Source organism: Oncorhynchus gorbuscha, linkage group LG11 (assembly GCF_021184085.1).
Source record: "Oncorhynchus gorbuscha isolate QuinsamMale2020 ecotype Even-year linkage group LG11, OgorEven_v1.0, whole genome shotgun sequence".
NCBI lineage: Eukaryota > Metazoa > Chordata > Actinopteri > Salmoniformes > Salmonidae > Oncorhynchus > Oncorhynchus gorbuscha.
The window spans coordinates 56405858-56477946 of record NC_060183.1 but is presented as its reverse complement, the minus strand read 5'-3'; the positions used below and the strand labels follow the sequence as shown (position 1 = coordinate 56477946).

The 72089-nt window shown below is 42.8% G+C and overlaps 3 protein-coding genes across 10 annotated transcripts in view; 2 read left to right on the top strand and 1 right to left on the bottom strand.

The window, feature by feature from the left end:
- The first annotated feature begins 18476 nt into the window (after positions 1-18476).
- LOC124048973 (WW domain-binding protein 1-like) lies at positions 18477-26317 on the top strand. Its single transcript, XM_046370210.1, has 4 exons — positions 18477-18738; positions 19661-19763; positions 20013-20180; positions 20448-26317. The coding sequence occupies exons 1-4, from the start codon at positions 18676-18678 to the stop codon at positions 20921-20923; spliced, it is 810 nt and encodes a 269-aa protein (XP_046226166.1). The 5' UTR covers positions 18477-18675; the 3' UTR covers positions 20924-26317.
- Positions 26318-30310: 3993 nt separating this feature from the next.
- Positions 30311-37651, bottom strand: LOC124048971 (VIP36-like protein). Of its 8 annotated transcripts, none has more exons than XR_006841334.1 (8): positions 37319-37651; positions 33527-33629; positions 33281-33398; positions 33112-33174; positions 32670-32706; positions 32284-32388; positions 31938-32039; positions 30311-30522 (listed from the first exon to the last, which is right to left on the bottom strand). XR_006841334.1 is itself a non-coding variant. In XM_046370205.1 (8 exons), the coding sequence occupies exons 3-8, from the start codon at positions 33326-33328 to the stop codon at positions 30340-30342; spliced, it is 534 nt and encodes a 177-aa protein (XP_046226161.1). In that variant the 5' UTR covers positions 33329-33398; positions 33527-33629; positions 37319-37651; the 3' UTR covers positions 30311-30339. The 8 variants fall into 8 exon arrangements, 5 of the variants coding, with proteins under 5 accessions (XP_046226161.1, XP_046226162.1, XP_046226163.1 ...); XM_046370205.1 differs by having other exon boundaries at positions 32670-32702; XM_046370206.1 differs by having other exon boundaries at positions 32670-32702; positions 33527-33616.
- Positions 37652-65554: 27903 nt separating this feature from the next.
- Positions 65555-72089, top strand: part of LOC124048970 (mitochondrial fission process protein 1-like) — an 8453-nt gene continuing 1918 nt past the window's right edge. Inside the window, exons 1-4 of the mRNA XM_046370204.1 lie at positions 65555-65723; positions 68905-69032; positions 69354-69586; positions 70846-72089. The exon at positions 70846-72089 is cut by the window's right edge and continues 1179 nt beyond it. Coding sequence (XP_046226160.1) covers positions 65654-65723; positions 68905-69032; positions 69354-69586; positions 70846-70918 — 504 coding nt within the window. The 5' untranslated portion in view covers positions 65555-65653 and the 3' untranslated portion in view covers positions 70919-72089. The remainder of the gene's footprint in view (positions 65724-68904; positions 69033-69353; positions 69587-70845) is intronic.

The following is a 72089-nucleotide window of genomic DNA, read 5'->3' as shown; positions in this document are numbered from 1 at the left end:
AAATATTTCTCTTCTTAGGTAGAGTAATGACCACTATAGCTTTCAAGCATACCAAAGCAGCAAACCACTGTGAACATGGATGGATCACACTTGTGCATGGTCTACTAAATCCTCCATACCTCCATGTTGAATCACCTTGAGGTCCAGTTGAATACACCTGCTCTCGTTTTGCATCAGATGGAGGATCAACAGACTCTGGGTTATTAAAGTCAGCCAAGCTTACATGGAGAGCAGGGCAAACCGCAGAATATTGTAACTCAAGGCCAGAGGAGGTTTGTTTTTCTCATGGCAAAGCACCCAAATTATGTTGGTATGAAGAGTGCTATATAAATGCAAATTGTATGTGAGATCTACTAGAGTCCTGGAAAAAGGCTGTGTGTTAATGTCCTATAACACCACAGTGGAGCACTCAGCCCAGGCAGATTAGTATGGGCTACGTTTTTAAAAGACAGAATTGAATTTTAAAAAATGCAATTGCCTTGTGGAAAATCATAAACAAGGTGAGAACTTCAGTAATTAAATGGTTGAGGTATTCTATTTGATTTACTGTATATGCAAGAGCGATTGTTGTAAACGCTCCAGTGTCAGAGATTGTTGGTGCAGTTCATGGTATTTGCTTTACTAAGGGAAGAACTCTCATGGATATAATGTTATCTTATTAAAATGATAAGATATGAAATCCAGAAATCATCATAGTTATGTTTCGTAGTCATTTTGGGCTTTTATTGTAGGGGTGCAGATGATCTAGTCTAGACCAGTAGTCCAGACAGATGAGGGTGGGAAAGCAGGGAAAGGTTAACATTTTCAATAAATGATTTCTTGCTTTGCTTGTTTGTGTCCTAAAGGATAATGAATAACGGCTTTTTTTGACCTGTAAAATAAACATATAAGTCCATAACATAAAATCCTCACATAAACATGTTCAAATGTACATTGTTGAAGTACAGTACAATGATTATCCAACGAGTGTGGATCTGTGAGTGCTGTGAGCAAGCATTATGTCAGGGAGATCAATAGTAGAGAAATGGTGCCCTCTAGTTATTTTCTAGGAGAAACACATTCCTTCTGTCTGACATCCTGTACGTGGGAATTACTGATACACAGAGGAATTTCCCTGACCCACTGGTACTAAGGAGATAGTTTCACATACACACAACAAAGTATTCAGCTGTTTATACTTTAAAAAAACTACTTTCAGAATGTAGACATCTTCATAAGAAGCATCACGACTATTACAAAAACCTGGCAACATTAAGTACACAGAAATGACAGTTGAGTAATAATTGAATAATTTCAATTTTTTAGATAATAACATATATACAGTATAAACAACTCAAGAAGCATTAATAAAATGCTGGTTATGTCAACATTATAGAATGCTTCTCTTTAAAATATTTGCTCTTTTGCAACTGACCCATGATCTATTTGGGGTGGCAGGGTAGCCCAGTGGTTAGAGCGTTGGACTAGTAACCGGAAGGTTGAGCTGACAAGGTACAAATCTGTCGTTCTGCTCCTGAACAGGCAGTTAACCCACTGTTCCCAGGCCGTCATTGAAAATAAGAATGTGTTCTTAACTGACTTGCCTGGTTAAATAAAGGTAAAAAAATAAATAATACAATCTATTTAAAGATTACAATACTGTAAAACTATATTATGAGCAAGTCAAAAGCTTTGATTATGAACACCACTCCACGTTTCAACTCCTACCCTTCGTTTGAGTGTTTGGGAATAAGTATGCCCCTGGCGTCACTTCTTACGAACTGCTATGTTCTTGCACACCCATGGCATGCCATCCTATAAAGTGAGGAAGTAAACAGACTCATAGTGTTCAACATTAGAGTGCAATCAGTGTCTGTGATGTCACTGTACTTTTTGAGCCAGTCAACTAAACAGACAGCAGATTATCTAGCCACATCCTTGTGACATAGCTAATGTCAAAATGTCTGTCGCTTAGATACCTGAGCAGGCAACAATAATTAGGACTAGCAAAGTAAATTGAGAGACCACAGGTGACTCTCTGTTGGTTTAGGGTACCTTATTATTGCATGAATCAGATTAAGCAGTACTCATTGGTTTAGATAGCTGATTGTCAATCGCAAGGTAAAAAATTGTGTCAATAACATTTGAAACATTGTTCTTAGCTAGCTAGCTATAGCAAGCCTATGCACCACAGTAGCACGACTGATATGATTTGATCTGACAGTTACAACACAGTAATGAGTGATTTGCTTGAATGGCAACAAACATATCCTGCCAGGTACAAACCTTATTGGCAGGTGCAGTAAGCTGTAGTTGGCTAACTTTACCAGTTAAGTACTGCGCTAGCTAAATAACGTTTTTGTCTGTTTTTTATTGAATCTTTATTTAACGTTAGCTGTGTCACACTTACTTAGGGATAACTGACTGCTTTTCATTTATTTTTTTATTATTATTATGAAAAATAACACAAATACAAAAACAGAAATATACAGACAAATGTAGATACACTTAACCTAGACGGGTATTACATGTCAAAATAAATGTTACATTTCTCAAATTTTTTAATGGTACTTATTGCTTTTTTGTTTTTATATTTACTGATCATTTCAAAATAATGTTTTAGTTCTATCTTAATTAATGGGATAACTGACTACTCTCACACATACAAATACAATATTGTACACTATCTTGTACACTACCTGTGGACACCTGCTCGTCGAACATCTCTTTATAAAATCAATGGCATTAATATGAAGTTGGTCCCCCTTTGCTGCTATAACAGCCTCCACTCTTCTGTGATTGCTTGCAACTAGATGTTGGAACATTGCTGCGGGACTTCTTTGTGGCTAAATGGGGCTTCCATTCAGCCACAAGAGCATCAGTGAGGTCCGATACTGACATTGTGCGATTAGACCTGGCTCACAGTCCGCGTTCCAATTCAATCAAATGTATTTATGAAGACCTTTTTACATCAGCCGATGTCACAAAGTGCTATACAGAAACCCAGCCTAAAACCCCAAACAGCAAGCAATGCAGATGTAGAAGCAGGGTGGCTGGGGAAAACTCCCTAGAAAGGCAGGAACAATAGGAAGAAGCCTAGAGAGGAACCAGGCTCTGAGGGGTGGCCAGTCCTCATCTGGCTGTGCCGGGTGGAGATTATAACAGAACATGGCCAAGATGTTCAAACGTTCATAGATGACCAGCAAGGTCAAATAATAATAATCACAGTGGTTGTCGAGGGTGCGACAGGTCAGCACCTCAGGAGTAAATGTCAGTTGGCTTTTCATAGCCGATCATTCAGAGTTAGAGACAGCAGGTGCGGTAGAGAGAGAGAGAGAATTGAATACAGCAGGTCCGGGACAAGATAGCACATCCAGTGAACAGGTCAGTGTTCCATAGCTGCAGACAGAACAGTTGAAACTGAAGCGGCAGCACGACCAGGTGGATTGGGGACAGCTAGGAGTCATCGGGCCAGGTAGTCCTGAGGCATGGTTCTAGGGTTCAGGTCCTCCGAGAGAAGAGAGAAAAGAGAGAAAGAGAGAGAGAGAATTAGAGAGAGCATACTTAACTTCACACAGGACACCGGATAAGACAGGAGAAATACTCCAGATATAACAGACTGACACTAGCCCCTCAACACAAACTACTGAAGCATAAATACTGGAGGCTGAGACAAGAGGGGTCGGGAGACACTGGCCCCGTCCAACAATACCCCCAGACAAGGCTTACCAGGCAGGATTTAACCTCATCCACTTTGCCAAAGCACAGCCCACACACCACTAGAGGGATATCTTCAACCACCAACTTGAGACAAGGCCGAGTATAGCCCACGAAGATCTCCCCCACGTCACAAAGCCGAGGGGCGCACCAACCCGGACAGGAAGATCACGTCAGTGACTCAACCCACTCAAGTGACGCACCCCCCGCATTGCAGTGAAAGTTAACATTATTTTCCCGAATGACATCACCAAGACGTAACATATATATCGAAAACAATAGTGGTCCTAAAACGGAACCTTGAGGAACACCTACATTTACGGTTTCCAATCTCTCTAAAAGAATGTGGTAATCGATGGTTAAAAAGCAGCACTAAGGTCTAGGACCACGAGGACAGATGCAGAGCCTTGGTCTGATGCCATTAAAAGGTAATTTACCACCTTCATGAATGCAGTCTCTGTACTAGGATGGGGTCTAAAACCAGACTGAAGCCTTTCGTATACATTGTCTGTCTTCAGGAAGGCAGTGAGTTGCTGCTCCACAGCTTTTTCAAAATGTTTTGAGAGGAATGGGATATTCGATATAGGCCGATAGTTTTCTATATTTTCTGGGTCAAGGTTAGGTTTTTTCAAGAGAGGCTTTATTACTGCCACTTTTAGTTAGTTTGGTACACATCTGGTAGATAGGGTGTCACGAATCCCGTTTCCTGAGTCTGTTTTTTGCCTGTGTTCTGTCCTGCAGTTTTTTTCCGGTGTCCTGGAACGCACCCTGTCTGGTTGCCGGGCAATGTAGCCAGTTGGGAGTTCTGATTACCCGCACCTGTATCCCATCAGCTATCTGCACACCTGGTCCTGATCATCATCTCTCCTCTTCATAAGCCCGGACCTGACATCCATTCCCTGCCAGATCGTTAGCCATGAACAGTATGTTGTGCCATAGTATCAGCCTCAAGTTGGATAGAATTGGTTTTTTTACGTATTGCTTGCCTTAAACTTACCTCCGTTTGTTCTGTCTTCAGTTACTCACCCGGATCATTTACCCCATTCCCGCCTGGTCATTGGAGGATTCCGCTACCCCACTGGATCCACCTATTTACTCCCATCAACTCACCACCGCTGCCCGCTACGCCACCTGGATATATCTACACATTCACTTGTAAATAAACTCACCTTCTTCCTACTCTCCTTGTCCTGGTCTGCTTCTGGGTTCGATTTTGAAAGAACGTGACATAGGGAGCCGTTTATTATGTTCAACATAGAAGGGCCTAGCACAGGAAGCAGCTCTTTCAGTTGTTTAGTTGGAATAGGGTCCAGTATGCAGCTATAAATGTTTAATCCCAGCCCATGTCCCCGCAGGAGGCCTTTTGGCTTTTTATAGGCAGTCATTGTAAATAAGAATTTGTTTTTCACTGACTTGCCTAGTTTAAATAAAGGTTAAATAAAAGTTTTAAAAAAACAAATGAAGCCTCTGAGATATCTACTGCCGCCCTCATCCTCCACATACAACACCCGTTCTGCCAGTCCCATTCTGTTAAAGCTCCCCAAAGTACATACATCCCTGGGTCGGTCGTCCAGCTAGCGATTGGAACAAGCTGCAACACGCACTCAAACTGGACAGTTTTATCTCAATTTCTTCATTCAAAGACTCAATCATGGACACTCTTACTGACAGTTGTGGCTGCTTTGCTTGATGTATTGTTGCCCTCTACCTTGCCCTTTATGCTGTTGTCTGTGCCCAATAATGTTGGTACCATGTTTTTGTGCTGCTACCATGTTGTGTTGCTGCCTTGCTATGTTGTCTTAGGTCTCTTTATGTAGTGTTGTGTGTTTTGTCCTATATTTTATAAACATTTAATCCCAGCCCCCGTCCCCACAGGAGGCCTTTTGCCTTTTGGTAGGCCGTCATTGTAAATAAGAATTTGTTCTTCACTGAATTGCCTAGTTAAAGGTTAAATAAAAATAAAATAAAAATGGGGACTAGCCCAAACCATGAAAAACTGCCCCAGAACATTATTCCTCCACCAAACTTTACAGTTAGCACTATGCATTGGGGCATGTAGCTTTCTCCTGGCATGCACCAAAAATAGATCATAAGTCAGACTGCCAGATGGTGAAGCATGATTCATCACTCCAGAGAACGCATTTCCACTAATCCAGAGTCCAATGGCGGCGAGCTTTACAACACTCCAGCTGACTTTGGTATTGTGCATTGTGATCTTAGGCTTGTGACGACCCTCCCACTCTGTCTGCCGTATTCTCTCTTATTTCCTTATTAGGATGCTGGTGGGCGGAGTTGGGAGGGTCGTCAGCTACATGGGAAACACCTGGGCCCGGTGTCTCCCAGGATAAATACACCACTTCCCCATTCATGGAGGAGACTCTCTCCATGCAGACAACTTTATAGATTTGGTTGTTTTTCTTGGTGGTTTTTTGGTTGTTTGCTTTGGAACCTTTCAACACCCTGCATTATCACATTCATGCAAAAAACTCACTACTGACTACTGATTACAGACACCATTGTATATTATACTTAGTTACTTATTTAATAAATATATATTTTATTACTCCTTATCTCCACGTTGTCTCCCTTTTGTTACGGGCTTTGAGCTGGTTCGAGACGGGCTTGTAATGCAGCTGACCGAGTCTCAATGTTAACAGTGAAGAGGTGACTCCGGGATGCTGGCCTTCTAGGCAGAGTTCCTCTGTCCAGTGTCTGTCCTTTTACCCATTATAATCTTTTATTTTTATTGGCCAGTCTGAGATATGGCTTTTTCTTTGCAACCCTGCCTAGAAGGCCAGCATCCCCGGAGTCGCCTCTTCACTGTTGACTTTGAGACTGCTGTTTTGCGGGTACTATTTAATGAAGCTGCCAGTTGAGAACATGTGAGGCGTCTGTTCTCAAACTAAACACTAATGTACTTGTCATGTTGCTCAGTTGTGCACCGGAGCCTCCCACTCCTGTTTATATTCTGGTTAGAGACAGTTTGCGCTGTTCTGTGAAGGGAGTAGTACACAGCGTTGTACGAGATCTTCAGTTTCTTCGCAATTTCTCGCATAGAATAACCTTCATTTCTCAGAACAAGAATAGACTGATAAGTTTCAGAAGAAAGTGCTTTGTTTCTCGCAATTTTGAGCCTGTAATCGAACCCACAAATGCTGATGCTCCAGATACTCAACTAGTCTAAAGAAGGCCAGTTTTCTTTGCTTATTTAATCAGATCAACAGGTTTCAGCTGTGCTAACATAATTGCAAATGGGTTTTCTAATGATCAGTTAGCCTTTTAAAATTATAAACTTGGATTAGCTAAAACAACGTGCCCATTGGAACACAGGAGTGATGGTTGCTGATGGGCCTCTGTATGCCTATGTAGATATTCCATTAAAAATCATCCGTTTCCAGCTACAATAGTGATTTACAACACTAACAATGTCTACACTGTATTTCAGATCAATTTGATGTTATTTTAATGGACAAACATTTTTTGCTTTCCTTTCAAAAACAAGGACATTTCTATGTGACCCCAAACTTTTGGACGGTAGTGGATATATATAAAAAAGTATTTGTATTATCTGTCATTTGCACGGCCTATTTTTAAAATTTATTTTATTATTATTCTTTTTTATACTTTGTTTATTGAATTTTCAATACCAGCATTTAAAAAACAATTGCACTTGTAAGTTATTTGGTAGCAATATAGAACAACACATCAAAGACAACAATATAGCAAAACCTAGAGAGACAGAGATAGAAAATACACTTTTACAAAAAATAAAAAAATAAAAAGGATAAATATATAATTTGATACAGTTATAGGTCAACTACAACAGATAATACCGTCCTTAACATCTGAGATGTCGTGTATGCACATACCAGGCCTCTTACATCACAAATATATAAATATACATCACTCTGGAACTGCAGGGAAATGTAGTCGTTTAACATAAGAAAAGAAGGGAGCCCACATTGCATAGAATTTGTATACAGACCCATTGAGTGTGTTGTATTTTTTCCAACTTTACGCTCCTCAAAACAGATTTAATCCAAAGAGCATGAGAAGTGGCTGCAGAGGATTTCCATCTAAGTACAATTAATCATCTCGCTAACAAAGTGACAAAGGCAATTACATCCTTATTCATTTTGGTCAACTATATTGTGGTTAAGGAATCCCCAAATAGTGCAATAAAAGGGTCTGGCTCGATCTGTGTGCGCTTAATTCTGAGAGTGTGTTAAAGATATCTTTCCAGAAACCAACAAGAGATGGGCAACACCAAAACATGTGTACATGATTAGCAGGAGACTGATTACATCGTAGACAATTATGGTTCACATCCTTGTTAATTTTGGATAATCTTGCTTTGGTCCAGTGGGCCCTATGAATGAGTTTGCATTGAATGAGGCCATGTCGAGCACGGATAGAAGAGCTAGGTACTCCTTTGAGTGCTCCTTCCCATAGTTCATCAGATATTTCCTCACCCAGTTCCTCCTCCCGTGAGGATTTAATATTGTTCAATGAGATGGTTTGTCGTGCGCAAATTTGACTATAGATTATTGACACGGTGCTTTTCAGAGTAGGAAGTGAGATAAGAAATGTGTCGAACTGTGTTTTACCAGGAAGGGTGGGGATTCTTGGATTTATGCTGCAGACCTAACTCTGGACTTGTAAGAACCTAAAAAAATGATGTCTGTTGAGACCAGATTTAGCTGATAATTGTTCAAACGTACTACATGTATTGTTAATATACAGATCTCTGAATCTTTTAATTCCGAGACTAGACCATGTTGAGAAAGCACCATCAACCACAGATGGGGGGAAAGCTAGGTTTGAGGCTACCGGAGCCAAAGAAGAGAATGTTTGAAACCCAAAGTGGCACCTAAATTGATTCCAGATCTTCAATGTTGTTTTGACATATATACTGTATTTTTGGTGAAGGAAGAGTAAGGGCCTGTAATGGAGGAGTGAGCGAGGGAAGACAATGATGCCGGTATAGACGAGGTGGCCTCCATCTCTAGGCAAATTGGGGGTGGGAATATCTCTCTGCTCTGCAACCATTACTGAATGATCCTAAGGCCCAATAATAGAATCTAAAATCCGGTAGAGCTAGACTGCTGTCTGGTTTGGGCCTCTGCAAAAGCTGTTTTCGCATCCTGGGGAGCTTTTTGTCCCATATAAAGTGTAGTATTAGGCCGTCGATCTCTTTGAAAAATGTATTGGAAAGAAAAATCGGAAAGCACTGATAGAGATATAAGATTTTAGGGAGAGTATTCATTTTAATAGAATTAATTATTGCGACTAAGGAGAGGTGTAGCAAAGACCAGCGTTCCAAATTGTCCTTAGTGCGGGTTAAAAGAGGAGCAAAGTTGGCTTGAAAAAGGTTTTCAAATCTTATTGTGACATGTACCCCGAGATAAATAAAACTACTGTGAGCAATTTTAAATGGCAAGTTATGTATAGGGGATTTATTTTGCACCCATATTAAGCGGCATCAATTCGCTTTTACTAAGATTCAGTTTATACCCTGATAAGTGACTGAAGGATGCGAAAGTGGCAAGGGCAGCAGGAACAGAGACAAAAAGGTTGGATGTGCATAATAATAAATCATCTGCATGTAAAGACAGTTTGTGTTCATGTCCGTATCTGACTATACCTTTGATGAGGGGGTTGGAGCGAAGTGCCATTGCAAGTGGTTCTATGGCGAGGGCAAACAGTAAGGGACTGAAAGGGCAACCCTGGCATGTTGATCGTTGCAAAGGGAAGCAATTTGATTGAGTGTTATTAGTCCTGACAGAGGCTGGAGGGGATGAGTACAGAAGTCTTATCCAAGTCATGAATTTGGAGCCAAAAGCAAATTTATTTAGAGTGTAAAAAAGGTATTTCCATTCCACCCAATCAAACCCTTTCTTCGCATCCAGGGATATAATGGCTTCAGAGGTATTAAGGACAGAAGGATTATACAGTGGGGCAAAAAAGTATTTAGTCAGCCACCAATTGTGAGAGAACTTGCACAATTGGTGGCTGACTAAATACTTTTTTGCCCCACTGCATATAATATTAAATAATAATCGAAGATTGAAGAATGAGTGTCTATTTTTAATAAAACCTGTTTGATCCGGAGAGATAATTGATGAGAAGACTGTTTCCAGACGCATTGCCAGAAGTTTGGCTAGAATTTTATAGTCAACATTTAGCAGGCTAATTGGACGGTATGATACACAGTCAAGAGGGTCTTTGTTTTTTTAAAGAATAAGACAAATGGTTGCCTGAGTGAGAGTCTGTGGGAGAACACCATTTACAAATGCTTCATTGTACATTTTAATTAGAATGGGGGATATTTTGGAGATAAACCTTTTATAAAACTCTGCCGAGTAGCCGTCAGGCCCTGAGCTTCTCCCAGATTGATGGGATTTGACAGCATTAGACAATTCTTCAACAGTGATCGGTTGCTCTACTTTTTTTTAACCAAATCCCGGCTGACCGAAGGCCCAGCAAGTAAGTGGAAGAAATCCAATTCCAATGTATCCACTTTACTTTCAGAAGTATATAGAGACTGGTAAAATCTATTGAACTCATCATTGATCCCCCTATGGTCTAATGATATCCCAGATGATGTACGCATTTTAGGAATCTGAAATGATGAGGATAGTTGACGTAACTTGTGAGCTAATAATTTACTGACTTTATCTCCTTGTTCATAGTAAGGGCTCCTAGACTTGACAAGCAGTTCAGTAACTTGGTCTGTTAATAATGTGTCAAATTCTGCTTGCAGAGTTAAAGGTTCCTTATAAGTCTCCGGGGATGGTGAAACGGCCCAGATGTTAACACTCTGGGCAATACAGAGTGTTAACATAGACAGCCTATCCCTTTTCAGTTTGTTCTCATGTGCGGTGTAGGAAATCATTTCCCCTCTGATATAAGCTTTCAAAGTTTCCCAGAGAGTAGATGTAGAGATGTTTGGGGTTCTATTTGTAATCATGAAAAAGTAAATTTGACTCAAAACAAACCTGACAAAGTGTTCATTACTGAGCAGTTGAGTATTTAGCCCCAAGGAGGTCACAGATTGTCAACATTTTGAAGGGCTACTACCATAGCAACAGATACAACAATTGGATTATATGAACCTGACGATATGGAATGGAGGAATGGAGGAATTTGTGTTTCAGTATTATATGTTGGATAAAGGAATAAAGACAGACACCAATGTCAAGTTAAATAGCCTTGTTCATGCACAAACATAACGGCATAACATTAGGTTCTTAACAGTCAAGTCATAACAATTGAAAAAGCATCCTTTTTACTTCAGTTGTCATCTTCCTCTTTTATTATTTTTTATAAACAGAGGACACGTTAATGCAGTCTCTTGCTCCTGTCTGGTGGCTTGCACAGCTGACCCACCCGTGAGTAAGCATTGGCTTTGAAAGGGGTAGGATTAGGGCCACGAGCTGGGGAGCTTTGTGGGGTAAAGCCTCACCTTCAGTTGGCTCGTCTCAATTCTGCGCCCCTTAACCTTAGGCCTGGGCTGTGATCCTGTTCATCTAAGTGAGTGTATGGCGTGTTCAGGTTTGTTGTCTGCTCTGCTACGCGCAGATCCACCCGATTGCTACGATAGAGGGAGCCACCAACATCCACCAGGTAAGAACGTGATGCAACTCTCTGTAGGCACGTGCCCAGGCTACAAAGTCCTGTGTGGTCTCCAGGCAGAGGTTTCATCCTTATAGTTTCACCCACCTCCAGCTCTGGTAGGTCTCGAGCTGTCCGGTCGTAGAAGCACTTAGCGAGATGCTTTCTGTGACCTAGTTTGTCCGTGATGCCAACTATGACGCAGGGCTCAAGTATCTTGTTAGCTACGAGGATGGTATGGTAGTCTTCAGACGCCTGGACAGAAGGTGTTGTGCTGGGCTGCTGTCCATGTTTTCGGTGGGTGTGCTCCTCCACTGTAAGATCGCTTTCCATGGGTCCTTGCTGTCGTGCAAGGCCCTGCTTAACAGGTTTTTTGCAATCTTGACAGCTGACTCTGCTTTGCCATTTGCTTTTGGGTGTCTTGGAGAGGAGGTCACGTGGTCAAACTCCCATTCTGAGGCGAAATGCTTGAACTGTGCAGTGAATTGTGGGCCATTGTCCGTGATTACCTTGTCAGGCTGACCTTGCAAAACTGCACCTTGCAGCGCTTTATGACCGTCTCTGCAGACAAGTCAGGGAGCAGTTCTTCTATCCCAACCTGCGAGAGCCATGGACTTCAGTGATTGTAGGTGTTCGTCCTTGTCAGTGTGTTGCCTGATCTGGGCTAGGCGGTGATCTGTGACGTTTAAGTAGTCTGCCTGATTGATCTTGTTGTTCCTGCTGTTGCGAACAGCTGTTGCCCTGCTCAGTGTGTCGCTGATGTGCATCTCTGGTCCTGGCTTGTAAATTACCTTCACACTGTAGTTTTGCAGTCAGGAGCATGCTTTGAAGCCATTTGGGCGCGTTAAGGAGAGGTTTACTGAATATGGCAATGAGTAGTTTGTGGTCAGTTTCAGCGGTGACCAGCTCTCGACCATATAAGTAGTGATGGAAGCGCTGGCAGGAGAAGACGATGCTGAGGAACTATTTCTCAATTTGTGCATAGTTTTGTTCGGTGGGGGTGAGCGCTCTCGAGGCAAACGCAATGGGCTGGCCTTCCTGCATAAGGCAGCATCCAAGTCCCCTTTGGCTGGAGTTGCTCTGGATTGTGACAGGCTTCGTGACGTCATAGTAGTGCAACACTGGCATGGATGAAGCCAGAGATTTCAACTCCTGCACTGCGGCCTCGTGCTTGGGTAGCCAGTGCCATGGTGTGTCTTTGTCCAGCAACCGGTGCAGAGGCTCACAGACTGCTGATAGGTGTGGCATGAACTTTGCAAGATAGTTTGCAAAGCCGATGAGACGCTGTACTCCTTTTGCATCAGGCGGGTTTGGCATGTCGAGGATCGCTCTGACCTTGTCTGGGTCCGGCTCCAGACCTTTTGCCGAGAGAATGTGGCCATGGAAGTGGACGTCATCATGCCGAGTTTCTTGGAGAAAGATGATGTGAGCTTTAAATTGATGAAGGTGGTGTAGCACCTTACTACGTTTAACTGGGTTATTTACGCCCCTGCAGTTCCAAGTAAGAAAATGTGTCATTCCCTCCAGAAGGATGGGCTACACTAGGCTGAGTCATGTCTTAAGAGAGAGAGAGAGGACGTGTAAAGGACAAGGTACAATGTAAACTGAAGATCTTAGTTGAACCTAAAAGCTCAAATTTAAAAAACAAAGACAAGCGACGAGGCACAAAAAACATAATAAAACGATATACAAATAAAGAGGGAAAAACCCCTTCCCTCACAACCTCCCTTGCCGAAGCATCTCCCCAACTGAGATGCAAGCAAAACCCTGAATACAAAAAAACGTTTAGAGCACAGCATGATAACTCTTACTCTGTGCTACCTGAGATGTGTGACCATTTAACTACAGTAAGCCAAACATGCATAGATTGGTCCCCAGCAGAGTCTAAGGAAAACTAACCTCGGTTAAGAGAGGTTTAACAGCAATACAGATGGTAAAACTACGACTGAACTATGAAAACAGACGGATATTGGCATTAGAGGCGGCAACCTGGGTTGGAAATGAAAAAATAAAAAAAGAGAATGACATTCAAATGTCTATGAACCCAGCAGAGTTGGCTTCGCTAGCCAACCATTCGGCCTGCTAACTAGCCTGCTAAAAAGACCAGCTAACCAACCATTTGTTCCACACCATGCAGTACAACAGCTGCTTTCACTTTCTTGCTGATGAAATCTGCCGCTAAAGCCGGGTCCTCGAATTTGTGCGTGGAGCAGTCCGGTAAAGTCAGTCTCAGAACCGCAGGGTAGATGAGGCTGAACTTCACGCCCGGGCAGGCGTGTAGCTGGCGCTTCACAGCTCCAAAGCTAGCCCGCTTCTTAGCCACAGCTGTGGTGTAGTCCATAAATATTGAGACTCTTTTACCCTTATAGAGGGGGGGGGGGGTGATTCTCCTGATCTTCTCAGTATGTCATTGTGGACGTGAAAGAAATGCACCCTGATGACAAATGGTCGCGGGGGTCCTCCATCCCAGGGTCGGCTACGCAGAGTGCGGTGGGCCCGGTCTAGCTGTGGCTTCTCCTCCAGACCAAGCAGCTCCAGAAGCAGCTGGGCCATGAACTCTGTGGGTCTTGGGCCCTCCACTCCCTCCGGTATTCCCAGTAAATGAATGTTGTTCCTCCGCATTCTACTTTCCATATCTTCGCATCTATTGTCGAGGTATGCCACCTTAGTTGTTAATGAGCTAATGCGAGTGCTGTGGTCTTTAGCACCTCGCTCCATCTCCGATAAGGTCACTCCGTGTGCGTCGAGCTTATTCTGTATACTCTCAATCGATTTTTTAAGCTCGACTTTGACCATTGATATCTCTGACCTGAGAATGGTAGAGAGAGTCAAATTTGGCGAAAATATCGGTTTTTAGGGTGCCTCTAACGGATTGTAGCATCTTCACAGTCAGTGTTTCTGTGGGGCCGGCATTAGCAGCATCTGGTGGCGGGGGTGAATCAGGAGAGGGCGGGGGCTTGCTGTGGCCTGCTCTTGCAGCCTCCGCTTTTGGCCGGATAGACGACATTACAAACGTTAATTTCTCAAACTTGATCTGAATTGTTTAGCTGTCTCTCCAGATACCTGGCCAAACAGAAATATACAAATTTCGCAAGGTTAAATATATACATTTGGTAACTCAGGAGTGATAGGGAAATACGTTCTACATCCTTGGCTTCCAACAGCGCCCCCCCCAATTTATTTTTTATCTATTTAACCTTTATTTACAATTTTTCTCAGTCGCTTTGGTGCATTTTTCACATCATTCCTAACATGTGCAAAATAATAAGTGCATTTCTCAGAACAAGTTGTACAAACTGCAATATACAATAGATATGTTTCTAAAGCTAGTCAGTCACTAAAAATCCTTAGTACATCTTTCAAAAGTAAATATTAATGCCAATGATCATGTCAGTGTCATCAGAATGATAAGTCATTGAGTCATTGTTCACGAACAAGGTCGTCAAAATGTTTAGGCATGTTGTCAATGTAACTGTGTACTTTGACAGTATTACCTGATGTAAACTTAGGCTACAGTTTGGATGACAGTTACTGTATTGAAAATGTACAAGGCTGCACTTCTATGGCATATATCAATTTCAACAGTACTATTTACATATTACTGTATGTGGGTTATTGATTGAAAGAGACTGGACAACCCAAGGGGCACAAAGGATTTTTTTTTTAGAAAGAAACACAGGAAACCACCCCTAAGGCACAACTTTGCCCGCAGCACTGTTGTGCTGTCTCTACACATCCAGACGTTCTTGTCTGTCGGCCCACATATTCTCATCCACATCACACCGGATATTTTCCCTTCCAATGCAACGTGGAAAGAATCTTTTGGAATGCCTTATCCATCCTCTACAGGCGTCTACAATGATGTCCTCACATGCTGCATCCATTGCAGCCAGCAGGGTCATCTGTGTGTGTGGCTGACTATCGTACACCTTCCACCTCCATGCTGAAAATAACTCCTCAATTGGGTTAAGGAATGGTGAATAAGGTGGGAGGAATTCTATGAGCATCCATCAGGTGGGTCACAAACCATTGCCTTATGATTTTTGATCGATGGAAACTCACATTATCACAAATGACCACATACTTTGGCAAATCCTCTCTAAACAAACCCCTCTCATCATCAGGGATGAGAGCCATTTAGAGAGTCTCTAAAAAGTTGAGTAGATGCTGGGTGTTGTATGGCCCTATAAGGGGGATATGGGTTAGGACACCATGCTCCAAAATAGCAGCACACATGGTGATATTTCCTCCCTGTTGGCCTGGCAAATCCACAGTAGCTCTGTGACCGATGATATTCCGACCCCACCTTCTGCATTTGGTCAGGTTGAAGCCAGCCTCATCCACGTATACAAAGTTGTGAGAGGGTTCACTTGATTCCAACTCCATTATACGCTATATCCCAGAACACACAGTTCAATTTGTTTTGGTAAGGAAGAGTGACATAAAATGTACATATATTGCATGTTCCTACCACAGCAATGGAAATGTGTGCAGTTTATGCTTACTGTACTTTGTATCACTATAAAATGTTGCTGTAAAGTAGTTACATAGATATATGTTTTACCTGTACATACTGGTACCGTAGCTCCTTAACTCTGTCCTCATTCCTTTGGAATGGTACACGGTACAGCTGTTTCATACTCATCTGGTTTCTATGCAGCAAACTGTCGATGGTTGAGATGCTAACCGTATGGATGTTTTCAAAGACATCGTTGTCTTCTATAATGGTCCTTTGTATTTCCCTGAGTCTCATGGCATTGTTTGCTAGGACCATGGTGCAAATAGCCTCCTCCTGTTGAGGTGTGAAAAGGCATCCTCTGCCACCAGTTTGAGGTAATCTTGCAATCCTTTGTGGGGAAAAATGCAGTGATGCATGGCACACTTTCACATAGACAAAAACTATGCGAACACACATTTTACTGTAAAACATACAGGTGGGTGCATGCAAGGTGCAATATGTATCTGTATAGAGTATATTTCTGTATGCTGTGAAATACAAGTGGACTACTCTAATATGAAGCATTGTAGGAAGTATACAGTATACTGCTTATATACAGTAACAGTGCACTGTACATTGGTGGACATACCTGTTCTCTCTTCGAAACGTTTGAACTATTGAGGACACGGTTGATCTCCCAATATTCGGCTGCACCCTTCGACCCGCCTCAGCCATTGTAAGACCATGATTGACAACACGGTCTACAATGGTGGCCCTTATGTCATCAGATATGCGCCTATGTCCTCTTCTGCCTCTTCCTCTGTTTTGCCTTCCACCACGCATCCTTGCTCCTCTTCTTCCTCCTCCTCCTCTTGGCTGTTGACCCTGTTCGTTTCCTGGTCCATCCATTATTGGAAAATTGCAACTCTGTGTTGTGGTCTGTCTATATATGCTTGCCAATTGATTCTTCATGAGATGCACATTTGAGCAATTTAGGCATCTGGTTGATTGTTGGTTGAACTAACACTTTATATTCCTTCATGAGTGAGGGTCAATTTCACCTGCACGATTCATCAATTCATGTTGTTGTACAAAGGGTCTAATAGAAATGTGTAAAACTATGCTTGACAGTCTATGACAAATAGTTCAACAATTTTGCATGTAATGGCTTATGCAAGGAACTAATGCCTAGATGTTTTGAGGGGTAAGACTATTCAACAGAGAACCATCTACTATATTTTGATCAACATGACATGAGCAATTGATAATGTGGAAAAAAGCTGACACTTGTACATTATCAATTGCAATTTGTTCAAAGGAATAAGAAATTACTTTAATGATGTGCACAAGTGACTAGATGATTTGGAATTTGTACAAGTAGTATCAAGAATTGCACTTTTGATCTAAGAAATGCACCAAAGCGACTGAGAAAAACTGTAACTAGGCAAGTCATTTAAGAACAAATTCCTATTTACAATGATGGCCTACCAAAAGGCAAAAGGCCTCCTGCGGGGACAGGGGCTGGGATTAAAACTTTAAAATAAAATATAAATATAGGACAAAACACATATCACGACAAGAGAGACAACACTACATAAAGAGAGACCTAAGACAACAACATAGCAAGGCAGCAACACATGACAACACAGCATGGTAGCAACACAACATGATAGCAACACATCATGGTAGCAGCACAAAACAGTACAAACATTACTGGGCACAGACAACAGCACAAAAGGAAAGAAGCACACAAGCAGCCACAACTGTCAGTAAGAGTGTGCATGCTTGAATCTTTGAATGAAGAGATTGAGACAAAACGATCCAGTGTTTTTTGCGACTCGTTCCAGTCACGAGCTGCAGCGAACTGAAAAGAGGAGCGACCCAGGGATGTGTGTGCTTTGGGGACCTTTAACAAAATGTGACTGGCAGAACAGGTGTTGTATTTGGAGGATGAGGGCTGCAGTAGATATCTCAGATAGGGGGAGTGAGGCCTAAGAGGGTTTTATAAATAAGCAGCGACCAGTGGATCTTGCGACGGGTATACAGAGATGACAAGTTTACAGAGGAGTATAGAGTGCAGTGATGTGTCCTATAAGGAGCATTGGTGGCAAATCTGATGGCCGAATGGTAAAGACCATTTAGCTGCTCAGAGAGCACCCTTACCTGTCAACCTATAAATTATGTCTCCGTAATCTTACCCATTATTTTGCTACTATATATATAAAGAACCAAAGATAGACCATAGCCTATCGTTTTCAATAGGCGCAAATGAATCATAGTGGGCAGAACAAGCAAAGAGGTGGCAGAGCCAAGCAAGAGCTAGCGAGATCCTATTGGCGCGTTATAGCATTATTTGCATATTTCCGTTAGGGAACGTCTACTCTGTGAAGTGCGCGTGGTCAATAACTACGTTCTTAAATACTTTGGCAAATGGTAATGTCTACAAAACTTAGTCCCCTGTGTTAGTAACATATTTTAGTTCTTGGTAGCAGAAAACTGTATTGAGATTATATATTTTAATCGATGAGAAAATTAGCAGAATTTCGGCCAAAATCCATATCGCTCAATCTTCTCCCACTGCCCGCCACTGGACTTCCTTTCATGACCATATTTGGTGGTGAGTGGAAACGCCAACCGGATGCTTCAGATTGAAACATCTGGCTCATTGTTCTGTCTCTGGTACTCGTTTAAATCGCACCAGTTGCACAAAAGTAATGCTTCTCCAGTTGGTGTTGTATAGACACAACACCGCCCTCAAGTGGCTGGTGCAAAATATAACTCTTATTTTCTGGTTGAGAATTCAAACGCCTTTCGACAGGGACAAATTATGTCGCGTACGTAACGGTTTGAATTAGCTGTTCATTTCACAAGTTCTGGATCAACTGCTATATGATTCCCGTCGTGTTCTCGGCCAACAACGGGGAAAGATGCCACAGAAAACACTGGGATCCATTGTTGGTCTGCTTTGCACCGGGACCTGGTTGGTACAGGTAAGCGGCAGTTTGCTTTCATAGCGCTGTAGGCGCTTTCGACCAAGCCCGTGGATCGCAGCTGGAAGTAGGCCTTCTATTGTGCCTTTTTTCCCCACAAAAGAACTTGGGCTCGCTAGCAACTCCAACTTTGCGTGACGTCAGTTTGACCAAATCGTTTGTTTCTTGATATATTTACACAATGTTTATAGCTTGAAATACTTATCGATATTATCCGAAATCTTACCATATACCAATTTAGCTGCAGCGCAACATCTTTCAAGACTAGCTGATAAACTAGCCACAGCTAAATATCTCGTTAGCCAGTGTTAACGCTTTCAAACATTTGTGGACAATACGGCGACATATTTTGTTATACAGTAAGTGGCCACAATTTGAAGTATATAAAACAAATAAATAACATCAATAGCTGGCTGTTAGCTAAAACCCGTAAACAAACATAGCTAGCTAACATGCTAAATGACCAGTTAACGTTAGCTGGCTAACTGCGTTTTTCCCGTTGTTTATTTGTTGGCAGTGATGCATAGCTTGCTGTTACCGTCGTTAACTACTGGCCAAACATGTTTAGCTAGCTTACCTCTAACGTTAGTACCTAGTTAAAAAGGTAGTTAGCTAACCTTTTAAAACTAATTTGTGAGGTCATTTGGCAGCTACTACTATGACATTGTTGTATCATCCTGAAATGTCACTTAGCTAGCTATCACTGCAACACCTGTTTTGATTTTCCGAACATTGAATGCGCCTACAATTTTCATCCCCAGTGAGAGTAGGTCTGTGCCTTTTGCAGGCATGCTTTCTACAGTGCTTTGTGCAGTAAATGCCAATGTGAAGTTATGTCAAACAGTTGTGTATGCATAATACATAGCTTTCCTCGTTTGTGTTTTGTAGGATGTCACTGAATAACATGCCTGTGTTTGTTTAGGGAAAGGAATTCTGTTTTGGAGTGAACAATGAGCAATACCGGTGTGAGATGGGCTACTGCTGCGGGGAGACAGAGTGCTGCACTTACTACTATGAGCTGTGGTGTATGTTCAGTGCCCTTTATTCTCTCCTTTTCTGGCACCACTCAGTCCCTCTTCCCCCGTTCCCATATTTATTTTCTGACGATATTTCCATGACTTATTCTTCATGATAGTAATCTCTGAATGTGTCACTTTGTTTTTTCGAGTCACTAATTTTACATGTTTTGGTGCCGAAATCAATAACGTTAAACCTAATTAACATAAGCTGAAATTATTTGATGGAGAATGTAACTATGTGATTGTTTTGTGTAGGGTTCTGGCTGGTGTGGACCCTCATCATAATGCTGAGTTGCTGCTGTGCCTACCGTCACCGTCGGGTCAAGATGCGGCTGCAGCAGGAACAGCGCCAGCGCGAAATCAGCCTTATGGCCTATCAGGGAGCTTCTAGTTCTTTCATCTCCCCTCCACCCCTCAACTTGAGTGAGTCTTTTAAACCCCGCGGGACACTTATTACCCCCATCTGCACTGGGCTTGGATGCCTCCAGACCTTACAGCCCTGAAATTACTTCACCTCTCCCTCTGAGTTAACTGTTTACAGTAACTAGGCCTGGTAGTTGGAGATGGTTCTTAGCAGATTCAGAACCATATCTGACAATTAGTGAATTAGTTCAACACCAGCTAACCCTATCTAGACTGGTAAGATGGTTGACTCCTGTGGTTTTTTTTTGTGTGTGTATTTACTCCCAGGGTTCTGGACAGACTGCAAGCTTCCTGACTATGAAGAGGTGGTGGGTCATCCCCCGACTCCACCTCCGCCTTACTCCGAGATCCCCCCCAGAGACCACCCCTCCTATCCTACTGCCCCCCATCCAATCAGAAGCTGCTGTGGTGCTGGAGCCCCCAACAGAGGACATTCCAAGAGAAGAGCAGGCCGCTACTTCCTCTGCAGACCAGGAATCCACATCTGCTCCCAGCAAATCAGAACGACTGGTGGAAGAGGAGCTGGTGACCCGGCGCAGGCATGTGACTGGCGACTCAGGGATCGAGGTGTGTGTGTGCCAACTGGACGAGAGCTCTGGGCCGGAAGAGGACGAGGAGCAGGTGTGTCAGGGGGCCAGGGGGGGACTGCTGCTCTGCCTCCGAGCACCACCACATCAGACACAAAGAGAGAACCCCAGGGCCTCAGCCCAAAGGCCAGACCGCCAGCACCGGAGACCGCCTGATCTGAGCGCCACCACCAACCACCCAGAGGCTGCTGCTGCTGCCGGATCTGCGCTTTAGGGAGGGAGTGCCCTTGTCATAATAACAATAACCCAGACACCACCAGCAAATGAAATGTCCCACAACGACTCACCAAATGAACCAGGTTGTCCTGCTCTTTGACATGCTTGTCAGTTATGATCCATAAAATGACGCCAATGATGACAAAGTTTATTTAAAAGATGCTTAGTTTGGCTAACGGTTTAATTTTTTAATACCCATGGATGGTCCCTCATCTGCTTTGTTTAGTTCTTGCAATGGTGATGATGAAAATGCCAACTTCTAGAGATCTACCAAGTGGCAAGAAGAGGTGCTGATGCTGGTACAGAATTGACTACATCTACCCACCCACTTGTCCCTCACTCTCCCACCCAACTGTTTAGCCTGGACATTTTTCCTTTGGTCCTTCTAACATTTCACCTCTGTGGGGACAGGGCAGGATGGTGTACCACCATGTTCACCAATCCCTAGGCCCCAGCACATAGGGGCCAAAACATAAGATCATGCTACCCGACACAGTCCTGACCAGGGGATACAAACTGTTAGGGATAGAACTTGTTTTTGCAGCGGTTTGTGTGCGTGTACTGTGTAATCTAGGACACAGCTGCAAAGTGATGTCACCCCTGAGGTAATCTTGGCCTGCATCTGGTTTCCTTGTGGAGTGACAGCAGGGCTATTTGCATCCAGAGAGAAGGCTGGGAAGTGAATATGTGCCTGTCTCTTATAGCGTCTTTCTGAACTGTGTCCCAGTAACATTAGACTCCACCCCTCCTACACCCATCCCTCATGTCTCCACCAGTACTCCGGTCAACACTTGGCCGGACTGAAAGGTATTGAATGGACTGGAACGGATGTGATTATCTGGTCTGACTGGCCAAGTGAACTGAAGACGTGACAATATCCCATTGCTGTGCCTGCAACTTGGTATCTATAAAAAGCATTGTGGTGGTCGACCGTGTATGTGTTTTCACAGACCGGCGGTGAAATAACGTGGCGTGTGTGTGGTGGGGTCAGCAGCATTTTGAAGGACTGACAGTCTCACCGAGTGGTAAGGGGTATGTTGTTGGGAAGACTGAAGTTTCAGCAGTGTAGTACTTTGTCCTGTATCATTTTCTTATCTTTTTATTACTTCTCTAAAAACCTGCTTCAGCTGAGGCCACTATAACCCACATCAATGGCAAAGAATCTCTTATCCAAGGGATGCTGTGAGTGTGGAGTAGTGTAGTCTTATTTAGTGTATCCTCAGTGTCCTGGCCCCTGGTGTAAGTTAGTGCACTCAACTCACCAGGCTTTAGACCACTTTTCTTTTAAAAAATGCACTGGGTTCTTGTTTAGAGGGCATGAGTAATTAATTTGTATGTCTGTGTAGGTAGATCTGTGTTCTGATTTGTCCTGTCAGCAACCGTGTGTTTTCGGGCCAGTGTTTCATATAGTCTACTACTCCCAGGCCATTGGCCCCGAGCTGACAATGATGAATCGCTGCTGTTTTTACCCAGCAGCAGCCGGAGTCTGATAGTGTCACTCCCTTTCCGCCACGAGTCCCCTGGCCATGTGGGACTCTGACGGAGTGAACCAAGGTTTAAGTATAGACACCATGTATCTAGTTTCATCATGTTATGACTTTGCACCGGGCCTGCAATGTGCTGTTGCATACGCCCTTGGCTTGCAGTGGTGTGAACATTGTAGAAGCAATGTGACAGATTTGTGTTGGTATTTTCCATTCAGTGGGATGGGGTTGGCTTTGCTGTTAGTGCAGCTGCACACTGTTATGATAAACCAGTGAAGTGCGTTGCTTGCCCAGCATGTGTCGAAGCACAGCCGTAGAATCGGGAGTGTGTTTTATTCTGCCGTTCCACCTAAAAGAATAAGCACAAAAGTCCAGCTGTCTTGGGTGTCTTTTAAATGGCAGTGAAGATATGAAAGTTTTATTATTTAGGGTATTGATTTGCTTTCATGCAGCACTTATTGATCAAGTAGGTTATGGACTGATGCACTGTTTATTATTTCACTGCTAATGAAAAAGGACAGATAAAGACATCAATTTCAACTATCAATCAATAAGTTGTCTGTCTTCAAGTGTTAAGTCTTGACACTATAAAAGTAATGCTGGAAAGTCAGAGGATAGTCATGCACTCACAAAGACTCACCCGCTCACATTAGGACACTAACATGTTTTTGATAAGACACCATAAGTTGCCTTGGTAGGTTGCTAGGGAACAGACATGAGGCTCAAGGTGCACCACAACAGAGGGGTATCCTACGAAGCAGGTTTGATGAGTTGGCGAGATACCTTTGGTGAACCCTGAGTTCAACTCGGGATAACCAGTCATACGAAAGTGGCTCACATAGTATTCTAATTCCTGATTCTATGGTGGCTCAACTTTGAGCCAGGTACATTTCTATGGCAACGAATCCTTCAGCACTTACCTGCTCTGGGGTCGGCTAACTCCACTTATCATGAATGAAATGACTGGGCTGTGAGTTGAGGACTATGAAATCAGATTCCCTCCCACTTGCAAAGATTATGTCATCACCCCCTTTATTTGAGGGATATGACTGATTTTAAATATTATCCATGGTTGTAGTACAGAGAAAGCCTGTGCTGTAATGTGAAGCTGGTTAGCTTTAGAAAACCCTGAGTAGATCCAGCTTGCTTTGTAGGATACCCCTCAGAAGGCACATGAACACTCATTTTAAGTGCTCCTTCTGAGGCATAAGAAAATATATGCCTTACTGTGGCACGGTCGTAAAATGTAGTTGGGGACAGGTAGACGACAACACATTTAGTCTGTGTTTGAAGAGTAGGCGATTATATTCCAGACTTGTGCTTTGAAAGAAACCTAAAATGTTTTAGCCCCCCTCCCCCATGTTTGAAGCATGGTGTGCATAGTTTCTAGTAGTCCAGAGGAGTCCTTTTTATACAGATGGAGTCCGAAGTGTAAAATTATCTCAGTCTGATGTATCGATTGGCTCAACGTATTCTAGACTGTGGTTATGAGTTGCAGGAAATGTATCCGAGTCAAACCACAAGACGAGATCATATGTTGTAAAAGCTGGCATGTAGAATAGGTAACATTTGTTTAGTCAGAACGCTTGTGTATCTGTGGTTATTTGATCTCTTTTTTTTCCTCCCCCAAACCCCATTTTCTTTAGTTATTATTGTATTTTTATTTCAAGGATATGATCTAGATAAGTTTGATATTTGAACTGACCTGAAAGGATGTTGAATTAGTACCAAACAAAATCATGTTAAGAAATCCTTTGTTTTAGTTTTTCTTGTGCTCATATGAGATGTTTGTTTTTTGAATGGTTGGGGGGGGACTGACAAATGTAGATGCTAAAGTGCATTTATTTTTATGCAATATAGATAAATTAAGATTATGATGAGGGTGTTTCATGTTTCTGAAAAAGAAAATGGGGACCCATAGTTTTTCAGTCCCATTGCTCACTACTTACTGGGCAAACTCTTGTTTGGCTTTCACATGTTTACCTAGATAAAGGGCTATCAGTCAGTCATGGACAAACGCCCATCAATTTCATTCATCTGCTCTGTAATTTTCCTCTTACCTACAGTTGCAGACACCGGCGATATGTGAACATAATTCTTTGGACTTTTGTAGTACTCGTGTGAATAATGGGCGATTTGTATATTTTCAAGCATCTTTGGCCTTTTTGTTCCCTGTTTGCTTTTGTTTCAATGTTCACAGAGGCGCGTGAAGCTCTTATCCCTCGCTCGGTCTCTTTCTCTCAAACCCCACCCAGTCCCCTATGGCCTCTCACCATATACCAGCACAGAGGGCACAAGCTAGGATCAGTGTCAGGTTGGGTATGTGGCCCCTGATGAGGTAACTAGCCCCAGGTGTGATAGTGATGGGGGCTTTAGCCATGGCTCATTGCATCCCTCTAGACCATGAGACACACCCCCCCCCCCCTCCTCCTCCGGGGGCCCGACCATACCGAGCATGGTAACAGAAACTGTGGCAACCCACACCAATGTTTGTCTTTGTGAGATGGGGTTTGCCTCTGCATATATCATCCTTAAGATCATGCAGACACAATTATCTTTTGAGATTGTTTGCCTGTATCTAAATTATCACTGTACTCAACCCACACGTTGTCTCATACACATGATCCTATTGTCATGAATAGAAAACATTTTTTTTAATGGGCATCAGTATTTGGCATCTTTCAGAATCTACCATTAGCACAGTTGTCTGTTTCATTTACCTTACACACTACACCAAAGGCCTCCTTTCACCCTAAATTGTTCCTCTTTTCTGCTCCACGCGCCTCTAATGTACTGTAACTGACTAGCCTATGCAAAAAATAACAAACCCATTGATGTGCTGCAATAACTCTTCTGTGTGGTTGCCAGTACAAGCAATATTACTCTCAGTACATGTCGCAAGTGTACCTCTGTTTATTTTTTGTTTTTATTGCTACTATGGTGTGTTTCGTGTGTATGCTTTGAAAGTAAATGTGTATATCTACATGTTACCTCTTGGTGGGTTGGGAGTAAAGATAAAAAGCCATTCTAGTTAATTTAGTCTTTTGTTTCTGTTAGTCTTTAGTGACATGGATAGAAGTACAGTCTGTCATTCTGATCTGCTAAGAACATTACTCCTGCTTATTATGAAGAAAAACTACATCTGTTTAACTGGTGTCAACTAAAGGAGTGTTTTGAATTATATTTTGTTGTATTAATACTATTTAATCTCTCCTCAGAATAATATTATTCTGTTGGTCCTGTGGGTACCTTTGCCACTGTTCCACCCCTTGTGTGTTGCGCTGTCATGGTGTATTTGTAAACCGTGAGATGGCTTGTTTTTATTGCATTTGAGACATTTTCAGTGACTACTTAATGGTTGCCTTCTCTTCTTGATTGCCCAACATTTTCATATAGAAGATGGTGAATGTGACCTTTTATCAAGTATGGAAGCAAATCTAATCCCAGTGCTAGATAACCGAGTGGAGAAAATGATCAGGTCTCTTAAATGGGTTGTTTAGTGTACACCTCCGCTAGCCCAGGAGTTTGTTTGACCAACATGAAACCCAGATGTTTGTTTCATTTCTCCCTCAACCATAGATAATGTCAGGCGGATGTCGATGTTGTGGCTGATGCGTATGTAGAAAGACTTTGCAAAACAAACACCCAGTTAGAGAAGGAACCGGTCGACCACAATCAGACCCTTTCGTGTTCTTTTTCCTGTCTAGATCAAGTCCCCAAAAAAGTGTAGGAAAAAAAAAGCACTCATTTGTGGTACATTTGAATGCTTTGGTTTAGTTGGGGGTCTGCTGTGTACTGTTGGGTAATTAGGATTTTATTTTTGTATAATAAAACAAACATTGGCACTGTTGTTTGGCTCTGACTAACCTTTGAATGCTGTACTGTTTCTCAAGCCTATAGTGTTGACATTGATGGACTAGCTGAGGGCATAACCTACTCCACTCAGCCAGAGTGGCCCCACCCAGGCATCTGAAGCAGTTGAGATATTGATCTGGAGGAGGAGCACAGAAGGGCAGTGTGAGATGGTGCCTGAAGCATGCGGCTGTCATTATTGATGAGTACCCCAAGGCATGGCCTCTTAACCTGCCCTTCTTTAAGGACAAAGACAGTCACAAATATAATAGTCCCACTTTGCCTGACATGCCTGGGGTAAAGCTTCAAGTTAAAAATGAGTGCAGAACCAGCAGACCTTGTGATAAGTAAACTAACCATGTGTTTTATCATGATATACAATCACATGACTTGTGAAGAGTATAATACTGGTATTTCCACTGCAGCATTACGAGACTAGGGATAAACATGACCTACCATTTGGTTAAAATTAGAACAATCTATCCACACAGTACATCTCTGGTCACTTCCATGTAAATAACCTACAGTACCATCTCCAGAGCAGAAGTCCAACAAGTAAGGAAACTGATGTCACTAAAGGTCGTTCTTTAATGGCAACAAAAACAAGTGTACCATCAGTATAGTAAAGAATCTCCCCTATTTTATGTTCCTCAGTGGAAAGATGTCAAATAGGGGGCGCTTATGTTTTACATGTGGAACAGGACAAATGTGTTTGTTTTGCACAGCCCACTCCTGAGACACCCGTTGACAGTAACCCAGGAGCAATTAAGTTTAAGTGCCTTGCTCAAGGACATTTTGTTTTACCTAGTCGGCTCAAGGATTCTAACTAACAAACTTTCAGTTATTGGCCCAATGCTCTAACTGCTAGGCTACCTGCCGCCCCACACTGAGATAAGGTGGTTTAACAAGAGGGACAAAAGGCTGCATTGGTAATTGATAGCAGTGCACCAAGGTCTTCAAACATTGTTCATTAGGAGACAAAACACAGGGTTCAGTGTGAGGCTCAGTGAGTCTATATTGCAGAACATGTGGAATTATAATGGATTCATCTACAGTGTCCCATTTCCCAACTTTCCCTTTCAGAGCAGGGATTATATAAATCCTTTAAATGACTGAAATGTTATTGGTTGCATTATGAGGTCGATTCTGGGAGAAACTGCAATGTACACATTGTTCTGGAATCCATACTACTGGCGAGGGCTATTTGGTAATATGACACAAAACGGTACAGACAAGCAAAGGGAGCACAGCCTAACACTTACAGTGAAACAAAGTGTCTGACTTGAATGTAATGTTTTTTCCACCACACGAAGACATGAGATGCAGAAAAACCTCACTTGTGCTCTCTTCCGCAGTATCAACCAACCCAATACTTTCTGTGGAAAGTCCCAAACTCAGACTCGCCCTGTAATATAACTATGGCATATATATATATATATATATATAAACTATAGATGGCATGTGCAAGAACGTGAGGCATGTCATAAGTTACAAATTTGAGTATACCGCACACAAAAATGAGAAGACAGACAATGTAGACTAAGTTAAAACGGTAGTAGGAACAATAAAAAGAACAGGCAACTAATTGAAATAAATTCCCTTAAGAACATGCAACCTGAAGGGAGAGGGATCGTTCACCTTTCCATTTCATACAGTCATATACACAATAAAATCAACAAACTACCTAATTGTGACAATCATGACAGAGTTAAAATGACCTCAATTACCTTCAGTAACTAAGACATGATAAAAACCATTTGCAACCATACATCTTTCAAGCTAACAAAATAAGGGAAAGCCAACAATGCCTTCAGCATTTAACACAACTCCTCCGAATCAGAGAGGTGCGGGGGTCTGCCTTAATCAACATCCACGGCGCCCGGGGAACAGTGGGTTAACTGGGGCAGAACAACAGAATTTTACCTCGTCAGCTTGGGGACTTGATCCAGCAACCTTTTGGTTACTGGCCCAACGCTCTAACCACTGGGCTACCTGCAGCCCCCAATAGAGTATGAGCCTGTCTGAACCAATTGAAATGCACAAAGACTTACATCGATTACAAGCGCCATAGAGTCAAATATGACATACATGTAACTATCCTAATGCCGTTTCTAGAGCGAAGCTGAAAAGTGACGCATCAATTGCCAGTGTTCTGCTAATGGGAGCTGGTCATGTGGGCTGTTCGAGTAAGAACACATCGGCTACTTTGTCCCTTTGACATTCTCATCTGTCAGTATAAATCAATCTCTCCAGACCCTCAAAAAGACAAAAACAAAACCAGCAATGGCAGAGTCCAGTGTAGCCAGCAGGGGGGAAATGGTGTATTTTGTGATAAAAGACACCAAATTTCACATGCAGCTAGGGCATGTCTAAAGTATTTTTGGCTATAGTGTCATCTCAGATTTTGTCCATGACAACAGGTCATTTTCACGTTGTCAGTACATTTGTGTGTAGAGTAAGGCCTGGTTGGTGAGGGTGGGGGTAGGGACAGGGAGTAAAAAGGTATCAGTCTATCTCTACTTATGGCAGGGGTCAGTGTGGTTTGTTGCTGTAGTGTTTAAATGCATCCATCTACTGCTCAGTCTTTTCCAGGATTCACTAGTGTTGTCCCAGGGGTACCGCTGTCTGTCAGCATATTGGTTTACATTGAGAGGTCAGTGTCTCTGTCTTGTTCTCATTTCAGTCTTGTCAGTCTTGTCAGTGGTTTGTGCAGTTTTGTCCTTCGTCTGCAGTAATAGAGGTTATGATGACAGGCCTCCCTCCCGCTCAGTAGAAGCGTTTGTCTGTTCTCGTTCTAGTGGCTGTTCTTGTTCCGGAGGCGCTCCGCACCGCTAAAGCTAACTCTCTCTCCTCTGCTCTCATCCTTCTAGACCTATCGGCTGCCTTCGATACTGTGAACTATCAGATCCTCCTCTCCACCCTCTCCGAGTTGGGCATCTCCGGCGCGGCCCACGCTTGGATTGCGTCCTACCTGACAGGTCGCTCCTACCAGGTGGCGTGGCGAGAATCTGTCTCCTCACCACGCGCTCTCACCACTGGTGTCCCCCAGGGTTCTGTTCTAGGCCCTCTCCTATTCTCGCTATACACCAAGTCACTTGGCTCTGTCATAACCTTACATGGTCTCTCCTATCATTGCTATGCAGACAACACACAATTAATCTTCTCCATTCCCCCTTCTGATGACCAGGTGGCGAATCGCATCTCTGCATGTCTGGCAGACATATCAGTGTGGATGACGGATCACCACCTCAAGCTGAACCTCGGCTCCTCCATGATCTCGCCATCACGGTTGACAACTCCATTGTGTCCTCCTCCCAGAGCGCTAAGAACCTTGGCGTGATCCTGGACAACACCCTGTCGTTCTCAACTAACATCAAGGCGGTGGCCCGTTCCTGTAGGTTCATGCTCTACAACATCCGCAGAGTACGACCCTGCCTCACACAGGAAGCGGCGCAGGTCCTAATCCAGGCACTTGTCATCTCCCGTCTGGATTACTGCAACTCGCTGTTGGCTGGGCTCCCTGCCTGTGCCATTAAACCCCTAAAACTCATCCAGAACGCCGCAGCCCGTCTGGTGTTCAACCTTCCCAAGTTCTCTCACGTCACCCCGCTCCTCCGCTCTCTCCACTGGCTTCCAGTTGAAGCTCGCATCCGCTACAAGACCATGGTGCTTGCCTACGGAGCTGTGAGGGGAATGGCACCTCAGTACCTCCAGGCTCTGATCAGGCCCTACACCCAAACAAGGGCACTGCGTTCATCCACCTCTGGCCTGCTCGCCTCCCTACCACTGAGGAAGTACAGTTCCCGTTCAGCCCAGTCAAAACTGTTCGCTGCTCTGGCCCCCCCAATGGTGGAACAAACTCCCTCACGACGCCAGGACAGCGGAGTCAATCACCACCTTCCGGAGACACCTGAAACCCCACCTCTTTAAGGAATACCTAGGATAGGATAAGTAATCCTTCTCACCCCCCCCCCTTTAAGATTTAGATGCACTATTGTAAAGTGACTGTTCCACTGGATGTCATAAGGTGAATGCACCAATTTGTAAGTCGCTCTGGATAAGAGCGTCTGCTAAATGACTTAAATGTAATGTAAATGCTGTAGACGATGAGGCCGACCACGATGAGCAGGAAACAGCCCAGCATGGAGAAGAGGATGGTGAAGAACATGGCAATATTACTCCACCCCTCTTCATTCTCACCCACTGACAGAGCGAAAGAGAGAAAAAATATGTTAGGATGGATAGAAAAGGTAAACAATTGGAGGTGACAAGAGTGACAAGGAGCCCTAAGCCTTGGAAACAGAGCGGCACATAGGTGGCCGTTCTGGTTTGATGTACAATTATACCCCCCTGGACAGCTTGACGTACAATTACACCCCCTGGACAGGACGCTAGTCTAACGCAGGCCAGGGCATCTCCAATCCATCTCCTTATTGCTGAGTGACAAGCAGAAAGGCTTTTTTTGGTATGATCGGAGATCGAACCCCCAACCTTCCAATCTCAGGGCAGACACTAACCATAAGGCCACTGAGTTGGTTAAGGAGCTCTAATAGTTTAACCTAATAATTTGATAGTATGCATTTGTAGTTTAGCTTTTCATCAAGAATAACTGTTACACATTCATTTGCGTTACCCTATTTGGGTATGCTCTTCTGTTTGTGTGAGAGGGGTAGCGATCCTTACGCCTTAGTAGGTCTATGTTATCTACACTGGGTAGAGGGATCTCATCTGACGGTGTTATGTCTCACTACGTAACACCGTCAGCTTGTACAGTCTCAGGGAGATCACATCGTGATTGTCTGTGAGGAACATAATGTTTCTATCATTCAAGGCAAACTGCAGCAAAAACACCAACTAAAAAAAAATACAATAAAATATCCACAGAAATTACTATATTATAGTTCTATATGTAATTCTATGCCAATATCTTCGTTTCCTATCAGACTACATGCCCTCTGAATTTCACTTATGCATCACATTGTCACGCCCTGGCCTTAGTTATCTTTGTTTTCTTTATTATTTTGGTTAGGTCAGGGTGTGAAATGGGGGATTTATGTGTTTTCCTGGTCTAGGGGTTTTGCATGTTTATGGGGCTGTTTCCTTTCTAGGTAGTTTTGTATGTCTATGGTTGCCTAGATTGGTTCTCAATTAGAGGCAGCTGTCTGTCGTTGTCTCTAATTGGCAACCATATTTAGGTGGCCATGTTCTTTGGGTATTTTGTGGGTGATTGTCTTCTGTCTTTGTGTCATTGCACCAGATAGGACTGTTTTGGTTTTCACTTTTGTTGTTTTGTATTTTGTAGTGTTCTCGTTTATCGTCGATATTAAAGATGTTGAACACTAACCACACTGCATTTTGGTCCTCCTTTCCTTCCCAGGAAGAAAACCGTTACACACATGAATTTAATTCTGGGCAGTGTGGTCATAATGAGTTAATACAATTTATCATGATAATAATCTGGGATGGCCACATCTAACTGGAAATTAGACACCTCAATGAAACACCATCAAGTAGGCAATAAATTAAAACTAGGTGATAATTCATAGGCAATAAAACAGTTAATGTAAATGCCATTTTATTAACACTACTATGTCAATCACAGTAGAGGAGAGTACTACCAGAGAGATCTCCTGTGATGGCAGAGGATCCAAAGTAGTAGCCCTGAGGCAACCGCACCCCCGGTATGTCCAGGCAGTCTCTCCATCCATGTCAATCATTATCTAGTAGAGACAGAAATTGGGAGTATGCTCCACAGGGTATGCCAAGGCACTACCTAGTACAGTCAAGGCATAATATACTTGACATGTGTTTTGAAACAATTCACTTCAACATAACTGTTTTCTCAGACTCCAGAGTGACTCAATATGCATCTCAGATTACATCATTATTTACATAGTTATAACACAATAACTTGGATAGTGATATTTCGTTGAGCCTTTAAAATGAGTGTGTGTGTATTCTCACCGTGGGCCTGCAGAGGACGTATCTTGATGAAGATGGAAGTGTTGTGATTGTGGTTGCGCAGCATGGCGGTGCAGACACCATCGCCAACACAAAGGGGTAGATCCTCTGTTGGAAGGTGTGAAAAAATTAAGGAGTGAGACACAGAACAGTGAGAGAGAAGGAGAATAGGTAAAAGAAACAGCAGTCACAACAATACAATACTGCTGGTACAATGTACCTTTTCCTTTGCCTGATCCCCTAGTCATTCAAGGTGCAAAGAATTGTTACTGGGTAATAAACAACAACAACATGGGGCAGCAAGCTCATTAGGGGTTGATGGGAGTGGCTAAGGAGAGGGGTATGGGGGGCTTTTGGTATGAGAGGTGGGTGGTCCAAACATTGGGTACCTGTGTGCGTGTGGTGTACCTCATCTTCTGCGCCTGTCTCCATAGGGATGCACAAAACAGAGGAGCACAACACAAGACAAGGCCCTTTACACAAGGTCTGTGAGCCCTGCCCAAGCAAGCGTTCCAACAAAACCTCATAAATATTCCACTGTATTGGCTTGCTTGTATGACGCAAGTTTGTATTGAGGTGGGAGGTTTTGGGTGTCAGTTGTCTAAAGCCCCTCTCGGAGCACAGGAAGATCAGGACATGTTAATCCAGATTTGACAGGATATGACACATAAATAAACACCCCTAACAGACGGTACAATGAGTGTGAAAAAAACAGGAAGTAGTTGAGATAAAAATCCTATTATATAATGTGACATAACATGGAACAGTACTGTAGCTACTCCTACCCTCCACAGAAACACATAGAAGAGGCTAGCAGATATATGCACATACCTCTAGGTGTTTTTCCTCATTGGGGTACGTGTCCACCAACACACCCAGCCCTGTGAAGAGGTCCTGGTTTCCAAACACAGGACCGACATAACAACATAAATGCATTTATACAGTTGTATTGCACCAACACTATGATATTTCTGTTGGAACTACATTGTTGGGACAGTACCTTCCTGCATGCGCTCCTTGGTGTACCAAATTGCCAGTACATCCCCATTAAGATTCTCCATTCCTTGGCTATGAATCTTAAAGTGCATTTGTAACTCCAAGGCCCTTAAGTGACAGGGCTGGACACACAAACACACATAGATATGACAATTTAGACAAAGCCATGCAAAATGTGATATGCATAGAGAGAATAAGTATCATTTATGTAGACATAATAACAGTGTGCAGTGTTCTAAAGGCTACTCACAATGCGGCTCCACACTGCCCTCTGCTTGCTCTGCATGTCAGATGTGAGGTGCACCTGCTCTGTGGTTACCATGTCGTCGCCCATCAATTCCTAATGGGAGGAGCTGGAGGAACCCACACATGAACACACAAACTAGAGGTCGACTGATTAATCGGAATGGCCAATTAATTAGGGCCAATTTCAAGTTTTCATAACAATCGGAAATCTGTATTTTTGGGCGCAGATTTTGCCAATTTAAAAAATATATATATTTTTTTATACCTTTATTTAACTAGGCAAGTCAGTTAAGGACACATTCTTATTTTCAATGATGACCTAGGAACAGTGGGTTAACTGCCTTGTTCAGGGGCAGAACGACAGATTTTCAGCTTCTCAGCTCGGGGGATCCAATCTTGCAACCTTAACAGTTAACTAGTCCAATGATCTAACCACCTGCCTCTCATTGCACTCCACGAGGAGCCTGCCTGTTACACGAATGCAGTAGAAGCCAAGGTAAGTTGCTAGCTAGCATTAAACTTATCTTATAAAAAACAATCAATCAATCATAATCACTAGTTATAACTACACATGGTTGATGATATTACTAGTTTATCTAGCGTGTCCTGCGTTGCATATAATCGATGCAATGCTGGGGGATGATTTAACAAGAGAGCGTTTGCGAAAAAAGCACAATCGTTGGACCACTGTACCTAACTATAAACATCAATGCCTTTTTTAAAATCAATACACAGAAGTATATATTTTTAAACCTATTTAGCTAAAAGAAATCCAGGTTAGCAGGCAAATTTAACCAGGTGAAATTGTGTCACTTCTCTTGCGTTCATTGCACGCAGAGTCAGGGTATATGCAACAGTTTGGGCAGCCTGGCTCATTGCGAACTAATTTGCCAGAATTTTACGTAATTATGACATAACATTGAAGGTTGTGCAATGTAACAAGAATATTTAGACTTAGGGATGCCACTCGTTAGATAAAATATCGAACGATTCCGTATTTCACTGAAATAAACGTTTTGCTTTCGAAATGATAGTTTCCGGATTCGACCATATTAATGACCAAAGGCTTGTATTTTGGTGTGTTATGTTATAATTAAGTCTATGATTTGATAGAGCAGTCTGAGCGATGATAGGCAGCAGCAGGCTCATTCAAACAACACTTTCGTGCGTTTTGCCTGCAGCTCTTCACAAGCATAGCACTGTTTATGACTTCAAGCCTATCAGCCTAATGGCTGGTGTAACCGATGTGAAATGGCTAGCTAGTTAGCGGGGTGCGCATTAATAGTGTTTCAAACGTCACTCGCTCTGAGACTTGGAGTAGTTATTCCCCTTGGCTTTGTGGAGCGATGGGTAATGCTGCTTCGAGTGTGGCTGTTGTCGATGTATTCCTGGTTCGAGCCCAGGTAGGTGCGAGGAGAGGGACGGAAGCTATACTGTTACACTGGCAATACTATAGTGCCTATAAGAACATCCAATAGTCAAAGGTATATAAAATACAAATGGTATAGAGAGAAATAGTCCTAAAAATACTATATTAACTACAACCTAAAACCTCTTACCTTTGAATATTGAAGTCTCATGTTAAAAGGAACCACCAACTTTCATATGATCTCATGTTCTGAGCAAGGAACTCAAACGTTAGCTTTTTCACATGGCACATATTGCACTTTTACTTCTCCAACACTTTGTTTTTGCATTATTGAAACCAAATTGAACATGTTTCATTATTTATTTGAGGCGAAATGGATTTTTATTGATGTATTAAGTTAAAATAAGTGTTCATTCAGTATTGTTGTAATTGTCATTATTTAAAAATCTTTTTCTATTAAACAATCGGCCGATTTAATTGGCATCAGCTTTTTTTTGGTCCTCCAGTAATCGGTATCGGCGTTGAAAAATCATAATCGATCGACCTCTGACATAAACTCAGCAAAAATAGAAACATCCCTTTTTCAGGACCCTGTCTTTCAAAGATAATTCGTAAAAATCTTCATTGTGAAGGATTTAAACATTGCTTCCCATACTTGTTCAATGACCCATAAACAATTAATGAACACGCACCCGTGGAACGGTCATTAAGACACTAACAGCTTACAGACGGTAGTCGATTAAGGTCACAGTTATGAAAACTTAGGACACTAAAGAGGCCTTTCTACTGACTCTGAAAAACACCAAAAGAAAGATGCCCAGGGTCTCTGCTCATTTGCGAGAACGTGCCTTAAGCATGCTGCAAGGAGGCATGAGGACTGCAGATGTGGCCAGGGCAATAGATTGCAATGTCCATACTGTTAGACGCCTAAGACAGCGCTACAGAGACAGGACGGACAGCTGATCATCCTCGCAGTGGCAGACCACGTGTAACAACACCTGCCCAGCATCGGTACATCCGAACATCACACCTACGGGACAGGTATAGGATGGCAACAACAACTGCCCGAGTTACACCAGAAACGCACAATCCCTCCATCAGTGCTCAAACTGTCCACAATAGGCTGAGAGAGGCTGGGCTGAGGGCTTGTAGGCCTGTTGTAAGGCAGGTCCTCACCAGACAACACCGGCAACAACATCACCTATGGGCACATGGACCAGACAGGACTGGCAAAAAGTGCTCTTCACTGACAAGTCGGGGTTTTGTCTCACCAGGGGTGATGGTCGGATTCACGTTTCTCATCGAAGGAATGAATGTTACACCGAGGCCTGTGCTCTGGAGCGGGATTGATTTGGAGGTGGAGGGTTCATCATGGTCTGGGGCAGTGTGTCACAGCATCATTGGACTGAACTTGTTGTCAATGCAGGCAATCTCAACGCTGTGCGTTACAGCGAAGACATCCTCCTTCCTCATGTGGTACCCTTCCTGCAAGCTCATCCTGACATGACAATGCCACCAGCCATACTTCTCGTTCTGTGCGTGATTTCCTGCAAGACAGGAATGTCAGTGTTCTGCCATGGCCAGCGAAGAGCCTGGATCTCAATCTCATTGAGCACGTCTGGGACCTGTTGGATAGGAGGGTGAGGGCTAGGGCCATTCCCCACAGAAATGTCCGGGAACTTGCAGGTGCCTTGGTGGAAGATTGGGGTAATATCTCACAGAATGAACAGTCCATGAGGAGGAGATGCACTACAGTAATTAATGCAGCTGGTGGCCACACCAGATACTGACTGTTACTTTTGATTTTGACCCCCCCTTTGTTCAGGGAGACCTTATTCCATTTCTGTTAGTCACCTGTCTGTGGAACTTGTTCAGTTTATCTCTCAGTTGTTGAATCTGGTTATATTCATACAAATATTTAAATATGTTAAGTTATCTGAAAATAAAACAGTTGACATTGAGAGGACGTTTCTTTTTTTGCTGAGTTTATATAAAACCAGCCTATTCACTATAGATAGAAATATACTTTTGATGGAGTGGGAGGAAAGTATTCATCTTATGACCAGCATTTAACAGTCAGTACAACATTGTTGTAATGTCACACAATTATATTGTGATTATTGCTTGCATATTTGGTTGTGACCTTTGCAAATTCACTATTTTGGAAACAGCAGGTGTTTACTACAATGCTAACGCTCATTGTGATATAAGCTGTAGCAAAAGCTTGTCAAATAGCAATTTTACTGGTTGAAGTGTTTAAGTATAACGTTAATTCGGTTGATTTGCGAAGATGACATGAACATTATATTTAGCAGGAAATTCATACAAGGTTTACCAACCAACTATAATCCCAAAGTAGTGTGAAATTCACGTATAATCAATATGTAAATAGAGGCGTTTTTTTGCTGGCGCGCAATAAGAACTCACCCTTGGTCTGCCACCAACTTGCCCACGTCGCCCTCGAGTCGTGTGGCAATTTTTGCAAACACAGAAAGGGGTCTATAATAACCGGTGATCCTGCACAATTTAGCTACCTTGATAGAGCTTTGACAATGAATGCTCCCTTTTCAGAAACTCATCCATTTCACAATGCCCATCTTCTGCAAACGATCGACCTGCTAAAATAAGAAGAAACACAAAAGTCCAATATAATTTTAGAGCCATAGTCTGACGAATCAAAGTATCTGGCAGTTCTTGTTTATCATGGCGGCCATCATCGTTTGCGACTCCACTCATTCAACCAAAGATGTTCTACTTCAACCACGTTATTCTTCTTCTTTGATGAGGTTTAATGGCAGTTGGCATCCAATAAATGTTTCATTACTGCCACCTACTAGACTGGAGTACAACTCCCTCATACTTTTATTTAAAAAATGTATAAATAAACAAATACTCTACCATCTAACACTACAATCACACAAAGAAAATAGCACCACTTTAAACCACTATTTAAATCTATTTAGTCCTACCTCAAGTCAACAACCTGAAAGGATGTGACACCACCACTTAACACACCCTGTACCTCTTCTGATGTCAAATCTCGCACACCCAAATACCTCTCGGCAGCTGCCACCACAACCTCAATTTTCTGCGACTTACATTCCATCCCAGCAGTACAGTTGATAACCATTGCTATAAATGCAATAAATCCAATCTTACTGAAACATATATCACTTCTTGGCCTATCCCTCTATACTGTACAAATCTACTACTGACACCACTCTTATCAGGATCCCCCTTGACCCATCTTCCTCTACTTTCTTCACTGCCTCAGCATATGACTACTTCTGCACAACTCTAACCCTGGAAACCTCAACCTGCCTCTCTCCCACAGAACATTTCTGATTCCCAGCTCCATGGGCACCCCTACAATTAACACATACCACAACTTTCCTTAATGCTACACAGTCTTTTGTCTCATGCCCTTCTACACACTTCTCCCACCTAGGAACGTCCCTCCTAAACACTGCTGCCACCTAGGAACGTCCCTCCTACACACTGCTGCCACCTAGGAACGTCCCTCCTACACTCTGCTGCCAGATGCCCATAAGCTTGACACCTGTAATAACGTAACATATTCGGTACAAAAGCTCGTACAGGATAACTTATACATCCTAACATTTTTGCATTTGTATTTATTATAGATCCCCAGCGAAATTAAGGCACTTTATGCAATTTAAAAAACATCACAATACATTCACAGACTGTGTGCCCTCAGGTCCTGACTCCACCACTACCACATACAGTTGAAGTCGGAAGTTTACATACACCTTAGTCAAATACATTTAAACACAGTTTTTCATAATTCCTGTCTTAGGTCAGTTAGGATCACCACTTTATTTTAAGAATGTGAAATGTCAGAATAATAGTAGAGAAAATGATTTATTACAGCTTTTACTTCTTTCATCAAATTCCCAGTGGGTTGGAAGTTTACATACACTCAATCAATTAATCACTCAATTAGTTTATGGTAGCATTGACTTTAAATGGTTTAACTTGTGTCAAATGTTTCGGGTAGCCTTCCACAAGTTTCCAACAATAGGTTTGGTGAATTTTGGCCCATTCCTCCTGACAGAGTTGGTGTAACTGAATCAGGTTTATATAATCCTCCTTGCTCGCACAGGCTTTTTCAGTTCTGCCCACACATTTTCTATGGGATTGAGGTCAGGGCTTTGTGATGGCCACTCCAATACCTTGACTTTGTTGTCCTTAAGCCATTTTGCAAGTATGCTTGGGGTTATTGTCTATTTGGAAGACCAATTTGAGACCAAGCTTTAACTTCCTGACTGATGTCTTGAGATGTTGCTTCAATATATTCACAATTTTCCACCCTCATGATGCCATCTATTTTGTGAAGTGCACCAGTCCCTCCTGTAGCAAAGCACCCCCACAACATGATGCTGCCATCCCCGTGCTTCATGGTTGGGATGGTGTTTTTCGGCTTGCAAGCCTCCCCCTTTTTCCTCCAAACACAACGATGGACATTATGGCCAAACAGTTCTATTTTTGTTTCATCAGACCAGAGGACATTTCTCCAAATAGTATGATCTTTGTCCCCATGTGCAGTTGCAAACCGTAGTCTGGCTTTTTTATGGCGGTTTTGGAGCCGTGGCTTCCTCCTTGCTTAGCGGACTTTCAGGTTATGTCGATATAGGACTCGTTTTTACTGTGGATATAGATACTTTTGTACCTGTTTCCTCCAGCATCTTCACAAGGTCCTTTGCTGTTGTTCTGGGATTGATTTGCACTTTTCACACCAAAGTACGTTCATCTCTAGGAGACAGAACACGTCACCTTCCTGAGTGGTATGACGGCTGCGTGGTCCCATGGTGTTTATACTTGCGTACTATTGTTTGTACAGATGAACGTGGTACCTTCAGGCATTTGGAAATTGCTCTCAAGAATGAACCAGACCTCAGATTTTTCTGAGATCTTGGCTGATTTTCCCATGATGTCAAGCAAAGAGGCACTGAGTTTGAAGGTGGGCCTTGAAATATATCCACAGGTACATCTCCAATTGACTCAAATTATGTCAATTAGCCTATCAGAAGCTTCTAAAGCCATGACATAATTTCCTGGAATTTTCCAAGCTGTTTGAGGGCACAGTCAACTTAGTGTACGTAAACTTCTGACCCACTGGAATTATGATACAGTGAATTATAAGTGTGAATTATAAGTGTCTGTGAAGAAGGTAGAACAGCGCTTTAGCGTGGACAGACCTCTCCCCATTTTAGCTACTGTTGTATCAATATGTTTTGACCATGAACATTTACAATCCAGGGTAACTCCAAGCAGTTTAGTCACCTCAATTTGCTCAATTTTCACATGATTTATCACAAGATTTAGTTGAGGTTTAGGGTTTAGTGAATGGTTTATCCAAAATACAATGCTTTTAGTTTTATAAATATTTAGGACTAACTTATTCCTTGCCACCCACTCTGAAACTAAATGCAACTCTTTGTTAAGTGTTGCAGTCATTTCAGTCGCTGTAATAGCTAATATATATAGTGTTAAGTCATTCACATACTTAGACACTGGCTTTCCTCAAAGCAAGTGGCAATTCATTAGTAAAGATTGAAAAAAGTAATGGGCCTCAACAGATGCCAAAGGGATTTCCTGATTCTACCTGGATTATGTTGGAGAGGCTTCCATTAAATAACAACCTCTGTGTTCTGTTAGAAAGATAACTCATTATCCAATATAGCAGGGGGTGTAAAGCCATAACACATACGTTTTGCCAGCAGCAGACTATGATCGATAATGTCAAAATCCACACTGGAGTCTAGCAAAACAGCCCCCACAATCTTTTTATCTTCAATTTCTCTCAGCCAATCATCAGTCATTTGTGTAAGTGCTGTGCTTGTTGAAAGTACTTCTCTATAAGCATGCTGAATGTTTGTTGTTAGTTGGTTTACTGTAAAATAACATTGTATTTGGTCAAACATAATTTTTTACAAAAGTTTACTCAGGGTTGGTAACAGGCCGATTGGTCAGCTATTTGAGCCAGTAAAGAGGGCTTTACTATATTTAGGTAGCGGAATGACTTTTGCTTCCCTCCAAGCCTGAGGGCACACACTTTCTAGTAGGCTTAAATTGAAGATGTGGCAAATGGGAGTGGTAACATCGTCCGCTATTATCATCAGTAATTTTCCATCCAAGTTGTCATGGATAGACAACAATCATTTGTTCACCACATCCATACTACATTTAAGGAATTTAAAATTACAATGCTTGTCTTTCATAATTTGGTCAGATATACTTTGATGTGTAGTGTCAGCATTTGTTGCGGTGTTCAGTTAATTAAAAATCATGAACGGCTACCACGCGGCACCTTGTTCTCCTTCTTCAACCCACGAGAGCTGTAACAATCTGCAAGAACCCTCAGGATGTAGCGCACAACAGTGCATCCCACTTATAAAGCAACTGCTTTGTCTTGATGTTCTTCTTTATCAAAAGCTACCGCAATGGTTTTCCATTTCAAACAAGCATGCTCTTCCATCCACCATCCTCCGTCTCGCTTCATGCGCTTCCCCACTACCAGACCCATCTACGAGGAGACTGATGGCAACCATATTATTCTTCTACTTTGGCATTATGGCGGACCCCAAACAAATATTATAGGTGCAAGCCGCCAACTACTGTATGGCTGTGTATCAGCCTACTGTTCTGTAGTATGAATTCATTACACTGTGAAACACATTGCCCTACCATCTAACCTTGCACCCATTGAAACCTCACAACGATTCCACTACTTTGACCCTATCTGATCCTACTCCAAGCCAGCAGCCTGGGAGGACGGGTCACTATCGTTCAAAACACCTTGTAACTATTCTGCAATAAAATCTCGTACACCCAAGTACTTTTCTGCAGCTGTCAACACAACATCTATCCTCTGTCATTTACATTCCATTCCTACAGTACAATTGACAATCATTGACAATCAATTTTTTTTTACTGAAGCACATGCCATTCCCATCACTCTTTATTGGCCTCAGCCTACTCACAGGGATCCTTTTAGGATCCCTCACCCGTTCCATAAGAACTCCCCCTTGTTCTGCCACCAACGTGCGCACATTGCCCTCGTGCGGCAATGTTGGCAAACACAGAAAGGGGTCTATAGGGGGTCATCTTCGTCTACTACTCTCTTCACTGCCTCATTATACAACACCTTCTGCACTACTCTGATCCAGACAATCTCAACCTGCCTTTCTCTCACCGGACACCTCTGAACTCCAGCACCATGGGTGAAAAACTATTTCCACCGATACTCCATATTCCTTCGTCTCATGTCCTCCTGCACACTTCTCACATCTAGTAATTTCCCACTTACACACTGCTGCCATATTACAATAAGCTTGACACCTAAATCACTGCAATGGATTCGGGACAAAAGCTCTCACAGGATAACTGACATCCTAACGTGACTTCCTCTGGCATCAAAACTCAGTAGTACAGACAGTGTCTTCTCTTTATCACCACACGTTTCATCAGGTCTGTGTCGCACCAAACGGTGGGCGTCACATTCACAGGGAATCTTCACAACTTCAGTTGATCCTCAACACTTATCAACGCTGTCACGACTCCTACCGAAGGTGGCTCCCCTTCCTGTTCGGGTGGCGCTCGGCGGTCGTCGTCACCCGGCCTACTAGCTGCCACCGATCCCTTTTTTCCCCTTTTCTGTTTATTGGTTTCACCTGTGTTTAGTTTAGGCTGATTGGTTGGGCTTTATTTACCAGCCGGCCCGCCTGCTGGTTGTGCGGGATTATGTCGATGTACATGTTGTACACGGCTGTATGTCACAGTTGTCCGTGTGTTTGGGTTTTTGCTGGACTGTTTAAGTCTCCCGTGTTTGGGGCATTTGTTTTGGTTGGCGTCTGTTCACCGTTGTGGTGCATGAAAAGTTAGCGCTACCCTGAACTCTCTGCTTCCTGCGCCTAACCTCTTCCCCACTACACCCCGGGTGTTACAAACGCCACCCCAGTTATCACTCCTTTCAACAACAGAAAGGAAAGCTAGTCACAGTTCTTGTCTGCAGTTGCGTGAGGAGGAGCACACTCTCCCTCTGGATGGCAGAAACACAAAACATCTACACAATTCCACTTTCGAGTCACTTTCTCCAACCAACCTGACACAAAAATCTCACTCCCACTTGGCCACAATAATCTTTGTCAACATCAGGATGAGGCTCAAACCCGACTGTCTTCACAGCACCTGCCACCGCAGTTAATTCATCGTCAAGTTAAATTTCCTTCTGGAGCTCTTCCAAAAGTTCTGTGTGATCCACCACTCCATATTCACTCAAAACATGTTCAATTTTTCTCAATTTGTTTCCTGTTCACCATCTTCTCCTTTGTCAGATATTTCAAAAGGATTGTGCAATCCCCAATTCCACATTTACTTATGTTCCACTTTTCCACTCTTAATCCTACCTTATGGCCAAACTGGCTGCCAATCTCCCATTCAATCATACAACATCCTGTGGATTGTGATTTGTTTGTAGGGTTGCATGGCATCTGGTTATTTGTTCACAAGTCTAATTAGTCAAATTATAGACTTTACATTTCATATGATCTGACATTTGAGAAGTGGATTTCCCTCATGCATGAGAAAAAGTATGTAATCTGTGTATTTCTTCCCATAAATAACAATGTAACAGACAGAAGGACTGACTAGCCATGATATCAAAATGATAGTTTTAACCACGTTGAGGCTATAGTGTTTATTTCCCTTTACTTTGTTTAAAAACATTGAAGTAAAATAAGCTTATATTTTGGGTTCTGATGTGGTACGACAGTTTAACTAAGCTCCCGAGGCATTTATACATTATATTCATCAAGAATCAATGGGTACATATTATTCATTTATAAGTAAAAAAATTAACCAAAATAAGATTATCAGAATTCATCTTCATTTATGGTCAGTGATCTATTATAATTCTGTCTTTGAAGAGTTGACATTGTGATGTTGATCATAATCAGTAGAAACATGCAGAGGTTGTTAAATCAGGTCAATATCTAGGCCTATGTATGATGCTACAGTCAGAGAAGAAGAGGTGATCCATTATCTCTGCCAGAGACGTAAGAGGAAGCGAGACATCCCACTCCCTCATTTTTTATGGTGTATATACAGTCAGTGAATTAAGCAGACTGTCACGACTTCCGCCAAGTTGGTCCCTCTCCTTGTTCGGGTGGTGTTCGGCGGTTGACGTCACCAACCTTCTAGCCATCACTGATCGATTTTTCATTTTCCATTGGTTTAGTCTTGTCTTCCTTCACACCTGTTTCCTATCCCATCAATTACATGTTGTGTATTTAACCCCCTGTTTCCCCTCATGTCCTTGTCGGAGATTGTTTGATTGTATGTTTTGTGCAAGGCATGTGTCGGTGTGCGACGGGTTTTGTACCCACTTTTATTATCTTTTGTATATTTTGTTTTTGGGAGTTTTATGAGCACTTATTAAGTGCTTTATACCAATTTCGTTCTCCTTCGCCTAATTTCCCTGCCGCCAACACGCACTTTATTACACAGACAAGAACTAGCTGCTATGGCATTGGTGTTTTTTTGGAGAGACACTCTTTAATGTGGCACTCCAGTCTCCTTTTCACCGTACCTATTTACTCAATAAATGGCACATCTCAATAGGTTCAGGTATGTAATGATATCTGTTCTCTATTGCTCCTCTATTGTTCCTCATGCAAGGGGGAGGCAGATGACATCATGGATTCCCATCAGACCAATTCCTTGAATGACCTACTTCTTGAAGTTTGCAGTTGTTTCTAAAAAAACACTATTTTGCTTAAAACATATATTTTTCAGTCTGTGTTACTTTACTGTATTTATAATTGGGATATCACTTTTCAACAGTAAAAGTTCAAATATTGCTGTTGGATGTCTAAGTAGTATTGAAACTGTTTGAGCAGATCACTTTTGTTAAGTCGATGGTCACAAATGTTTTAACTTAAGTTCCCCCTGCGTGACGGTTGAGCTAATGTGACTGGCATGAGGTTGTAAGTAACAAGAACCTTTCCCAGGACATAGACATGTCTGATTTGGGCAGAAAGCTTTTATTTTTGTTAATCTAATGGCACTGTCCAATTTACAGTAGAAATTAGTGACAAAATACCATGCCATTGTTTGAGAGTGCACAGTTATGAACTTGAACATTTATTAATAAACCAATTAGGCACATTTGGGCAGTCTTGATACAACATTTTGAACAGAAATGCAATGGTTCGTTGAATCAGTCTACAACTTTGCACATACACTGCTGCCATCTAATGGCCAAAATCTGAATTGAACCTAATCTGTGATATTACATTTAGGCCTTTCTCTTGCATTTCAAAGATGTTGGGGGAAAAAACAGGGGAAAAACGCATGTATTATCTTTTACCAGATCTAATGTGTTATATTATCCTACATTAATTTCACATTTCCACAAATGTCAAAGTGTTTCCTTTCAAATGGTATCAAGAATATCCATATCCTTGCTTCAGGTCCTGAGCTAAAGGTAGTTAGATTTGGGTATGTCATTTTAGGTGACAATTTTAAAAAAGGGTCCGATCCTTAAAAGGTTTGACCTTCGCTTCATACAGTTCCACATATGCTTCATTACACAATTTAATTTATGGATTCTGTCAATTACATTTCAGCTGGAACTTTTGTCACGAATGGCATGTTAATGGCAGATCGGTATCTCAATGCATTTCTAGTCTAAATCACTATAACCTTTGCAGTGTGCAGACCTCCACAATCAATCTGATCCCCAAATAAACACTTTTGGACAAGCCTAAATCAATTACGGGCACGGTTGACCCCCTCCTTCATGGCACTCATTCTTCTGGTGTTTCTTCATCAGATGTTTTTCAGTTCATCCTCCCAATGGCACACATGTTCAAAGTGGATGGCCCTTAATAATGTCCCGCTTATAATATCTAGGGAATAATCAGATTTTCCCAAGCAGACAAATCTCTCATCTGAGCCACCACTGTCCTTTACGGTCCATTATGTCTTGTCCATTTTACTACTAGTCCACCAGCAGTATGTAAGAAGTTTGGATGGGATCTCTCTCCGTGCTCACTCCACGTGGACTCATGTCGCACTCCTGAGAGAAATGGCAGTTGATACCTTCGGCTGGATGCAGTGTACACGTTTCTGGCTCGAACACAGGTCTCACGGTAGAAGTGTTGAAGGACCATAGTGAACGCAATTGTCGCCATTACTTCAGCCAGTTAGAGGGGGTGGGGGCTCACGCTGTTCTTGGATGAATTATCCCTTCCATGCATCTAGATACCATCTGTGGTCACTGTGGTGGTTCATTTATTTACTATCAAATGAGGAAAGACAAACTTATCACACATGTCAGAGTTATATTTAAACTAAATCTTTATTCGCTAAGTTAATAAGGGAGCAGGTCAATACAACACACACTTATAAAGTGAATCGATTGAGTGCTCTACGTTAATGATGGGTGGTTGATGAATCACCCTCAGATGATTCGTTGAGTACCCCGAGACAAAGGTACAAAGGTATTTTATAGCCAAGATACACCCCCTTCAGTCTAGATGACGAACAACAGATATATGGAATTGGTCACAATAACTTAGTTTGCACATCAAAATCAGTCCTAAAAATTCTTAATCTTAATCGAGTTTACTGCATCTGGGCAGGAAGTCTTGATAAAACCATGCGTATCCAGAATTATACTTCAGACACATCAGATGATGCAGTGTCCCGTTGGGCGGCAGGGTAGCCTAGTGGTTAGAGTGTTGGACTAGTAACCGAAAGGTTGCAAGTTCAAACCCCTGAGCTGACAAGCAAAATCTGTCGTTCTGCCCCTGAACAGGCAGTTAACCCACTGTTCCTAGGCCGTCATTGAAAATAAGAATTTGTTCTTAACTGGCTTGCCTGGTTAAATAAAGGTAAAATAAAAAAAGAAGCGGAATAGGCACCTTCTAATGTAAACAATCTCAGAGCCCATGTTTTGTAACCTTATAATTTTGACCTGTTTAATTGACATATGTCCGTGTGACATCAACTAGTCAAAATATGAAACCTGTTGTTTCACAAATCTGCTAGAACCTTCAAAAATGTTGGTGCTGGCTTATCAGCTCAATATTCAGTACTAAAAACATTTACTTTGATCTACTTCAATTCTGGACACAGTTCCACGTAATGGAAACAGATGATTGTTTTAGGTGACATTACCTTCTTACTTAAATCACTGGTATTATCCAAACTATAGAATTGAGCAATAATAATTGGAAATGGTCATAAATGTCTCTTATTCAATTATTCTTACATCTGTCCCAAATATTCCCACTGTGTCCCTTACAGACTGTTTGAGTTCAGTGTGTACTGGCAGCTATCTATTTATCCACAGGAAGCTTATTTCTAACCCAAATCACAGATGGCGGCCTCTAATTTAATATCAGTCCCAATGCTCTATCACTCTGTTCATCGTGTGATCTTGTATTGAAACATTTACTTCTTCAAAATGCTAAAGCATTGCAGTATTAGAGTGCTATCTGAAAGCCACTAATATTACCATTCACTTTGTTACGTTCAATAGTCTCCATATGTTTCCTTCAACATGGACTCCCTTCTTTCCCAATATGAAGACCATGGACAGGGTAGCCTAGTGATTAGAGCGTTGGACTAGTAACCGGAAGGTTGCAAGTTCAAACCCCCGAGCTGACAAGGTACAAATCTGCTGCTCTGCCCCTGAACAGGCAGTTAACCCACTGTTCCTAGGCCGTCATTGAAAATAAGAATTTGTTCTTGCCTAGTTAAATAAAGGTTTAAAAAAATCTCAATCACTACTGCTAATACACACGTCTCAAGCAATGTTCTGCCTTCACACCTATTTAAAACATAACAAATACAAAACAAATATGACAACTTTCTCTGTATTGGAAGGTGTTATTTTCATTTTAGTCTATCCTAACAATGTTACTCTATATATTTATTACCCATTTCTGTTGGATATTCACTCTATGCTTTAGACTTATTACATGTCTATTATTTTGAGATTCATATGTAATGTGCCAAAATTATAAAATACATTGGCCAATTCAGAAGGGAAGAGATAAACATTCTGCGATCAACATGTTTTAAAACTGGGCTGGCAATGTCTATCAGTCCCCTGTAGATGGCATGCTCTATCAATAATAAGCCTCTACCTGGCAAGTCAAACTCTGGTAACCCATTATACATTCATACATTGTTCATACAGTCTGGTATGGTAATCTGAGTGTGAGGAGCAAAAGTAAACTGACCAGAATAGTAAACACAGCCAGCAAAGTAATTGGTTGACCACAGGCACATATGAGCATTCTGTTCCATAAGGCAACCAAAAAGAAGGACCTGGCTGGTGTTGGTGACCCCTCCCACCCTCTACACCCTCAGTTGGAGAGTCTTCCCTCTGGCTGGCACTTCAGAATGCCTATGGCCAAGAAGAACTTGTTCAAACATTCATTCATTCCCTGTGCTGTTGGAATACTGAACGCAAGGTAAATTGTATCGGTATATGTACTTATCTATCTAGTGCAGTTGGGACAGTGGTCATTGTATTCATGTCCTCTTTGTTGTTAGAGTATACACTATACATTAGTGTATACAATATGATGGACTGACTGGTTTAAATGTGTATGATGTGAGAATGTATGTGCATGTGATTATTTTAATGGAAGGTGAATCCAAAGAAAAATGTCCATCCTGGATGGACAAGAAAGTTTTATTCTATTCTATAACTTTATCAAATCTAGTGTCATGACTGTCCTGATCAGGTCAGGTTACAGGAGACCACAACCCTACAGATTATCTCTCAACCCCAACAGAGGAGAGATCTAGGGGTCTGAAGATGTGGGGGTTTTATGACCCCTCACGCCCCTGGTAAATCTCAGGCCACAGACAAATTTCTTTGTCCTGTTACTATGGAGAACCAGCCTCAGAATATTAAACATGAAATAAAGGAACTTTGGAACAATGGTTTCCGTGGTCATGATGATAGATGGAATATGAAAATGTATGTCATTTTTGTTTTGTTATTAAATGTTAATAGATGGCGTTATTACGAAAACATTGTAACGTGAAGAGTTTTCCTAGTATACGTTGGATGTTTATACATTGTACGTTGTATGGAAAATATCCAAATCAAAGAGAATGTTTTGGGGAAGATGAAATGTGAAGTTAGTTGTCTAAAATTGGATTTGAGTAAAATCTAGACCTTGCCCTCTTAACTTGGTACGCCCAGAGAATTGCCCTAAAGGCGGTTACGCCCACTTCTGACCCAAGGGTATAAAACCTGTGAGTAAAGGGAAGACTCCGTGACCCAAGCTGCAGCCAAGGTCTAAAAAGTCAACGAACCCAGAACCCAGAAGTTTCAAGACAAATAAATATTTTTCTACCCAAGCTACGGATGAGTAGCTGTGTCTAAGTGGGTGAATTCAAGCTGGACCCCCTTAGCATCCAATCCCAGCGAATCGTGGTATCTAAAAGGTTTAATTCCTATGCTGTGAGCTCTGAGCTACAGAGCTGTCTGTCCTCAGAAGACCCCTTCCATAGCATGTGTGAGGGAACAGACTCCTAAGCCAAAAGGACATTGACATCTTGAGGATGACCAGAAAGGCGCGCCGGAGAATTGCATCATCGAGCAGCCTGAACGGTCCACGCGGAGGATCCACAGATAACTTATTCACCCAAATGTATATTTCTCTCGTGTTCTTTCTTTTTTTCTCTCTCTCTTTGAAACCCCCATTTTGGGTAACACGCGCCATAGTGTGTTAGCCCGTTATACTAAGTTCTAATCAATAGCCTATAATGTGTTTTGTCTATCTTTTATCATCATTTTAGCTTTCTCGTAAATAAATATTAAACTAAGATTGGTGTGGTACGAACTCATTGGTGAGACCCGGGTCCGAACTCATTGGTGAGACTTCACGGACTATACGACGTTCAGAACGAGATTGTAGAGGTAACTGGTTAATTAACGGTTGTTGTAAAATCGATATTCTGATATTCTTTGAGTTAATTTGGGAAATAGAAACTTAATAAAACTAGTTTTCCCATGGTGCCCCAGGTTAATGAGTTAATAATTGCTTGATTCAGTTAATCACGCAATTAGAAACTTTAATCATTCGATGACACGACACTAGTAACCCATTATACTATTAATTTCTCTTAATACGTTTTACACCACTTATGTCTACGTGTGGTTGTGCAAGTTGTATATTATTATGATTTTCCATTGTGACTTCATCAAATCTCTAGTAACTGATTATATACACATACAATTTAATCTCTCTTTTCATATCTTCCCACACACACACTAGGGTTAATTTACACAAACAATTTGCCTACCTCTAAATATGGTTATAAATTAACTTCCACACCACCAGCAACGATCACAGCACAGCCAGCCCGAGAGGTAGTGTCCGGGGGCATCAATGAACAGCCCTTACCCATATAAACTGTTACCCTCTCCAACTCTTATTATCCAAATTTCAGCTTAACACGTCTTTTCCACACTCACACAACTCTCACATCAACATGAATTTAGTTCTATTCCCAAACACACTCAGTAATCTCTCTTACTACTCCTTATGCATCTTCAACGATTCTCTTGTCGTTACCTCCTATGCATACATATGTATCTTCTGCGGTTCCTCTATAGTCTCTTCAGTCGCCATAGACTCTACAGTATCTATAGTCCCTGAGTATCATTAGTCCCTATAGCATCACAGTCCCTATAGCATCCATAGTATCTATGGTCCCTATAGCATCATAGTCCCTACAGCATCCATAGTCTCAACCAGCCTGGGGTTCTTTCTGTTGGACAATAGCGGCTCAACAATCCTGCACATCGCCTCCCCATGACAAAAGCGATGGCTTACTGTATTCACCGACATAGGTGCCCTGACCACTTTCACACCTAAGCCCCTCCTTGACCTTTCGGTGACTCAAATCATTCGACCTCTACGTCGTATTCCACTGACTTTACGTGAGGAGGTCACTAAGGATCTACACAAGCAGCTGGAGGATGTATTCATGGAGCCGGTGGATGCCTCCCATAGGTGTCCAACTTGGTCATCACTAAAAAGAAGTCTGGAGAGCTGCGGGTCTGCTTGGATCTGAGAGCTGCCAATGAGTTATGTTGACCCAGAGTAGGAACCTGACAGCCTTCGTCACTCATATTGGGGTAAAAAAAAAGTTTGGCCCCCAGCTGTTTCCAGAAAATAATGACCGGAATCCTTGCCAGGGTCTCTGGAGTGCCTGTCTACTTGGACGACATCGTCCATGACCAACGTCTGCAAGCAGCATCCGCAGTTCTCAGTCAACACATCCTCACACTCAACACTGAGAAGTGCTTGTTAGTGCCAGAGATCGGCTTTGTCAGGTACCGCGTATCAGCCCGAGGGCTCTCGCCGCTGCAGTCAAACATGGAAGCCATACATTGTGTCCCAGAACCGACATCTGCTACACAACTTGCCTAATTTCTGGGAATGACCAGTTACTACATGTGCTTCCTGCCCCAGTACTCCGCCATTCCACTCTGTGTCAGCTGTTGAAGAAGGAGGTGTACTAGGCCTGGACACCTGACTGTGCACAGGCTGTCCACTCTCTCAGAGAACTGCTGACCACTTCACCTGTCCTGGCCCACATTAACCTCACCAGCCTAACTCTGATTACCTGTGACACGTCAGCCACTGCAGTGGGAGTGGTCCTCTCCCAGCTTCAGGACGGTGTTGAGAACCCGGTGGCTTTCATGCCTCGCACATCGTAGCCGCCCGAACCAAACAGTGGAGGCTGCTGAGGGGAGAACGGCTCATAATAATGGCTGGAACTGAGCAAATGGAATGAAACACATGGAAACCAAGTGTTTGATGTGTTTAATACCATTCCACAAATGCAGCTCCAGCGAGCCCATCCTCCCCAATTAAGGTGCCACCAACATCATGTGGAAACAGAAGTACCCCGTTTGAGAGAGGGAGGAACTAGCATGTGTCTGGTCCTTCGAGTGGTGGCACATTTACCTCCAGACATTCTTTCATCCTGGTCAGACCGCTTCCAGCAGTATAACTTTAAGCTGCAGTTTACGACGGGCAGGGACAATGTGGTGGCCGACCTCCTTTCGCTCTGTTCTCCCAGACTCCACCTGTGCCCAGGTGGACTCAGAGGAGGACCTCATCCAGCTCCTACACTCACCTCTCCAAGACACAGTGTCGCTCAAGGAGACGACCCAAGAATCAGCCAATGTCCTCATCTTCATGACAGTGTTTTTTTTAACCTTTATTTAACTAGGCAAGTCAGTTAAGAACAAAATCGTATTTTCAATGACAGCCTAGGAACAGTGGGATAACTGCCTGTTCACCCCCAAGCTGACAGATCTGTACCTTGTCAGTTTGAGGGTTTGAAATGGCAACCTTCCGGTTACTAGTCCAATGCTCTAACCACTAGGCTACTAGGCTCCTAACTCATAGGAATCCCCACCCAGTTGACGACTTTAAAATGGTGGAAACCCTCAATGGCAATGTTCATGCTAAACCGGGTAATATCCATGATGAGTCTTCTATCACTACATCAACAGACACAAGGCTGAAATAAAGTTGTTTTTTCCCCAAAGTTGCCGAAATGCCACGGGCTTCCACTTATATCAGTGCATTTATAACATCCTAACTATTACGAAATGTCTATTCAATCAAATAAGGCTCACATAGCACATTAGAAATGGAATGTTTTGTTGACCAAATTCGACACTTTCTCATTGACCTTACTTTGTTGTCTTTGTTTTGTGGACAGATTTTGGGCGGATTAAATCTCTCGCTTCACCTCTTTTTCACTGGTTGAGCCCAACCTGTGCACATGCCTGCTGCCTACTTTATCTGCTTTAATAAAAAAATAGGTAATAGTAGCTAGCAATATGGAGATCACTGTGTGAGTGCATTTGCGAAGTGGCTAGTTTGCATCAACTAACTACATTAACTAAAACCACTGGAAAGGTTTTGCATCGCAATGTAATGTCATGTCTATAGAGCGATTTCAGTGCCAACAGAATTGTATTTGAATTCCATAATTTAGAATTTGTATTTTGAATTTGAATGTCATATTATTTTTATGCACAAATTGAATCATTGAATTAATAAATTGAACTGGTATTTCATGATTTCAAATTGAATTGAGAGAATATTGCATTCTGTTTTAAAATTATATTTCAATTTAGTTTAATATTAAAATTTTATTATATATTCCACCCCTTTCCTAATTGGAGAAATATATTTTCCATTTTATTATTTTACCCTAACCCTACTACCCCTCCCCTAAGTGAAGTAAACTTATGGACATCAATTCTTAGGCTTGCACTTACAGTTTATACATACAAAATACATTTCACAGACAGTATATTTTACAAATGGTTCTTCCAAATGGACAATGACCCCAAGCATACTTCCAAAGTTGCGGCAAAATGGATTAACGACAACAAAGTCGAGGTACTGGAGTGGCCATCACATGGCCATGACCTCAATCCCATAGGAAATTTGTGGGTAGAACTGAAATGCGTGTGCGAGCAAGGAGGCCTACAAACCTGACTCAGTTACACCAGCTCTGTCAGGAAGAATTGGCCAAAATTCACCCAACTTATTGTGGTGTCATGACGATGGCCTGGGGGTAGGTTTATGACAGTCATAAAGTCAAAATACCTCTTCACCCCCTTTTTTCCTCTATCTACCCTACTGATGTGACTATTGAAAATCCCTTGGTTAACATAGAGATTCTAGGAACATCAGAAGGTGAGGGGAAATTAACCATATTTTGGTAATCCAACCAGTTGAACATATGCGTTGGTACTTAATTAATGAATATGATGTCAGTTCGGTTGTCATCTGAGACATTCTTATCAATGATAGGATGACATAAACGGTACAGTGGAAAGTCTACACATTAGTTACCAGATGCACATGGAATTGTTGTGCAATTTAAATGTTTGAATATGAAATTATTTGTGAGGGTATGAAATGTGATTTTAGCTTCTAAAATGTGAGAATTGGGTTTTCATGAGTGAATTAGGCCCGACTCAGAGGCCCGCCCACGTGAAGAGACATTGGTTATAAACTATGAAACACTCCCTCCTCTCCCTTCCTATATAAAGCCTTGATGACAATATAACTTCCTGTTCTGGGTACATTAGGATGATGATCCGATGTCAGAAGGGTTCAGATAATAGCTACAGAACGAAGCCAACCTCAGCGTGAGCTTTGGTTGCGAATGGTATAAACTTTGAACTCTTATTCACTACAGAAGTGATACCTCCTAGCCGTTGAGTTATCAACAGCAGCTGCAAACGTGGGCTAGGAAAGAACAGACAGAGAATCCCGTCTACCACACAACGACGTTACTACAACGTATCCAATTCACCACCAGAGACATTCTTCAGAGGACAGGAAGATCTGTTGGCCAACACGACCCGAATCTACAACCAACCTACCGAAGTGCAGCTCAGAGTAAATATTTATTGCATTTTCCTTTTCTAAATGGGCGGTAATTTAGAATGCATAAAATTCTGTATTACGATAGAGTAGCTGCCTACGGCCCGATAGAGACATCGCTTCTCCCTTTGTTCTTCAGTCTTCCTGCTCTTTCACTCAAACACAGTCCCCTTTTCTTTGTGTAACCAGCTGTCATATCTGTTTTGTCCGCTAGGGACGTTTTCCTTTATGACATAATTTGTAATAAATGTATGGTTCATTCTGTGTATATGTAATTCTGTGTGATTAGTTTGGTATTTAGTAAATCAATTAAACCCAATTTTGTATTGCTGATTCAACTTGTTAGCCAGGGTTCGTGAAGATAACCAAGAATTTACAACTTTCAGATGAGACTGAAATAATATGAGAATATATACAGTGGGGCAAAAAAGTATTTAGTCAGCCACCAATTGTGCACGTTCTCCCACTTAAAAATATGAGAGAGGCTTGTCATTTTCATCATAGGTACACTTCAACTATGACAGACAAAATGAGAAAAAAAATCCAGAAAATCACATTGTATGATTTTTAATGAATTTATTTGCAAATTATGGTGGAAAATAAGTATTTGGTCACCTACAAACAAGCAAGATTTCTGGATCTCACAGACCTGTAACTTCTTCTTTAAGAGGCTCCTCTGTCCTCCACTTGTTACCTGTATTAATGGCACCTGTTTGAACTTGTTATCAGTATAAAAGACACCTGTCCACAACCTCAAACAGTCACACTCCAAACTCCACTATGGCCAAGACCAAAGAGCTGTCAAAAGACACCAGAAACAAAATTGTAGACCTGCACCAGGCTGGGAAGACTGAATTTGCAATAGGTAAGCAGCTTGGTTTGAAGAAATCAACTGTGGGAGCAGTTATTAGGAAATGGAAGACATACAAGACCACTGATAATCTCCCTTGATCTGGGGCTCCACGCAAGATCTCACCCCGTGGAGTCAAATTGATCACAAGAGAGGTGAGTAAAAATCCCAGAACCACACATTGGGACCTAGTGAATGACCTGCAGAGAGCTGGGACCAAAGTAACAAAGCTTACCATCAGTAACACACTACGCCGCCAGGGACTCAAATCCTGCAGTGCCAGACGTGTCCCCCTGCTTAAACCAGTACATGTCCAGGCCCGTCTGAAGTTTGCTAGAGAGCATTTGGATGATCCAGAATAAGATTGGGAGAATGTCATATGGTCAGATGAAACCAAAATATAACTTTTTGGTAAAAACTCAACTCGTCGTGTTTGGAGGACAAAGAATGCTTAGTTGCAACCAAAGAATACCATACATACTGTGAAGCATGGGGTTGGAAACATGTTTTGAGGCTGTTTTTCTGCAAAGGGACCAGGACGACTGATCCATGTAAAGGAAAGAATGAATGGGGCCATGTATTGTAAGGTTTTGAGTGAAAACCTCCTTCCATCAGCAAGGGCATTGAAGATGAAACATGGCTGGGTCTTTCAGCATGACAATGATACCAAACACAACGCCCGGGCAACGAAGGAGTGGCTTCATTAGAAGCATTTCAAGGTCCTGGAGTGGCCTAGCCAGTCTCCAGATCTCAACCCCATAGAAAATCTTTGGAGGGAGTTGAAAGTCTGTGTTGCCCAGCAACAGCCCCAAAACATCACTGCTCTAGAGGAGATTTGCATGGAGGAATGGGCCAAAATACTAGCAACAGTGTGTGAAAACCTTGTGCAGACATACAGAAAACGTTTGACCTCATTGCCAACAAAGGGTATATAACAAAGTATTGAGATAAACTTTTGTTATTGACCAAATACTTATTTTCCACCATAATTTGCAAATAAATTCATTAAAAATCCCACAATGTGATTGTCTGGATTATTTTTCTAATTTTGTCTGTCATAGTTGAAATGTACATAGGATGAAAATTTCAGGCCTCTCTTCTTTTTAAGTGGGAGAACTTGCACAATTGGTGGCTGACTAAATACTTTGTTGCCCCACTGTATGTATATATGAATATATACAGTGCCTTGCAAAAGTATTCGGCCCCCTTGAACTTTGCGACCTTTTGCCACATTTCAGGCTTCAAACATAAAGATATAAAACTGTATTTTTTTGTGAAGAATCAACAACAAGTGGGACACAATCATGAAGTGGAACGACATTTATTGGATAGTCCAAACTTTTTTAACAAATCAAAAACTGAAAAATTGGGTGTGCAAAATTATCCAGCCCCTTTACTTTCAGTGCAGCAAACTCTCTCCAGAAGTTCAGTTAGGATCTCTGAATGATCCAATGTTGACCTAAATGACTAATGATGATAAATACAATCCACCTGTGTGTAATCAAGTCTCTGTATAAATGCACCTGCACTGTGATAGACTCAGAGGTCCGTTAAAAGCGCAGAGAGCATCATGAAGAACAAGGAACACACCAGGCAGGTCCGAGATACTGTTGTGAAGAAGTTTAAAGCCGGATTTGGATACAAAAAGATTTCCCAAGCTTTAAACATCCCAAGGAGCACTGTGCAAGCGATAATATTGAAATGGAAGGAGTATCAGACCACTGCAAATCTACCAAGACCTGGCCGTCCCTCTAAACTTTCAGCTCATACAAGGAGAAGACTGATCAGAGATGCAGCCAAGAGGCCCATGATCACTCTGGATGAACTACAGAGATCTACAGCTGAGGTGGGAGACTCTGTCCATAGGACAACAATCAGTCGTATATAGCACAAATCTGGCCTTTATGGAAGAGTGGCAAGAAGAAAGCCATTTCTTAAAGATATCCATAAAAAGTGTTGTTTAAAGTTTGCCACAAGCCACCTGGGAGACACACCAAACATGTGGAAGAAGGTGCTCTGGTCAGATGAAACCAAAATTGAACTTTTTGGCAACAATGTAAAACGTTATGTTTGGCGTAAAAGCAACACAGCTCATCACCCTGAAGACACCATCCCCACTGTCAAACATGGTGGTGGCAGCATCATGGTTTGGGCCTGCTTTTCTTCAGCAGGGACAGGGAAGATGGTTAAAATTGATGGGAAGATGGATGGAGCCAAATACAGGACCATTCTGGAAGAAAACCTGATGGAGTCTGCAAAAGACCTGAGACTGGGACGGAGATTTGTCTTCCAACAAGACAATGATCCAAAACATAAAGCTAAATCTACAATGGAATGGTTCAAAAATAAACATATCCAGGTGTTAGAATGGCCAAGTCAAAGTCCAGACCTGAATCCAATCGAGAATCTGTGGAAAGAACTGAAAACTGCTGTTCACAAATGCTCTCCATCCAACCTCACTGAGCTCGAGCTGTTTTGCAAGGAGGAATGGGAACAAATTTCAGTGTCTCGATGTGCAAAACTGATAGAGACATACCCCAAGCGACTTACAGTTGTAATCGCAGCAAAAGGTGGCGCTACAAAGTATTAACTTAAGGGGGCTGAATAATTTTGCACGCCCAATTTTTCAGTTTTTGATTTGTTAAAAAAGTTTGAAATATCCAATAAATGTCATTCCACTTCATGATTGTGTCCCACTTGTTGTTGATTCTTCACAAAAAAAAACAGTTTTATATCTTTATGTTTGAAGCCTGAAATGTGGCAAAAGGTCGCAAAGTTCAAGGGGGCCGAATACTTTCGCAAGGCACTGTATATATGATAATATATAATATTACTAGGTCTTTAAGAGTTTATTCGGAAGATAACTGCTCTATAAATATTATTTTGTGGTGCCCCGACTTTCTAGTTAATTACATTTATACGATGAGCTCAATCAGGTAATATTAATTACAGAGAAAGGATTTTATAGAATAGCATGTCATATCACTTAATACGGCATAGCCAAAGACACAACAGTGGGAAGCTTGTGGAAGGCTATCCGTTTGACCCAAGTTAAACAATTTAAAGGCTACGCTAACAAATACTAATTGAGTGTATGTAAACTTCTGACCCACTGGGAATGTGATGAAAGAAATAAAAGCTGAAATAAATCATTCTCTCTACTATTATTCTGACATTTCACATTCTTAAAATAAAGTGGTGATCCTAACTGACCTAAGACATGTAATTTTTACTAGGATTAAATGTCAGGAATTGTGAAAACTGGCCAACAGACCAGTGCCTTCCCTTCTCCTCTTTCCACTTGCCTCCTCCATTTTTGCAGTAATGCTGCAATCTGTTGGTTGTCATTTTGGCAAGACCAAACATTTCCAAAGGTTATACCGTTTATTTATTTTTTATTTTTACAAAACTATATATTTTTTTATTAATTAGTATATTTCAGTTTAACCATACTATTTGTTCTGAGGTTTCTGGTGGATTAAACTGAAATTGCAACCTCCTTTCTATTGATTGTTTAAAAATAGTGATATTTTGAAGATTATTTCATTTTAAAATAACAAAAAGTGAGAGGCTGTAATCAGCATGACTAATCTGAACTTTCGTCCAAGTCTGAGGATCTGGAGTAGGTTTTTATCAAGGATATTTCTGTACTTTGCTTCCTTCATCTTTCCCTTGATCCTGACTAGTCTACCAGTCTCTGACGCTGAAAAACATCCACACAGCATGAGGCTATTACCACCATTTTTCACTGTAGGGATGGTGCCAGGTTTCCTCCAGACATGATGCTTACCATTCAGGCCAAAGAGAATCTTGTTTCTCATGGTCTGAGAGTCCGTTAGGTGCCTTTTGGCAAACTCCAAGTGGGCCGTCATGTGCTTTTTACTGAGGAGTGTCTTCAGTCTAGCCACTCTACCATAAAGGCCTGATTGGTAGAATGCTGCAGAGATGGTTGTCCTTCTGGAAGGTTCTCCCATCTTCACAGAGGAACTCTGGAGCTCTGTCAGAGTGACCATGTGGTTCTTGGTCACCTCCTTGACAAAGGCCCTTCTCCCATGATTTCTACATTTGGCTGGGCGACCAGCTCTAGGAAGAGTCTTGGTGGTTCCAAACTTTTTCCATTTAAGAATGATGGAGGCGACTGTGTTCTTGGGGACCTTCAATGCTGCAGACATATTTTGCTACCCTTCCGCAATCTGAGCCTCAACACAATCCTGTCTCGGAGCTCTACAGACAATTCCTTCGACCTCATGGCTTAGTTTTTGCTTTGACATGCACTGTCAACAGTGGGACCTTATACAGGCAGTGTGTGCATTTCCAAATCATGTCCACAGGTGGACTCCAATCAAGTTGGAAACAGGAGGCACCTGAGCTCAATTTCGAGTCTCATAGCAAACGGTCTGAATATTTATGTAAATAAGGTACTTCATTTTTTAAAAATGTACCTAAAAACCTGTTTTGGCTTTGTCATTATGGGGTATTGTTGGTAGATTGACGAGGAGAATGTTTCATTTAATACATTTTCGAATAATGATGTAATGTAACAAAATGTGGAAAAAGCCAAGGGGTCTGAATAGTTTACGAATGCAAAATCCCGTAGGACTGAGCTCAGGGAAGTCATGTTTGTTGTGTCCCTCCATCCCCCTCCAGGGAAGTAGGCAACACCCAACACGGCCGTCCCAACCTGGTTGTCGGCAACTACATTGACTCGATAGTACCTAGCAAAAGTGCTAGATGACGCCCAACTGGCAGAGGTGTTAATTTCATCAAGGGGAATTCCTTGGAGCAGGGCCTACGATGTAGCTACTCCTCTAGTAGAATGTGCCACCATAGCAGACGGCAAAGGCCGGCCGGCCAGCTGATATGCTGTAATAATAGCGTCCACAATCCAATGTGAGTGCCTCCGTTTAGATAGAGTTCTGGGGAAGAGCCTCTGACCATAACCCACAAACTGCTGTTCCGACTGTAATATTGTCTTAGTCCATGTAACGTAAGTGTCTAGCGTCCTCACCGGGCACAGCACACTTGGTGAAAAACCCAGCCCCCTCGCAGGCATGAGAGGTACGTATGAGGACAAATGTAAGGGCCGTTTCACATGTCTGTCAGACAGGACCTTCGGCAAGAAAGAGGGGTTAGGCTAGAGGATAACACTCCCCTTGCCTGCATGCATTCGGAAACATTCAGCGCTCACTGAAAGAGCATGACGTTCACAGACCCTCTTAGTAGAGGTAAGAAGCAACAGGAATTCCACCTTCATGGATAGGTGCTTCAAAGGACGCTAATCCCAGGGGCTCGAAGGGTGGCCTAGCAAGTGCTGTCAGCACCAATTCAAGGTTCCAGTTTAGCACAGAACGGGCATTCATTGGACGCAGATTTCTAACTCCTTTCATAACTTAGGAGAGCAATGAGTGGCCACCCATTGATCCCTCTGGGCCATTGTCATGGCATGCCAAAATTAGTAGACGGCGCTCGGCCAGCATCAAGCAGTGTTTGTAAAGAGTGGAAAACTGTTTGTACATCACACAGCTCGGGGGCAACATTATGACACTCACACCAAGCACAGAATATGCCCCACCACATTTGATATGATTTGTTGGTGGAGGAATCCCTGGCGATCGGCAACGTGTTCACCATATTGTTCTAATGCCTAGACTGGCCCGTTTACGCCACTCAGGGGCCAAGCCCAAAGCTAGAGACGGCGTAGGTCCGGATGCCAGAGCGCCCACCCGAGACGGAGAGAGCAGGTCAAGTCTCAGTGGCAGCTTCCATGGGGTCCCAGAAAGGAGGGACAACAGGAGGCTGAACCATGATCTTCTCAGGCGGTGGCTGGGTCTTCAAACTGACCCTGTTAGCGTAGCTGTGATAAGGGGAAATGGTGGGAACACATAAAGTATTGTTGCCGGCCAATCGTGAGCAAGGGTGTCCAAACCCAGAGGGCCTGGAGGGTCCGACATCGAGAACCAGCTGGGACAATGAGTGTTCTCCTGAGATGCAAACAAGACTTCCTGCGCTCTCCTCCGAACCTTTGCCACAGCTGTAACACCACCTGAGGGTGTAGACTCCAGTCCCCCTCTGGCGGGCCATTTCTCGAAAATAGGTCCACTGCCCAGTTCAAGACCCTGGGGATGTTACATTCCGCATTGATGACAAGCGGCTCTGAGCCTACAGTAAGAGCCTCCGAGCCATTTCATGGAGGTGCCGTGATCTCAGTCCTCCATGGTGATTGATATACGCCACTACCGTGGTGTTGACTGATCTGACCAGGACATACTTTCCCTCCAAGTATGGCAGGAACTGTTGGGAGTGCCAGGCAAACTGCCCTGAGCTCCAGCACATTGATATGCTTGCCACTCCCAACCCGCTAGCGAGCATCGGTGCACACTAGCTCCCTGCAGTGGACTCTGTTCAGTATAACTCCCTCCAACAGGAAGGAGTGATAGTGCCATTTCAACAGAGTCCTCACATGCATTTTTCAGCGAAAGCTGACGATGTCTGTGTTGTCTCTGGTGTTCGTGGTGAGAGTTGAACCATCACTGGAGTGGTCTGAGGTGAAGAAGGCCAAGCGGAATTAACAGAGAGGCTGACGTGAGTAGGCTGAGTAACTTCTGGCACACTAATACGGACATGGCTCGTCTAAGCCGGAAATGGTCAAGGTAGGCCTGTATTGTCTCCGAATTCACCTGAGGGAGACGTGCCCTCATAAGAGTTGAGTTGATCAACATCCTAAGGTAGACCACCGGCTGTGAGGGAGTCAGGTTGCTCTTCTCCCTGTTTAGGGTGAATGTGCTTCAACATTATGTCTGCTGTGTGTCTGCTGAAGCTTGCTCTCTTGAGTACACACCAGCCAGTCAGGCAGCTAGTTCAGCACTAGAATTCCCTGGGACATGGTAGGTGCTCGGACTGTGTCCATGCACTTTGTGAATATATGCGGTGCCAGTGAGAGGCCAAACGGGAGGCCTTTGAATTCGCAAGCCACTCCTTTGAAGGCAAACCGGGGGTACTTCCAGTGATCTCGATGAACAGGAATGTGAAAATACGCATCCTTCAGGTCGAGGGTGGTGAACAATTGGCTGCTTGAGACTGCCTGCAACACCCACGCTGGTGAGAGCATCTTGAACTTGAGCTCCTTCAAACATTTGTTTGAACCAGACGTGCTACCTGTCCCAGACCTGCTGTTTTCAACTCTCTGGAGACAGCAGGAGTAGTAGAGATACTCTTAATGATCGGCTATGAAAAGCCAACTGACATTTACTCCTGAGGTGCTGACTTGCTGCACCCTCGACAACTACTGTGATTATTATTATTTGACCATGTTGGTAATTTATGAACATTTGAACATCTTGGCCATGTTCTGTTATAATCTCCACCCGGCACAGCCAGAAGAGGACTGGCCACCCCTCATAGCCTGGTTCCTCTCTAGGTTTCTTCCTAGGTTTTGGCCTTTCTAGGGAGTTTTTTCTAGCCACCGTGCTTCTACACCTGCATTGCTTGCTGTTTGGGGTTTTAGGCTGGGTTTCTGAACAGAGATATTAGCTGATGTACGAAGGGCCTTATAAATACATTTGATTTGATTTGGATTTGTTGAGGCCGCGCAGGTCCAGGGTCAGCCGAAAGCTGCCGTCCTTTTTCGTGGAGTAGAACCCACTTAGTTTTTTGAGCGGCTCTACCTTCCTAATTGCGTCCTTGTGCTGTTGGCACATGCCATGTCCGTCTGGAGCATAGTGAGCAACCTTGACACCCCTCCTGGGAGGCAAGGGATCAGCAGGGTGAAGTAGGATTTCAGCATCGTATTTCGCATTTACGAGGCGCGCCATGATGGAGAGGGTCCTGAAAATGCTTTGCATCCGTTCATCGCTTACTCTTCAAGGTCCTGGTGTGAGGCGAGGCACCTTGCCAAGATCGCCTTGTCAGGGAGGATCATGGCAGCCACCATGTCATCCATCACCGGATAGTGGTCTCGCCCCAAGGACTCTGCATCCATTAGGAGAGTACACAGCCTGGTCTGGCTTCCGCAATGGAAACGCCCTCCCATGTTGCTCCAGTATTCACCGAGAGCCAAAGCGTACTTGGGGCAGATGGAGATAAGGAGCTGCTGAGATGGTGCTTCTTACAGCTTGATATCAAGGGTGGTAGCCACTCTTGCTAAAAGCGCCTGTGTTGCTTCCGTCACCATCAAAGCGTCCAAAGGGGTGCTGCCGCGACAACCCCAGGGGTGCTAAGTGCTTGCGTTCTCCAAAGGTGGCACAGGCCAAACAACTATTGGGTTCTCTAACTGCAACATGAGTGATCTAACCCAAGACAGGTCATGAAGGCATCCCCCGTAGACAGGGGTACCCCGCATCTCTCAAAATGAAACACCCTAATAGTTATGCAATTTTTCTGTGAAAGTAAAGCCAATAGTGTGATATTACTGTGTCTATAGTATACATTTGCAATACTGTAATAGTCAGATACTACAGACCTACAGTACCAGCCTTAGTCTCATACACTATCTGAAGGAGAGAAGACGTGAACTGGGTGTGAACTGCCTAATTGTGTTGGGGGCCAGAGCACACAAACTCACACACAGGTTGGCTCAATCTTTGCTTATACGTGTGGGTCGGCTGTAACTTACTCCAGGTTTTAGTTTATTCTACTATACGTGGGTGTGCTGGCAGCATGTAAGGAATGTGCCTAGTCCTGCGATGGTCTGCTCTTGTTAAGCTAGCTACTGCATAGCTTGTTCACTGTGGAACACAGAAGAGTCTAGGCAAAATGGCTGTGTTTGTGAGAGATAAGCGTGGTGCACCTAGCCACACGTGACTCACTCTTCAATAAGAACTTCAAGCCCGCAGAGTGAAACAACAGACTTCCGATATTGCGGGGTTAGGCTGTCACCTTTAACCAGGTAGGTAGGCAAGTTGAGAACAAGTTCTCATTTACAATTGCGACCTGGCCAAGATAAAGCAAATCAGTTCGACACATACAACAACACAGAGTTACACATGGAGTAAAACAAACATACAGTTAATTATATAGTATAAACAAGTCTATATACAATGTGAGCAAATGAGGTTAGATAATGGAGGTAAAGGCAAAAAAAGGCCATGGTGGCAAAGTAAATACAACATAGCAAGTAAAACACTGGAATGGTAGATTTGCAGTGGAAGAAAGTGCAAAGTAGAAATAAAAATAATGGGGTGCAAAGGAGCAAAATAAATAAAATAAATACAGTAGGGAAAGAGGTAGTTGTTTGGGCTAAATTACAGGTGGGCTATGTACAGGTGCAGTAATCTGTGAGCTGCTCTGACAGTTGGTGCTTAAAGCTAGTGAGGGAAATAAGTGTTTCCAGTTTCAGAGATTTTTGTAGTTTGTTCCAGTCATTGGCAGCAGAGAACTGGAAGGAGAGAATTGGTTTTGGGGGTGACCAGAGATATATACCTGCTGGAGCGCGTGCTACAGGTGGGTGATGCTATGGTGACCAGCGAGCTGAGATAAGGGGGGACTTTACCTAGCAAGTAATTAAATACAGGACAAAACCCAAATGAGATGGCACAAGCCAAACCGAGTGGGGGGACAGAGGAGCACCCAGGCAGAGAGGCTAGCTGTCTAGATGCTCCAAGCTATTGAATAGCTGTGGGTATATTTCTGCACTTATACACTCGAACATAGAGCTCTTACCAAGCGAATCCTCTCTGGAATCAACTGAGAAAAGGGAGTAGTGTGGCAGCAGCTATTTAAGGGGGTCAGCCAAATCACTAACGAATATCCTACAGAGTGGAAGGATACCATATTGGAGTTTTCCAATATAGTGCTACATAAAAACCTTTCACGCATAAACAAAGATTAGGGATAAACTGACAAGATACTACATGTCTCTCCGCCCAAACAATGGGAGTCGTTGTCCACAAAGAGGCATGGCGGGCTGCATGGCTCCAAAGGGTTGTTAATGTCAACTGCCGAAGCTATGCTTACAAGCCTCATGCAATGATAATGCATAGCCATCTCGAGACAACTCCAACATAAAATGTTTTTTTTCTTCTCAAAGTTGGTGGGTGTGAAAAACGCCACCTGTTGGAGGGAGACAGATTTTCCACCGAGTTGAGTCTCTCTCTTCCTATATCCGCTAACTTCCGGCATATGAATTATGTAAATTGTCATCAGGGACTATCTAGAAATTCTTAACTTTTGTCACGGGACTCGAACTTTATCCCTCTGTGGAAGATTCAATTTGTAAATGTATACTGGTTGATTCTTAAGATAATAGACCTAATAATTTACCAATAACACATGTGAAGTCAGACAAATACAGTTGGCTTTTTTCCCTTTCTGAATAGCACCATACAGTCTTAGACACTCCCTCGGTGTGGCGCATTGCAAGACTTGACTCGCAGCTTCCAGTTGGGACTCTATCTACACTTGAGACATCTCTGTACATGGGGTTAAAGACGAAGCATGGATCAAATTCAAGAAAAAACAAGCAAGGAGGTCGATATTTATCGTGACACATGGGTCCGCTTCTTAGGTATGCAATAAAAGTGGTGTTTTTGGATGTCTTGAACCAGGTGGATGTCGCCATCACGCTAAGAACAAGCGTAAACCAGTAGAACAAGCTCGAGCTGGGTTGCTAGCTCGTGAGCTATCCAGTTTTACGTCTGAATTTGAACGACTTATAAATATATGCTCTATACTTTCCGTGATATTGTTTTGTAATGGCTGCATTCGACCACTTCAAAGCCCAGCAACCCGATCAAATACCAATGTATTCAAATAACGTTAGCTAGCAATCTAATACCTGCATTCAAACAGCAAGTTAGGTTAGTGGGTTGGGTAAATTGCATGGCACTTCCTAGTAGTGATTCATTATTGACAAATAAGTAAATGCTCATCACATATTTAAGCACGAGTTCCATTGAAATGATACAATGTCTGGAATCTCAGCGTAGTAGGCCTGATAGCTGCATTTAATATAGCTGTCCCTGCATTGCAATACCATTACTCCATACTGACCTTGGAGTCAAAACTGTACAGAGGATATCTGTTCCTCATTGTCATAAGGCAATCAGGTTGATTTCAAGCTAAATGGGCCTTCTACATTTATTTTAAGGGATCAATAACACTAGCCATTGTGCAATGCGTTGACATTTTCTGCTGGGTTCTCTTATTGGCTGGGGGCGACATTGAAATGTGCTATGTTACTAAAATAAACCCCAGGGCCAGCTGCAAATTGGTGACTGTTATGGCCTGCATGCACAGCTCTCTATCTCCTAACACTGACTCTGACTGGTTCTCTCCTTGCCTTCTCCCTGTCTTTCTCACCCACGTAAACATTTTGCATACAACTACTTCTTTATGTTTATCAAATGAAGCATCTTTATAGCATTATAATGAACTTCAATCAATTATTGATAAGTGTATTGTAAAGCACATTCAGTAGCCTACATAGTTAGAAAGGACAATGTTTGAGAATCTGTTCAGAATGTATTGTTGTTCTGCTGTATGAGTAGCGTAACCTGTCCCAGAAACAGATTCACTGAAGTAACAGAATTTTGTTTAGTGCTGCCAGTGTGTTAGCACAAGCAGGGCTCTAAATGAACCTTTTCTTTGGTAGGCTGGTCCCAGATCTGTTTGTGCTTTTGAAACCCACGTCAGTGTGTTGCTAATAGTATAGCCCATAACCGGGCTCATCTGGTTGCAAACACACGTGACTGCCCTCCTTGACAACTTACAAACCAGTTGAACCATAGAAAAAAAATTACATTTCAAGCTAGCTGTGGAGTGAGTTTAGAGCACGTTCTTAACTCCGCTACACTATCATTCCAGCTCCTTTTGACACCAAACACGACATTGGCATGATAATGAGTGGCGAGAATGACTAGAATGTCAGAAAAACAGACTGGGGTACTCAGGATATAGCACTGATGCTCCCAACTTATAGCACTGGTGCCCCCCGCACCAAACAGTATAGGAGCACTGTAAAAGGTGTTTCAAAAGTTAGGATAGGCATAACATCTCCTGGAGTAGCTAACCAGTACCTTTCCTTTCTTCCAATATAATTTTAAACCATAGCCTACTGGTCATTGGTCACGTTACCAGGTTGTTAGCCAGCTAAGTAGCCTTACCAGGTAAAGGTACCAGGTAAACAGATGTGCCACATGTCCTAAAGTATGTTCAAAAGTATGTCCTAAAGTATGTCAACACCTGCTTGTTGTTGAACATCTCATTCCACCCCCCCCCTCCCTCTTTGCTGCTATAACAGCTACTCTTCTAGGAAGGCTTTCCACAAGATGTTGGAACGTTGCTGCGGGGACTTGCTTTCATCCAGCCAAAAGAGTATTAGTGAGGTCGGGCACTGATGTTTGGTGACTAGGCCTGGCTTACAGACAGCCTTCCAATTCATTCCAAAGGAATTGAGTCCTAGCCTGAAACAAGGAAAAACTGCCCTAGACCGTTATTCCTTCTCCACTAAACTTTACAGTTGGCACTATGCATTCGGACAGGTAGGGTTCGCTTGGCATCCGCCAAACCCACATTCATCCGTCGGACTGAAGGATCACTCCAGAGAACACGTTTCCACTCCTCCGGAGTCCAATGGCGGTGAGCTTTACACCACTCCAGCCAACGCTTGGCATTGTGATGTCAGGCTTGTGTGTGGCTGCTCAGAAACCCATTTCATGATGCTCCTGACAAACCGTTATTTACGTAGAGGTTACTTCCAGAGGTAGTATGGAACTCTGTAGTGAGTGTTGCAACCAAGCAGTTGTTCCTCCTAGATGTTTCCACTTCCCACAATAACAGCACTGACCAGGGCAGCTCTAGCAGGGCAGAAATTTGACAACCTGACTTGTTGGAAAGGTGGCATCGTACAATGGTGTCACTTTGAAAGTCCCGGAGCTCTTCAGTAAAGTCTTTATACTGCCAATGTTTGTCTTTTTTTCTTTTACTAGGCAAGTCTGTTAAGAACCAATTCTTATTTTCAATGACGGCCTAGGAACATTTGGGCAGAACGACAGATTTGTACCTTGTCAGCCCAGGGATTTGAACTTGCAGCCTTTCAATTACGAGTCCAACACTCTAACCACTAGGCTACCCTGCTGCCCCATGCGTGCCTGCCGCATGCAGATTGCATGGCTGTGTGCTCGATTTTATACACCTGTCAGCAACGTGTGTAGCTGAAATAGCCCAATCAACTAATTTGAAGGGGTGTCCACACACTATATACAAAAGTGTATCTCTCATATAACCTTGTGTCGTGTGTAAAGGCCTACAGACCTGATGTTGTGTAATGTTTTCCCACAGGGTGGCAGTACAGCTTCAGCAGCAGCCAACACAGCAGGAGAAGCTGTGTAAGCGTCTAATGACAGACCAAGGGCATTATTAGTCATTCCAACCCTGTTGGAGCGGACAGTGCATATTGCTCCAAAGGTCACCGCCCATTCTATGGAACGAAACGTGTCAGGGGGGTTATTGCTACTACCCACAGCCCCAAACAAAAGTGAATATTAATGTACCCCCCTTAACATGGCAGAGGTCCAATAAGGAAATTTTTAATTATTATTCTAATACATTTTGTTTTACCTCCGGCCCCTAGCTCTCATCCGGTGGGGGTTGACTATGATTTGTTTAGAAGCCTCTCACAACAGTGAGGCAGTTAAAGCCTTAATTGCGCTTGTATCTTACCCTGTCATGTCGTCTTGTGCCCACAGGCTATGCCAACGAGGTGGGAGAGGCCTTCCGTGCCCTGGTGCCAGTGAGTGCTGTATGGGCCACATATGCAGTTGCCACCGTGTATGTTTCCGCTGATGCTGTGGACAAGGGGAAGAAGGCTGCCGTGGTAAGGAAGGGCAACATTTTGTAAAAGCTGTTCTCATTCTTATCCTGTCTTCATTTGTATTGATATGAGCTACCATTCTTTTAAGAGGTCATGAAATTATTGCCCTGTGAAGCATTTATATTATGAACTTGAGTTTCCAAAAATGTAGAGAACACATACTTACAAATGACATTGCCTTTTTCAACGCATACCAAAGTAAATGGAGCCTTTCCAGAAAATCCCTAGAGAATGTGTCATAGAACAAAACTCAACTCGCACACTGAAACATAAAGTGGTCTGAAGCACAGAATGTCACACTCTATGTCTTTCCCTGTGCTGTAGGAGCATGGTGACAACCCAGGGAAGACAACCAAGGTGGCTGTAGCAGTGGTGGATACGTTTGTATGGCAGGCCCTGGCCTCGGTCGCTATCCCAGGCTTCACCATCAACCGCGTGTGTGCCGCCTCTCTTTACCTCCTGGGCAGAACCACGCGCCTGCCTCTCTCTGTACGCAAGTGGACCACCACGGCCATCGGCCTCTCCACCATCCCCTTCATCATACGCCCCATCGACAGGTTTGTGTTGGTGGGTGAGGGTGTTAGATAGTGAAGAAAATGTTTGTCTGAATGTGTGCCAGATATGTGATAGGGAGGCAGTGAATGGGTGTGTGTTCGAGAGCATGATAAAGGTGTGTGTGTTTGAGAGCATGATAAAGGTGTGTGTGTTCGAGAGCATGATAAAGGTGTGTGTGTTTGAGAGCATGATAAAGGTGTGTGTGTTTGAGAGCATGATAAAGGTGTGTGTGTTTGAGAGCATGAGAGGTGTGTGTGTTTGAGAGCATGATAAAAGTGTGTGTGTTTGAGAAAGAAAGAAAGAACCTGAATGTGAGCGGGAGGAAGAAATAACATGATAAAAGCGAGAGCATGATAAAGGTGCGTGTGTTTGAGAAAGAAAGAACCTGAATGTGAGCGGGAGGAAGAAATAACAGTAGCGTGTGTACTTTGGCACGTTTTCCCATCAATGTTTATGGTCCCAAGTGTGCCAAGGTATTAGCCTACAGTTAAATGTCACAGCCTGAATGTGTTCCCCAGCTCATTGAGAGGAAAAATCCACACATTACCTTAGAAAACAGCATTACATTTTTAAAATCTCTGCATCATTTTAAGTGTCCAGTTAGGAGTTGCACACCATAATGTATTTAAGAAAATGTATTTTTTAATGTGGTGTTAGATGTGTAGCCACCATTTTTATTTATCTGAATCCATTGTTGAAGAGAGGTAGGTGTATTCAGGGTCCGGTTTTTAGGGAGGGATGGGGGCAATCCCCATCGTGGCTTCTGCCATCCCCCAGCTCTGAATGGCTGGTTATATTTAATCCCCGGTGCGGATGGACTTCTCCCACCTCTGGTATGCATTACATTTATTTACAGACATAAATAACGGATCATTTGCTTCTGAAGAAATTTCTGTTATGTTTTATCACATGAATGGTTTGATTAGTCTGGAAGCCTGCAATTTGGGCAGCACATGGCTTTTCTCAAACGGCTGATTGTTGAGTTGCACGGTTGTCAGTGAACAGCAGTTTAAATAGGTCAGCATGCTATTTCTGAAAATATGGGAAACTCCAAATATTGACTCCACCGTTTACAACTGGAGTATCTTGCATGGCTGTGAGATATAGCCTACGCCCATTTGCGGTGAGTGCATAACACATTCATATCTATAGGCTTATATGTACTTGATGATGTCTGTAGGGAGCCAGGAGACTTTTTTTTTTAAAGGTCCCATCCTTGCTACATTCTAACCTTAAAGCCGTTCTCCTTCTTTGTCCACAGGGGAGTGGATTTCCTGCTGGACTCCAGCCTGCGTAAGGTCTACGGTCAATCTGCAGGAGAGAGGCATGACTAATAAGCACCACGACCACCCTGCAGCCTGGTCCTAGTGTCCCTGGCCCGGACAGGTTAGCCCCACCAGGAAATTGACCCCACCCACCCTCTGTCCCAGACAGCACTTCCTCCCAAGCCATCTGAAAACTCTGCTGATCACTCTACTGTAACATCACTGTGAATCACAAAGCCAATACAGCAGGGTTACTCCACTCCAGTCCTCCAGGGCCACTGTACTGTCTGCCACTTGTCTATGCCCCTCTGTTTATTCCCATCTTTTCATTTTAAACTCCAAGTTAGGGGGACCTATGTTTCTTTGGCCAGTCAATGACTTAGAATCAGGGAGAAACGGGATCCAACAGACAGTGTTGCCCTCCAGCACTGGAGTTGAATACCTGTGGCTGCTACTGGCCTGCAGAGCCCACCTGTTTTTCTCCACTTGGCATGTATCCAGGTAACTCTTGATGTTAGCCATATTTGGGAATATTCGGGTCACTGTCCTTAGACCTGGCATTAAGGCCCTATTTTCATTACATGTTAACATCTACCGTTGTTTTTGTTTATTTCTGCCTCAAAAATAATGTCTGGTACGGTGGTCTGTCACTTTGAATAGATATTTACAGAGTATATTGTGATGCACTTTCCAATGTTCAGTCTTGAGATTAACCTGACTGCTTCTTGTCATTTATTACAGAGGTGAACCGATTAGATGTAAGAATTCTTGAGGTTTTGGTTGGCTCTAAAGATTCAGTTACTTTGGTAGCATCTAAGGCATAGAAAGTACTGTAATAGTTGTGTAACATGCCCTATGCAGAAAGCATATGAAGGGAATATGCATAAAATACTGTAATTATTGCCAAAGATTTAGGCTACTCTGGAAGAGAACCCATCAGTATACAAAGCTGTGCTGCAACATGCAAGGAATCTGAGTCATCTTATTCAAAAATGGGAAATGCTATTGGAATATGTAAATCAGGGCGCTCCAATTCTGTTCCTGAAGAGCTACTGTTGTGCATGTTTTTGCTCCAACTCTAATCTAGCGCACCTGATTCTAATAATTAGCTGGTTGATAAGCTGAATCAACTGGGGTTGGTTTTAAAACAGGTTGGAGAGCCCTGATGTAAATTAATGTGATACACTGAATTGGGAAATGTTGCCAATTGTTCATACACCAGAACAAATATTAAGCAATA

Excerpts from the sequence above, each read along its gene's own strand:
- LOC124048973 (XM_046370210.1), top strand. The coding sequence starts at position 18,676 with ATGCCACAGAAAACACTGGGATCCATTGTTGGTCTGCTTTGCACCGGG. Across the intron at positions 19,764-20,012 it reads TTACTACTATGAGCTGTGGT|GGTTCTGGCTGGTGTGGACC; the intron begins GTATGTTCAGTG and ends TGTTTTGTGTAG. Across the intron at positions 20,181-20,447 it reads CCCTCCACCCCTCAACTTGA|GGTTCTGGACAGACTGCAAG; the intron begins GTGAGTCTTTTA and ends ATTTACTCCCAG.
- LOC124048971 (XM_046370205.1), bottom strand. The coding sequence starts at position 33,328 with ATGGGGATGTACTGGCAATTTGGTACACCAAGGAGCGCATGCAGGAAG. Across the intron at positions 32,389-32,669 it reads GGTACACCACACGCACACAG|AGGATCTACCCCTTTGTGTT; the intron begins GTACCCAATGTT and ends ACCTTCCAACAG. Across the intron at positions 32,040-32,283 it reads ACGTCCTCTGCAGGCCCACG|ATAATGATTGACATGGATGG; the intron begins GTGAGAATACAC and ends TGTCTCTACTAG.